Source organism: Lotus japonicus, chromosome 4 (genome assembly GCF_012489685.1).
Source record: "Lotus japonicus ecotype B-129 chromosome 4, LjGifu_v1.2".
NCBI lineage: Eukaryota > Viridiplantae > Streptophyta > Magnoliopsida > Fabales > Fabaceae > Lotus > Lotus japonicus.
Genome location: NC_080044.1, coordinates 23,897,621 through 23,967,257, shown reverse-complemented (window position 1 = coordinate 23,967,257; position 69,637 = coordinate 23,897,621). Strand labels below are relative to the sequence as shown.

The window sequence follows — 69,637 nt, the reverse complement described above, 5'->3', positions numbered from 1 at the left end:
AAGAGCCAGAGTCTCTAACTCTAACTCTGTTTCTCTCTAATCTTGTTTTGGGGTTAACACCAAAGAGAAAGATAGAAGATTAATCTTAAAAGAAGTATTTGGGTTTTCGAAAATGAAGCCCTTGGCATCGGCTAAGGAGATCAAAAGATAATTAGAATAAAATCTTTTCAAAATTATATTTGCCAAAACAAATCTTTTCAAAATTAGATATTTAGAGCAAAACATGTTAAGTAGCATTTAAACTGGTGTTCTACTAGGATTACAGTTGTTAAAATTGGACGCGTATCCCCCTGAATTAAAATGAAACCTATTTGAATTCCATTAAGTGAATAAAAAATACGCCATTAATGTATCCTAAACGTCCGATAATTACATAACTTTGATCATTATTAGCATGTGCCGATGAAATTATCATCATTATCAGGAATAAGTAAAATAGATTCATTCAGTTAGTTAGGATTTAAAAATTGTGAAAATTAGGTACCTATAAAGCATGACTTGCAAATTATAGTCCTTGTTGAATGTTTTAAAATTAAGTTAATTAAAAATACAAATTAAAAGGAAAATTTTGAAAAATTAGAAATGTGAAATTCATTTTTAAAAAGTATATATGTAAAAGAGAAAACATTTCAAAAAATAAGCACATTCATAATTCGTTTAAAATAATTTTAATTTCTAATTAAAAATCAACATTTATTTTTTTTGAAATAAAAAAAAAATCAGCATTTATAATTCTATAAGATATTGGATTAAAAATCTAATTATTATCAATAAAGTGTATTTTGACTTAACCCTTTTTCTAGTTCAAAAAAAAAAACTTAACCCCTTTTCAAAAAAAAAAAACTTTACCAACATACTTTTTACGTGTTATCCTAGTTATCCATACAACCGATAGTCATGAGATTAATCTCTCGCCTCACTGTTAATGTACTACACGGTAGGAGGCTACTCAATGGGTTTTTTTTCCATTCACAAGAGTTGAGAACCAAATCTCAACCACTTGTTTTTTAATTGACGAAGTGTTGAACCACTACGCTAACCCACTTTGGTTTATTTGACTAACAAATACCTCATATGTCATAGATACTTGTAACACCCCATTTTCCGTTATTATGTTATTTATTATTTTATTTTAATTATTATTATGATATATGGTAATTAAGTGGTTTTATCAGATAATTAAGTGATTATGTGATATAGATAAATAAGGGTTTTAGGTTTTAAGTGAGTAGTTGGTGTAAGATCAAGTTTTGATCGGGTAGTACAACTCTATGTTTTGATGATTACAAGTTAACGTTTTAGTATGAACAATTATGGTACTCTAACGTGTTTTCTGAGTGTGCTCTTAACAGGCTCTGACCTTGACATAATCTCACACAAATCAGAAGCATTTTCTTAAAGAGTAATCCTTGCAACGCTTTCGCAATCTCTATGTTCAATCTGAACAGTAGAAAAGCCTCAGAAGATCTGAAGTTAATCAAGCTCTGATATGGACTCAGCTCACTTGAAGTTCTGAAGATCCAGACGTTCTGATAACTCAGACACTCTGAAGGTTCAGAAGCTCTGATGGTTTAGAAGACTCGGAAGATCCAGAAGCTGAAAAGTGGAGACTCTGAAGTGCAGAAGCAAACTGGCTCTAAAGACCAAGTACTTCTCCTCTGAGTTCAGAATCAGAAGGTACAACGGTCAGAGGATCCATGCTTCCCTCTGACTCTGATCAACAAGCTTCACAAGTTCCAACACAAAGCATTCCTCTGATCAGAAGTCAACAAGGTTAAAGGTCACGTCACTATCCAAAGTACAAAAGCAAGTGTACTATCCTGACGACCTAACCTAACATTCTCAGCCACAGCAGAAGCTGGAAATCACAGATCTGCCCTCCAATGGTAGCGTTCCCATGCAATGTTCAAACCCTAATCCTTGGAGTATATATAGAGGCTGAAGACTGAAAGATGCGGTGGAAGAAACTTATACGCGCAAGCAATATTCAAATCTTCTTAGCAATCTTTCTTCATCGAATTCATTGTGTTTACTACAACCTTTTAAGAAGCAACTTCTTTGTAAACAATATTCTTTAAACAGTTGTTTAGTTTACCTTTAGGAGATCAAGGTTGATCGGATCCTAGAGAAGACTAAGAGAGTGAATCTTAGTGTGAGCTAAGTCAGTGTATTGTTAGTCACTTGTAGGTTTCAAGTGCAGTTGTAACAAATCTCTGGTTAGTGAATTGCCTTCATTCTAAGAAGGAAGAAATCACCTTCGCGGGTGGACTGGACTAGCTTGAGTGATTCATCAAGTGAACCAGGATAAAATCCTTGTGTGCTTTTCTCATCTCTTATCTTAAGCACTTTACTTGTGTCTCGAAAGATTTGTCAAAATCTTAAGTGGGAAGTTTTATTCTGAAAACGCTATTCAAACCCCCCCCCTTTCTACCGTTTTTCATACCGTCAATTGGTATCAGAGCGCAAGTTCTGATTACCACACCTAACAATGTTCAGTGATCCGGGCCGGTGTGAAAAACAAATGGCCACCACCAGTGAAACGCAAAAAGACGGTTACAATGCAAAGCCTCCTATGTTCGATGGTCAAAGGTTCGAATATTGGAAAGACAGAATAGAAAGTTTCTTTCTGGGTTTCGACGCAGATCTCTAGGATATCATTGTGGATGGCTACGAGCGTCCAGTTGATGCTGATGGCAAGAAGATCTCCAGATCAGAGATGACTGCTGAGCAAAAGAAGCTTTACTCACAGCACCACAAAGCTAGAGCTATTCTTCTTAGTGCTATTTCCTATGAAGAGTACCAGAAGATTACAGATCGTGAGTTTGCCAAGGGTATCTTTGAATCCTTGAAAATGTCCCATGAAGGAAACAAGAAAGTGAAAGAATCAAATGCGCTGTCCTTGATCCAGAAATATGAATCCTTCATCATGGAACCTAACGAATCCATCGAGGATATGTTTTCCAGATTTCAGTTGCATGTAGCTGGAATAAGACCTCTCAACAAAAGCTACACTACAAAAGATCATGTCATAAGGGTCATTCGTAGTCTTCCTGAAAGCTGGATGCCTTTAGTGACTTCAATAGAGCTTACAAGAGATGTTGAGCATATGAGTTTAGAAGAACTCATCAGCATACTGAAAAGCCATGAACTAAAGCGCTCAGAAATGCAGGATCTGAGGAAGAAGTCTATAGCTTTGAAATCCAAATCTGAGAAGTCTAAATCTGAGAAGTCAAAAGCTCTCCAAGCTGAAGCAGAAGAATCTGAAGAAGCATCAGAAGATTCTGATGAAGATGAGCTGACTCTGATCTCCAAAAGGCTCAATCGTATCTAGAAGCACAGGCAGAGCAAGTACAGAGGCTCTGGAAAGGCCAAAGGAAAGTTTGAATCCTCATCAGGCCAGAAGAAGTCCTCAGTCAAGGAAGACACATGTTTCGAATGCAAAGAATCATGGCACTACAAGAGTGACTGTCCAAAGCTGAAAAAGGACAAGAAGCCAAAGAAGCACTTCAAAACAAAGAAAAGTATGATGGTGACTTTTGATGAATCAGAGTCAGAGGATGTTGATTCTGATGGTGAAGTTCAAGGACTCATGGCTATTGTCAAAGACAAAGAAGCAGAGTCAAAAGATGCAACTAACTCTGACTCAGCATCAGAGGAAGATCCTAACTCAGACGATGAAAAATGAGGTATTCGCTTCTTTCTCAACCTCTGAACTAAAACATGTTTTGTCTCATATTATGGATAAGTATAACTCTTTATTGACTAAGCATAGAAAGTTGAAAAAGGATTTCTCTGCTGCTTCTAAGACTTCTTTTGAACATGAGAAAATTATTTCTGAATTGAAAAATAATAATCATTCTTTAGTGAATTCCAACTCTGTGTTTAAGAACCAGATTGCTAAGCTAGAAGAAGTGGTTGCTTGTGATGCCTCTAATAGTAAGAATGAATCTAAATATGAAAAATCCCTTCAAAGATTCCTGGCTAAAAGCGTAGACAGAAGCTTAATGGCTTCAATGATCTATGGCGTAAGCAGAAATGGAATGTATGACATTGGCTATTCTAGACCCAGTAGAAATGAGCCTCCTATGCCTAATGCTAAATCCTTGTATGAACATTTTGTACCCTCTGGTACTATATTGCCTGAACCATTACCTGTTAAAGTTACTAACCCCCCTCTCAAAAAGGGAACTTTCTCCATGTCTAAATATCATGCTAAAATTCCTTTAAACTATCATGTTGAGAAACCCAAGGTGATCAGAACCTCTGAGGTAACTAACAAGAGAAGACCCAAAAAGTGGGTACCTAAGGATAAGATTATCTATGTTGCAGATATCCTTGATAGCTCCACTGAAACACCAATCATGGTATCTGGACAGTGGATGCTCGCGTCACATGACGGGAGAAAGGCGTATGTTCCAAGAGCTAAAACTTAAGCTGGAGGCGAAGTTGGCTTTGGTGGCAACGAGAAGGGTAAATTTGTTGGTACTGGTACTATTTGTGTTGATAATAGTCCATGCATTGATAATGTTTTATTGGTAGACGGCTTAACTCACAACTTATTGTCTATAAGTCAATTAGCTGACAAGGGTTATGATGTTATCTTCAATCAAAAGTCTTGCAGGGTTGTAAGTCAGATCGATGGCTCTGTTCTGTTTAACAACAAGAGCAAGAACAACATTTATAAGATCAGATTATCTGAGTTGGAATCTCAGAATGTGAAGTGTCTTCTTTCTGTTAATGAGGAGCAATGGGTATGGCATAGACGGTTAGGGCATGCCAGACTGAGAATGATTTCTCAGCTGAGTAAGCTCAACCTTGTCAGGAGCTTACCCGCTCTGAAGTTCTCTTCAGATGCTCTTTGTGAAGCATGTTAGAAAGGAAAATTCACAAAAGTCCCTTTCAAGGCAAAGAATGTTGTCTCTACCTCAAGGCAGTTGGAACTTCTGCATATCGACCTGTTTGGACCAGTGAAAACTGAGTCTATAGGTGGCAAAAGATATGGGATGGTCATTGTTGACGACTATAGCCGCTGGACATGGGTAAAATTCCTTTCCCGCAAGGATGAGTCTCATTCTATGTTCTCTACCTTCATAGCCCAAGTGCAAAACGAGAAGGCTTGTAGGATTGTGCGTGTCAGAAGTGACCATGGTGGAGAGTTTGAGAATGACAAGTTTGAGAGTCTGTTTGATTACTATGGAATTGCACATGATTTCTCTTGTCCTAGAACTCCACAACAAAATGGTGTTGTTGAGAGGAAGAACAGAACTCTTCAGGAGATGGCTAGAACCATGCTCCAAGAAACTGGCATGGCAAAGCACTTTTGGGCAGAGGCAGTAAACACAGCATGTTACATTCAGAATAGAATCTCTGTGAGACCAATTATGAAAAAGACTCCTTATGAATTGTGGAAGAATATAAAACCCAACATTTCTTATTTTTATCCTTTTGGTTGTGTTTACTATGTTCTAAACACTAAGGATAGATTGCATAAGTTTGATGCTAAATCTTCTAAATGTTTATTATTTGGTTACTCTGATCGATCTAAAGGTTTCAGATTTTATAATACCGATGCTAAAACTATTGAAGAATCTATTCATGTTAGATTTGATGATAAGCTTGACTCTGATCAGTCAAAGCTAGTTGAAAAGTTTGCAGATTTAAGCATAAATGTTCCTGACAAAGGCAAAGCTCCAGAGGAAGCTGAGCCAGAGCAAGATGAACCAGAAGAAGCTGGTCCCTCTGATTCACAACCTCAGAAGAAGAGCAGAATCACTGCGTCTCATCCTAAGGAATTGATTCTGGGTAACAAAGATGAAGCAGTCAGAACCAGATCAGCCTTCAGACCCTCTGAAGAGACTCTACTCAGTCTGAAAGGATTAGTGTCCTTAATTGATGAAGCTCTTCAAGACAAGGACTGGATTCTGGCTATGGAAGAAGAACTGAATCAATTTTCAAAGAACGATGTTTGGAGCCTAGTGAAGAAACCTCAAAGCGTTCACGTGATCGGAACCAAATGGGTTTTCAGAAACAAGCTGAATGAGAAAGGAGATGTAGTCAGAAACAAGGCAAGGCTAGTTGCTCAAGGCTACAGTCAGCAAGAAGGAATAGATTATACTGAAACGTTTGCTCCGGTTGCAAGACTGGAAGCTATCAGACTACTGATCTCATTCTTAGTGAATCACAATATAATTCTTCATCAGATGGATGTTAAGAGCGCCTTCCTAAATGGTTACATCTCAGAGGAAGTCTATGTTCATCAACCTCCAGGTTTTGAAGATGAGAAGAACCCTGACCATGTTTTCAAATTGAAGAAATCTCTCTATGGTCTGAAGCAAGCTCCCAGAGCATGGTATGAGAGACTCAGCTCATTCCTTCTGGAAAATAATTTTGTAAGGGGTAAAGTAGATACAACTCTCTTTTGCAAAACTTATAAAGATGATATCTTAATTGTGCAAATTTATGTTGATGATATTATATTTGGATCAGCTAATCCATCTCTATGCAAAGAGTTTTCTGAGATGATGCAGGCTGAATTTGAAATGAGTATGATGGGAGAACTAAAGTACTTTCTGGGTATACAAGTTGATCAAACACCAGAAGGAACCTACATCCATCAGAGCAAGTACACTAAAGAACTTCTGAAGAAGTTCAACATGACAGAATCTACAATAGCTAAGACTCCAATGCATCCTACATGCATCCTGGAGAAAGAAGATGCAAGTGGTAAAGTTTGTCAGAAGCTTTATCGTGGTATGATAGGATCACTTCTATACTTAACTGCATCTAGGCCAGGTATTCTGTTTAGTGTTTATCTGTGTGCTCGCTTCCAATCAGATCCGAGGGAAACCCACTTAACTGCTGTTAAGAGGATCCTGAGATATCTGAAAGGTACCACTAACCTTGGCTTGATGTATAAGAAAACATCAGAGTATAAGCTTTCAGGTTACTGTGATGCTGATTATGCTGGAGATAGAACTGAGAGAAAAAACACTTCTGGAAATTGTCAATTTCTGGGAAGTAACTTAGTCTCATGGGCAAGCAAGAGACAATCAACCATTGCACTTTCCACTGCAGAGGCAGAATACATCTCAGCAGTCATTTGCAGCACTCAGATGCTCTGGATGAAACATCAGCTGGAGGATTATCAAATCCTTGAGAGCAACATCCCAATCTATTGTGATAACACTGCTGCAATCTCACTGAGTAAGAATCCTATCTTACACTCAAGGGAAAAACACATTGAGGTAAAGTATCATTTTATTAGAGACTATGTTCAGAAGGGCGTACTTCTTATGAAGTTTGTTGATACTGACCATCAATGGGCAGATATCTTTACAAAGCCCTTAGCAGATGATAGATTTAATTTCATTCTGAAAAATCTGAATATGGACTTTTGTCCAGTATGAAGATGGATCAGAACCTCTGACTATGATGCTTCTTTATCAGAAGATGTCTAGTTCAGAAGGTAACTCCATCAAAATTAAATACCCATTGGTGCTTACTCTGAAGCTGAGACAGTAAATGTGTGTCAGTAGCTATGATACATCGTTCCTTGTGACCGTGCTGACAATCTGTCGTAATGAGTGTAGATGTGCTTCTCTCCACCGTGTGATATGTGTATTAACTGTTTGTAATGATGTTTTTAATTTTTAACCGTTGATTTTACTTTGCTTTTTAATCAACAACGGTTATTTTCAAAAACCACAACGCACACACGTTCTCCATCACTTATTGTTTTACTCTCTCTCTCTCCTGTTTGCAAAACCCTTTATCCCCACGATCTCTCTCTCTCTCCATTCATCCTTTCTTTCTACCCAAACCTTCAACCGCTTCAGAAATGGTGAAATCCACCAAAGGTGAAACTGTTGACGGAAGGAAATTTCCTACCATGGTGGTGGGTCAGGCTACCGGTCAATCGAGCATTGACACTCAGCGAAATCAACCAGAAATTCAAGCTATAGGTCAAATAATTCCTCTCGCACAAAGGGGTTGTGTTGTTACTTGTGTCTACTCTCCTGATGAACTTCAGGTTCTTGCTGAATGGAGATTTGATCTTGACAACATAGCTGCCAACGGGTTTGATCTTCGTCCTGAAGTAAAAGCTCAAGGCTGGGAAGAATACTTCAACAGGCTTCCTGGTCCAGTTTACATCAAATTGGTAAAGGAATTCTAGAAGCATGCCGACTGCGATGATAAACAAGTGGTCTCCTACATCGCTGGCAGAAGAATTATCATCACGGAGAAATCAATCGTTGATCTTCTGGGTGAAGATACCAGTACAGGCTACAGATTCCAACTGTTGGAATCAAAGGTGAAACCCAAGACCAAAGAAGCTGTTAACCAAGCTCTCTACACAAACTGGCAGCCAGGGAAGAATGACTGCAAAGTGGTAGAACTTCATCCTAAGCTGAGGATTTGGCACAAGATTCTTCTGCATTGCATCAATCAAAGGCCAAAGGGAAGCACTCCAGATTACATCAATTTCTGTCAGAAAGTGATGCTTTTCTTCATTCAGGACCGCAAGAAAATCTGCCTTCCCTTCTTCCTGTTCTCTTATCTCAAAGAGTGCATCAAGAAGTCCAGAACAACTGCTTCTCCAAAATCTGTAATCAGATACATTCCTTTTGGAAGATTGCTCTCAGATCTCTTCCTGGAAAGCAAATTGATAGAAGATCTGACTATAGCAGGCTGCACAGAGGATCTGACGACTGTTGTTGGTGATGTCTTCACTCCCACTTCCATGAAAAAGATGGGATTGATTAAAACAAAGGTTGCACCTGTTCAAGAAGACACCTCTGATGAAGTCTGACGGAGAAGAGTCCCTCTGAACGATTACCTTCTATGGTCCAAAGCTGATGACCCAGTTGCTATCTTGCACTATCTAGCTGATTTGAGGGAACAAGGATTTGAAATAGATGTGGATGAGTTTTTCAGAACCCTGCCACCAGCTCCAGAATTTGATTCTCCTCCAAAGAAGAAGAAGAAGAGAAGAATGATTATAGAGGAATCCTCTGAAGAGACTGATGCCTCTGATGGTGTTAATCAGAAGAAGAAGAATGATAAGCCTAAGAGGAAACATGAGGAACCCTCTAAGCCAGATGCTCCATCTGATGGTGATGATGATGATGCTCCTCCACCAAAGAAGTTGAAGAAGCAAGTGAGAATTGTGGTGAAGCCAACTCGTGTGGAACCAGCTGTTGAGGTAACCAGAACTGAGGCTCCTGCCAGGGTTACTCGGTCTGCAGTGAAATCATCAAGTAAGTTTGCTATTTCATTTAATGATGATGATTTAAACTCATTTGATGCAGTACCCATTTCTGCCCTTCTAAATCGCACTGCTACCCCACTCTTTCCCATTCAAGAGTCTCAACCAGCTGACCAAATCACCTCTCCAACTACCTCACCTAGATCTTCATTCTTTCAACCCTCTGATGAAGAAGCACCTCTTTGGAATATGCTTCAGACTTCCAAACCCTCTGAACCTACCTCACCCATTACCATTCAATATAATCCACAAGTCTCTGAACCCAACATTTCTGACCAGTCTCACCATGAACCCAGAACCTCTGATCACTCTGTCCGCAGAGTATCTGATCATACTGCTCGCAGAACAACTAATACAGACAATACTACTCCTTGTCCCTCTGTATCCTTTCCCACAAATGTTGTCGACTCCTCACCCTCAAATAACTCTGAGTCCATTCGCCAATTTGTTCAAATTGCGAAACAGAAAGAGTCTGCTATCCCTGACCACTATCAGACCATTCCTAGCCCAAGGAAATATCTTGGACCTAGACCAGAACGTCTAGTTAATCCAGATCATCATATTCCAGTGGTCCCTCTGAATGCAGCATCTCCTCAAGTACAACCAGCACTTCCCTCACAACCAGAAAATGTCCAACCAGAAAACTCGGTCTCAAACCATTCCTCGATTAAATCTCCAAACCCTGAGGTTGAGATCTCTCAGCCTAACCTTGAGATCAACACTTCAAACATCCAAACTCTAGATGTTGGTTCTCCTCAAGGTGCTTCTGAAGCAAATAACAGTAATCATCCCACTTCTCCTGAAACTAATCTCTCCATTGTTCCCTATACTTATCTTAAACCCAACTCCCTTCTTGAGTGCATCAGTGTGTTTAATTATGAAGCATCATTAATGGTTCGCAATGTGCAAGGTCACACTGACCTTCATGAGAACCCTGACTCTGTTGCTGAAGAATGGGACCATCTGTGTGACTGGATGATTGCTCAAGTTCCTATCTTGATGAGTCATCTCACAGCTGAAAGAGATCAGAGGATTGAAGCTGCTAGGCAGCGTTTCAACAGAAGAGTGGCTATGCTTGAACAACAACTAAGGGTTGAGTTACTTGATGCTATTGAGGAAGCTAGAAAGAAGAAAGAACAAGAAGATGAGGATGCACGTCTGGAAGCTGAACGACTTAAGAATGCAAGGTTAGAAGCTCTGAAAGAAGCTGAAAGGCTACAAGCTGAAGTTGATGCCCTCCGAGGTCAAGTTCTTGCACCAGTGTCTTTCACTAGTGCTGCTTCACACTCCACTCAAGCTCCTCACCCTGCTCAAGACAATCTTTAGGATATTCCATCCAGTTCTACTCGGACAAGACCTTCCAGACTTGATACTTTGGAACAACGTCTTAACTCTCATGAGACTCTCTTGTTCACCATGAATGAAGCTATTCAAGAACTCCTTCGTCGCACTGAAAAACCTTAGTTTTAGGATCTCTCTCGTTTTCTTCCGTGTTTGATAAATTTTTAGTTATTTGCCTCTATGTTTTAAGTCTCTTTATTGCGTTATGTGTTTTTTTTTCGTTTTTCTTCTTGCATTTAACACAACGTTTAACTGGAAAAAAAATTAATAACTCAACATTACACATTACATATTACATCATCACTCATTTGCATTACTCTAGAAGGGAGGATCCTTCCTCATTCTCCTACACTCTTGGCGCTGCTCTACTCTTTCCTTCTCCAGACGATCGAGTATGTACTCTATGTTGCAGAGCCTGTTGCTCAGTTCATCCTACTCCAGACTCTCCTCCATCGTCTCCAGATCCTTCTCCACTGCTTCCTTCTTTTCCAGCAGATTCAGCTCCAGCTTGCAAAGCTCCTGAATTTCCTCCACGAAGCAGAGGAACTCCTTCAGATCTTTCTCCAATTCTGGACTAAGATCCTTCTCAAGCAGCTGTGTAGTCAGCTCATGTATGGTTCTCGAACCTTCTGGGTGCCTAACATTGATGAAAAGATCTTCATCAAAAGCCTTCCTTCTGAGCTCATCTAATGCAACGATGTATGATGCCATTTGTTATTCGGAAGTAGTCTTGTTGTGAAGCCTACTTTGTTCCTAATCGCTTTATATAAGCATCCTTCTCTCTCCAGAAGTTATTGCTCTTGCAGTTTCTCGAGGATAAGTTATTGGTAACTGAAGCTTCTCTTTACTCCCGTGGCCGGTGGTAAACGTTCTGCATATGCATTAACTCCTTTCATTAATTCGCTAATTTCTTTTTCATCATTAATCCCTTCTCCATTTTTTTTGAAACTTAGACCTTCTCTAAGGGGGAGTACCTTGTACTTCAAGCTAAGTTTTTCACACCCCAAGCTTTTTGCTTATGACAAAAAGGGGGAGTATAACCCAGTTTTTGATGTGTAAGCTGTGTTAGTGTGATTTCTTTTTCTTTTGGAGAATTTAAGAGTTCCACTTTTATGACCATAGATGTGTCACTGGGCAAATACAAGGAATACATTTCACTTCTTCTGAAGTGATATTGGTTGACCCTGATAACCTACTCATGACTCTGAATACTTATGCGCTCTGATTATCTCATTTCTTCTATGTCATGCGTTTTCACTCTGAACTCTTCTATTTATTTAGCTCAGAATCTAGATATCACTAATGTTTTCATTAAGTCTTAGATTCAGGGGGAGCTAAGCTCAGAATCAAGCTGTGACTTGGATTCAGAATGAGCAAAATAAACCATTCACATCAGGATAAGTCTTTTTCTATTCCTTATACTTTGAGTGAATTCAGTTTATTGTTTAAGAATTGTTCATCAAAATACTTGGTTTTGTCATCATCAAAAAGGAGGAGATTGTAAGATCAAGTTTTGATCGTGTAGTACAACTCTATGTTTTGATGATTACAAGTTAACGTTTTAGTATGAACAATTATGGTACTCTAACGTGTTTTCTGAGTGTGCTCTTAACAGGCTCTGACCTTGACATAATCTCACACAAATCAGAAGCACTTTGCTTAAAGAGTAATCCTAGCAACGCTTTCGCAATCTCTATGTTCAATCTAAACAGTAGAAAAGCTTCAGAAGATCTGAAGTTAATCAAGCTCTGATATGGACTCAGCTCACTTGAAGTTCTGAAGATCCAGACGTTCTGATAACCCAGACACTCTGAAGGTTCAGAAGCTCTGATGGTTTAGAAGACTCTGAAGATCCAGAAGCTGAAAAGTGGAGACTTTGAAGTCCAGAAGCAAACTGGCTTTGAAGACCAAGTACTTCTCCTCTGAGTTCAGAATCAGAAGGTCCAACACGAAGCATTCCTCTGATCAGAAGTCAACAAGGTTAAAGGTCATGTCACTATCCAAAGTACAAAAGCAAGTGTACTATCCTGACGACCTAACCTAACATTCTCAGCCACAGCAGAAGCTGGAAATTACAGATCTGCCCTCCAACGGTAGCATTCCCATGCAATGTTCAAACCTTAATCCTTGGAGTATATATAGAGGCTGAAGACTGAAAGATGCGGTGGAAGAAACTTATAAGCGCAAGCAATATTCAAATCTTCTTAGCAATCTTTCTTCATCGAATTCATTGTGTTTACTACAAGCTTTTAAGAAGCAACTTCTTTGTAAACAATATTCTTTAAACAGTTGTTTAGTTTACCTTTAGGAGATCAAGGTTGATCGGATCCTAGAGAAGACTAAGAGAGTGAATCTTAGTGTGAGCTAGGCTGTAACACCCTCTAAACTCCGCATAATAATATATAGAGTAAAATGCATAACACAGAGGGTGTCACACTTATTCTCCAGAAACATAAATCAAAGCACCTGTCATGCTCATAATAAATATATAAATTTTCCAACTTTAATGTCGCAACATCATATGCATAGCACAGCGGATTTATTTCTACTCCAAAATTTAACATAAAGAGAGTTCATAGGTAACTCTTAACATCAAGGTACAAAACTAAACGTTTCCCGGTGTTACATAACAGAGCATGACTCCCCTAACTAAACCGTAAATGAAAGACTAGCTCCTCCAACTAACCCTCGCGAGAAGCTCCACTATCTTCGGTACCTGAGCGATGTCGCATAGAACATCATTCCAACAGAAGGGTGAGAACTCATATCATATGGATAAGCATAATAATAAATAATGTAAAAGCTTATCTATGCTCCACATAAATTACTCACATTCACTAACAAATAATAAATTATGTAATTTTAACATAATTAATCAAGTTCACAGTTATGGCAAATACTCCATAAATTATAGCTCAATTAGAACATATATAATAGTCTCTAATTACCACCACATCAAATCTCTCCAAAAATATCACCATAACACATATGACTCAAGTGAGACCCGTGCAAATGTCTTTGGTACCAAAGTTGTTATCCTTAGCGGTATCACCGCGTCCACTCCAGACAGATAACCACTAATAAAGCCCTCGCTCTAGGCTTCAAAACCACTCCAGTTTTGGGACAAGTCACTAGCCTCCACGAGAACTAGCAAACATTGCCTCTTGACAACTATGCAGTGTATTGTGCAAAACTCAACTAACATATGCATATTCAGACCATCTCCAAGTCCTAATTATTTTAGCATATTCATCACCAGTTGCACAAAACACATATTACATGTTATCAATTATACAACTTGCAATCACAACAACTTAGCATCTCAAACATAACATCAATTCAGAAACAACATCATATAATGATTATTAAAAATAGATGTAAATTAAATATAATTCATATATAACAGGTTCTGCAACTATTTCCTAAAGACTGGATTTCTCTCTAAATTTTCCCAAAAACTCGCGACATGCTCATGCTCGCCATCTCGCGACATCTCACTGCACAACTCGCCATGTCGCGACATCTCACGACATCTCCCTACGCAACTCGCCATGTCGCTGAATAACTCGCCATGTCGCGACATCTCACGACATCTCCTTACGCAACTCGCCATGTCGCGACATCTTGCGACATCTTTCTGCGCAACTCGCCATGTGCGCGCACCACACATCTAATGAACTATTAAACAGATGTAAATTATCTAATATACTCAGAAAAATCTAATATTTTTATCATGGTTCCGTATACACGTTTTGTAAACCTCTATAAATTTTCAAGTCACAATTCAAAGTACAAAAATCAGGAAAAATCGTACACTAACCGCAGTTCGTAAGAAACTGGACAGCTTAACCTATACTCACTAAAATACACATAACTTGAGCTACAGACGTCGGAATGACGTGAAACCAGTGGCAAAAGTTTCGTAACAGAAAAACCTACAACTTTTATGAAGACTACTTCTTCAAATTCGGCCATTAACATAGCACGAAAAAGGGTACAAGAGAACGTAAATTTCTGCGCATCATGCAAGCCTATCATCTACCCCCAAAATCATCTAAAAGCCAAACCCTAACTATTTCAATTTGGGAATTTTTGCAACCTAGGGTTCCTAAATCATGCTTTCTATCATTATCCACTATCATACCAATCCATAAAACATGAATTCAAACCCTTACCTCTTGTAGATCAGTTCTAAGTTTTCTCCTCTTTTCTCCTCTCCTTCTCTGCTTTCACGTGTTTCTTGTTCTGCTTCTCTTCTAATCCTTATTTTTTTTCTTTTCTTTCTTTCTATTTCACTCCTAACCCTTAAATAGCCATACAATGGGCCCCACTCTCAATTACTCACACTAAACCCTAAAACCTTATTTATCTATATCACATAATCACTTAATTATCTAATAAAATCACTTAATTACCATATACCATAATACTAATTAAAATAAAATAATAAATAACCTAATAACAGAAAATGGGGTGTTACATAAGCCAGTGTATTGTTAGTCACTTGTAGGTTTCAAGTGCAGTTGTAACAAATCTCTTATTAGCGAATTGCCTTCATTCTAAGAAGGAAGAAATCACTTTCGCGGGTGGACCGGACTAGCTTGAGTGATTCATCAAGTGAACCAGGATAAAATCCTTGTGTGCTTTTCTCATCTCTTATCTTAAGCACTTTACTTGTGTCTCGAAAGATTTGTCAAAATCTTAAGTGGGAAGTTTTATTCTGAAAACGCTATTCAAACCCCCCCTTTCTACCGTTTTTCATACATTCAGTTGGGAGTGGGGCCCATTTTAAGACTATTTAAGGGTTAGGAATGAATTAGAAAGGGAGAAATCACAATTTGAGAATTGGAGAAGTTAGCGGAGCAGAAGAAAAGAAGCATGAAAGAGAGAAGGGGAGAAAAGAGAAGAAAAATCTAGAATTTGATCTTCAAGAGGTAAGGGTTTGAGTTCATATTTTCTGGATTAGTATAATAGTTGGTAGCAATAGAAAACATGTTTTAGAAACCCTAAGACGCATAATTTTCTAAATTGAAAATAGATAGGTTTCGTTTTTAGATGAATTGTGGGGTGGAAAAGAGGTTTTGTTTGTGCTCTGTTGATATATGCAGGTTTATTGGTTTCTTATGTTTAAATTATTTATGAAGTTTTGATTGTCAATATATGTTTTTTTTTTCCTTATTCTTTTGCGTGCAATTAATTTTATGCTGGGAGATGGAGAAGAGGGTCGTAGAGGATCGAATATGCTGGGAATTATGTCATCTTCCACACTGTTGTCTATTCTCTTTGAATTCTTCGTCATTGTTTTTATATACTATAGTTGGATTGCATAGTCAACTTGCTATCAATATGTTGTCATAATGAAATTTGAGATGGTTTCCACTTCTTTTGTTGTATATCCTTATTTGTATTTTATTAGTATTCATATTAATTCAATCTTATTAGGGTTACTATAATTGCTAGTTGTGTAATTGATAACATGTAAGCTATGTTGTGTGAAATTGGAGATGATTCGTATTGTTGAGCTGGTGATGAATATGCTAAAATAATTAAGACTTGGAGATGGTCTGAATATGCATAAGTTAGTTGAGTTTTGCACAATACACTGCATAGTTGTCAAGAGGCAATGTTTGTTAGTTCTCGTGGAGGCTAGTGACTTGTCTCAAAACTGGAGTGATTTTGAAAGCCTAGAGCGAGGGCTTTATTGGTGGTTATATGCCTGGAGTGGACGCGGTGATACCGCTAAGGATAACAACATTGGTAACAAAGACAATTCACGGAGTGACACTTGAGTCATATGTGTTACTGTAGGGAGTTGTTGATGTTAATCAATGATAACTGCAATATTTTTGGAGAATTTTGTTGTTGTGGTAATTGACGATATTTATATTTGCTTTATTTGAGTTATGATTATGGAGTATTGGCATACTTTGAAAGTTAATTGATTATATTAAATTTAATGATTTATTTTCTTAATTATGTATGACATATTCATGGATAATTTTTATAAGCTTTTCCATTACTTATTATTATGCTTATCCATATGATATGAGTTCTCACCCTTCTGTTGGAATGATGTTCTATGCGACATCGCTCAGGTATCGAGGATAGTGGAGCTTCTCGCGAGGGTTCGTTGGAGGAGCTAGTCTTTCATTTATGGTTTAGTTAGGGGAGTCATGCTCTGTTATGTAACACTGGGGAAACGCTTAGTTTTGTACCTTGACGTTAAAAGTTATTTTATGAACTCTTTTTATTTATTTTTGGATTATGTTTTATTTTGAAGCTAAATAAATCCATTGTGCTATGCATATGATGTTATGACATTAAGGTTGAAAATTTATATATTTATTATGAGCATGACAAGTGTTTTGATTTATGTTTTTGGAGATTAAATGTAATACCCTTTATGCTATGCATTTTACTCTGATTTATGTTATAAAAATTACGCGGGGTTTAGAGGGTGTTACAATATTTCTATATAAACATAAACTAGTAAGTAGCTCGTGCAGTGCACGAGTTATTTCTTTTCCATTTTAATATATTTGAGTTACATATTATTATGAGGAGGACTCAAGCTACTCCAGGAGTAACTTTAAAGAGTTATTCCTCATCCTAACCCTCCATTCTATTTTAATTAAATGGTTGAGATTAATGGAAAATTAATTGCTCACGTGATCTCTTAATTTGAAACTGGGGATTTTCCTAATTTCTTGCTATAATTCCTCGTGCTACAACAACATCTCAAGGCACACACCGACGGTAGGTTATGGTCGATTAGGCCTGTGGCAGTGTGGGTGGTCAGTCCTTTTTTCCCCCTTGAACCTGTGCTTTGTTGTGCATTGGGAAAGCTCTCTCGTATGCGATGTGGTCTGTGGGTGGTGTGCTGGCTTTGCCTCTAGCCATCTGGGCTGGTGGTTTGAAAAAATGAAGGAGGTACAATGCAGTTTTGGGGTTACAAAAGAAAAGTTAAGAGGAAGAAGCAATTTACATTCTTAGAGTTCATCCATGAAAGTTCTAATTGTCTCCCAACCTGTGATTTATGTTGCAGCAAAGAAATATATGGAAAAAAAATCCTCACAGTGAAACCTCTAAAGAATATCTGATTAGACATGAGGAAGAAAATCATATGACAGAGTTTTAATAATTCCTACATGTTAAAAAATTTTCTTTTGAATTAATTTGTGTACATAAGTTATTAGTCCCCACCATGGCTCTCATGATTCCGTTCATACCCAAAGCTTTTTGTATTCCTATACACCAGTGAAGTAGGTAGCAGTAGCAAAGTTGAGAAAAGAGGCTGCAGAGTGAAGCGGTGCAATTAATTTTCAATTTTGAAGAAAGAGGATATAACATCAGAGCACGTGAGCAATTAATTTTCCATCAATCTCAACCGTTTAATTAAAAAAGAATGGAGGGTCATGTTAGGGAGCAACTCTTTAAAGTTACTCCTGGAGTAGCTTGAGCCCTCCTCTATTATTATTATTATTGATATTAAAAGCCATTTGACTTAATTTCACTTTTAGCCTTTTTATTTTAGTTGTTTCTTGATTTTGGTCCCTTGTTTTTTTGGTAATTTTTTACCTTATATTTTTAATTAAGCACTTGCAATCCAATGTTAACTTTTTATCCAAAACATGTATAACCGCGTGCAGCAAATCTTTTGTGCCTAAAGGTTGTCGTCTCTTTGACCTTCGATTTGGGGAAGTATCTTGGTGAACGTTAATCTACAAACAGACAAACAATGAAACTTATGACTTTCTTTTGCACAAAACTCAGGAAAAGTTATCCTCCTGGAAAGCCTCCTCTTTGAGCCTAGCTGGAAGAGTTACAATGGCCCAATCTGTGATTTCTTCTTTTCCCGCCTTCTGTATGTAGACAATGTTGTTACCAAAATATTTGTGAGCAAGTTTAGAAAGAGACCAGAAGCAATTCAGATAAGGTGCGAATGCAGGTAGCAGAAGCTATAGCCATGTCCCGTGGGAGAAGGTTTGGGTGCCGAAAACTAAGGAGGCCTTGGCCTAAAAAAACTGTATCAATTTAATCAGGCGAAGATAAATTGGGGTTTGTTCAGTCTGGTTTGTTCAGTCTTTGAATGCTCTTTGGGTGAAGGTTATTCAGAATAAATACGGTTGTGGAAATGGGACTATTCCGCTTGTTCAAACGAAGTCCTAAAAATCCTCTATCTTGCAAGGTGTGCGTAGAACTTGGCCTACTTTCATGTAGGGCATCAGGTGGGTAGTGGGAAATGGCAAATTAGTGCAATTCTAGAAGGATTAGTGGCTACCTTTAGGCAAGATTATTGCTGATTATATTGGCAACAATGGCGTTTGGAAGGCTAGTCATTTCCAAGAATATATCCCTAATGTGGTGCACCAAAGAAAATTGCAAAATGCATATTATAGCAGTTTGAACCGCCATTTTGTACAACTTTGAAAAGAACAAACAACATATTGCAGCAGTTTAAACTGTCCTTTTAAAGAATAGTGACTTACAGTGATTGTAACGACGCTTTACCACAAACCACCATTATATACTGATGGCGCGACTAATTACAAAGGTTTGCAGAAACTGCCATTCATGCATAAAATGACGGTTAAAATCGCTGCAATTTAGTGTTTTTTTTACTCTAGGTAATATCTATTAGATCACTCATCACTCCCTTTATTCTTTCCTAAGACTCAAACAATACAACATCTTTCCCATATCCTCAACCCTCGTTCATTTTTCCTCATCCTTTATCACTCCCTCCTCATTTTGAAATTTGAAAGCTATGACACTTGCCAAGCTTGCCTCGTTGTAAGGCTTAATACATCTCGCTGTAAAAGTACTTGTGCTTTTGTTGGTTAGTTTCATTAGTATGTGGTGATTTCTTATGTTTCATGTAAAATTTACGTCATTTTTTATATTTAATGTTATATTATACATATGCGTTACTTTGTGTAGTAAGTAACCTATGCACTGGATTTTTTTGTGTTCTTTACTGTGCGTGATTAAAATTGTGTGATTAATTTATTGTGCATGGTTAAAATTGGGTGAACAATTAATATTTCATGCAAAAATCAAAATGATATTAATATAAATACAAAAAATAAAAGTTCATATTATAAACATGAACAAAGCAAATATATATAAAAATATAAAAGCTTCATAAAAAAACTATTACTATCACTTCATAGCTACTCTAAAATATTTTTGTTATCATTTTAATATCAATATTACATCATAAAAAATTGATGGTAAAACTTATAACTTGTAAATGTATAAATACTATTATTTCATAGTTATAAAGAATGTGTTAGTGAAAACAGTCTCATTGTTTGGATTTGGTGATGACAAAATACAAAGTTATATCAGCTAATAATCTTATGTCATTCAAAGTCTTGATTAGTAATAGGTACAAAAGATCAAAAGACTACAGGAGAAGATACAAGCTACAACTTTCATCAGGAAAAGTATCAACAGAGATGAGATATTTGTTGCAGATATGGCACAAGTAGTAACAAGGTTGCACATTCTTGTTCTTGTTAATAGGACCCTTGATCTTGATGCTGTGAACATGATGATGATGACAATTTTGAGACTCTTCCCCTTTTGCCATGGAATGGAAGATTGATTGATTGAAATTGCAATTCAGAGAAGAAAGTGTGAAACGATTGTTCTTGTTCTTGTTCTTGATTTTTGACACACTGAAATAGTGAAGTGCACGAAATTGAGTTGAAGGAAATAACAAAGAAACAAACAAAATTAATGAAAGTTTTGCCAGACTGGGCTGGGCTCGGGTGAGCGTTTCGATCGAATCATCACAAATGACAATCAAGCATATTTCGTAGTTAACTAATTATCGTTTTGTACGCGCACATGTGGCAAGAGAATTAATTAGTCAAAATCGTAACTAAATGTGATAAATTATTTAAAATCAGAGATGATACGTGATATCAAGTTGTACGATATGTCTTTATGAGTATGTTTGGTCGAGAAAATAAAAGTGAGAGAAAAGGGAAAAAAAGAAAGAGAGAAAAATAAAAGAGAGTAGAACATGATGTGATTTTTAAATTGTTCAGTTAAAGATAAAGTGAAAAGAAAAGTATGTTAAGTTCAAACGCTTGATACATTGTTTATCATGTTTTGAATGATAACAATTTCAAGAGTATATGTGTAACGGTTAAAAATTTTATGTGTATTATATTTTTCAGGAAATAACACTTATGTCTCACATCCTTCACTGTTTGATGATTAAATGCAAGACAATGCTACAAGACTGTCCACACAAAAGAAGAAAGGTCAAAGCTACAAGACAGTCTGCACAAATAAAGAACAATCAAATCTGCCAGACCGTCTGCACAAGAGAATACTACACTCAGTGAAGACATTCATCGTCTATTTCAAAGCTGGCCAATGGAAGCAATGTCCAGAGAATGAGCGCCACCTTCAAATTAAAAATCTCTCTGACATTCTTGAAGAAAAAGTCAAGTGCAAAGAATCACGTGATACTCTACAAAACACTGTAACCAAGGAAACAAGTACAACATTGTCAAAATCAAGTATCATCTTTCTCTCACACAAGAAATGAAATAAAACTTATCGTCTCACCTATATTAGTCAGGCAACACATGGTCAAGAAAATTCAATCCTTGAGAGAAGTTACAAGTGATTGGTCAAAGTTCATCGTCTAACTCAAAGTGACCAATAAAAAGAAGTAAGGGAGAACATCTGAAGTAGGAAGATTGTTTGAAGGAAGAAGTCTATCACATAAAGAAAGTTGCAATGTCTAAAGATTATTCATCACGTTCAAAATGGAAAAGGTTTCGGAATAACTTTGTGAAGAAGTCTTAAAGCAAGATCACATGATTTGACAAGGTACAATACACAAAGGGAATGTACAATTGTATCACTATCAAATTATCATATCTTCAGACCAACAGATAGATGCAAAGTCCAATGCTACCTACTAGCTGACAGACTACATCTTTTGGTCAAAAGGCCTTCATCAAACAATGCCATGCATTTATGCACATGACACAAGTACACAAAAGCACCATTCGATCCAACAACTATAATCTTTGTGAAGAACAAGCTCCAACGGCTATAACCTATGTCACAAAAGATTCAGAAATATAAAGAGCAAAGTCTGAAGACATCGCTAGCCTGTTCAACAAGGCCTATCTACACCGTCTGCTTCAAGAAGAGAGAATTCTTAATATTTTCCATCACTCACTCTCTCATGTACTAGAGCATAAATTATACTCTAAGAGTTAAATCTCATCTTCAATACTTTATAGTTCTTGAGCTTAAACTTCTCTACTATCACTCTTGTCAGAAGAGATCTCTATAGAAGTGAATGATCTTGAAAAAGATTATTTAAGGAGAAGTCCTTAGAATACTTGTAAGGAGAAGTCCTGCAAATACTTGTTGGGAGAAGTCCCTAAGAATACTTATAGGAGAAGTCCTTGATACTTGGTATAGCCAAGGACTGGATGTAGCCTTATTGTTTTGGGGTGAACCAGGATAAAATGGGTGTTTGTCTTCTTCTCACTACTTTGCTTGTTTATCTGCTGCATCAAACGATTTTGAAAAACTAGTTGAAATAGTTAATCGTTTGAAAACAAAAGAATTTGAAGAGTAAAATTCAAACCCCCTTTCTTATGCTATTTCTGAATATCTCAAAGTAAGAAAAAATGTTTATAAAATAATATAAATGTCCTTAATTGAAAATTAAATATGATCATAAATTCTTTAACAAAAATATTAAAATTATTATTTATTATCATTTTTAGACATTATTCTAAATTATTAAATTAGGGGTATTTTGATTAAAACAACAAAATACCGCTCATCCTCATGTTTTCTCATTCTCATAGAGGAGAAAAGTTTTTTTGTGGGTCTCATTTCAATTAACATTTTCTCACTCATTTCCCTTTGTTTTCTCGTTGTTTTTCTTCTTTCAAACAAGACATATAAGTTACATAACACTTGAGAACACTTAGTGGATGTTTGGTTTGACGTTGTGATTTCATGTATCTCAGGGCACCAACAGAGAAATTAAAATTTGTCACGTTGAGTTTTACGTGGATAGAAGAAACATGATTTGACACGTTGATGTTGAGGTCAACGAGAATCCAAATGGGCACTTGTTTTTTCGCTAACACTAGCGCAAACAAAAAAAATTAGATTTCACCATATCAATTTTAATATGGATTGGGGAAGCAAGATTTGGACACATTAATTTTAACCTATATCTATATTGAGTTCAACGAAAATCCACAAATTATTTAATCAACATTGTTCATGGAGTTCACCCATCCAAATATGGCTCCAAGGCAAGCACACTTAAGGGGAAAACTTCCCAGGAGGTCACCCATCCCAATATTGCTCCAAGACAAGTATACTTAACCATGAAGTTTTTATTAGTTGAGAAGATGCATCTTTTTGTTATGAGTAGTACTAATCAAATCTTTTATGCTCTCCTCAACTGTATAATCTCATACCTATACAGTCTCAGAATACCTCTTATTCGGGTGCAATATCGGTTCATTCATGTGTCCCTCCGCCTTTTCAAAATACAACATGGTTTCTTAGACCTTTTAGCTTCCTCTACAATCTTGGTCGCTATTACTTGGGCAAGTATTCTCTTCTCCATCTCTTGGTCATGAAATTCCTTCTCCTCCTTCTTCTTATTTCCTCTATTGTACCTATGTATGTTTGACTAATCTCCTTAGATACGAGTTGTACGACTTACAATATGTGCATAATAATTAAACTCTTTTAGTAAACCTTTAATTTCTTCTAATATCCTACAACCGATGATCATGTCAAATGAGTAGGTTTCTCTTTTAAATATTTCTCCATACGCAAAACTCTTCTTCCAGTAATTCATTAAATCATTAAAATTTAATTTGACTACTTAGGAATTATGTTATGAAATTGACAAAAAAGTATTTTATATTAACATATTGGTGATATTGCATTCAACCCGTTTTAAGAGTCCCAGTCAGAATATACCAATGCTATAGTATGTATGTATGTATGTATGTTCATATATCTCTTCCCAGGAAGACCATTTTCAATTCCATTCTCTCTCTCACGCGCTCTTCGTCTTTTCTCTCACTTTCTTCCTTCTCTTCAATTTCAATCTGCGAGGAGCAACCCAAACCCTAGATCTCTCTCAAATTGCGACGCAAATCCCCAAATTCATCGGTAAAAACCTTAACTGTTGTGTAATTTGTTTTTCGCATGCTAATTGAAGCTTCATCTATCTCTTGAGTTTATGACTGTTATGATTTTTTCGATTTTTTCGAGTTTGATGATTGATAAATTTTACCTTGTTGATTTGTTTTTATACTTATTTGTGAAATTAGTTATAGAGCTGATGGGTTTGTTGTGTAAAGGGAGGATTTGGATTTTGGAAGATGGTAGTAATGAAAAGGAGAGGCAATGGAAGTACAAAAAGGGCATTGGAATTAATTGGTTGTTGGTTCATGGTGGATAACTCTGTTTGTGCATATGATTACAGGGGGGAGAGGTTTTGAGACCTCCGAATTCGGAACCTAGAGCTACCACCTGGGGGGACTTTTGCTTTGCTTGGAAAGAAATGGAACCTGGTCGCTATGCTCTGCATCAAGGATGGGATAATAACAGCGTAATTGTGGTTTCCTCCTTAAATAAATTCACCTATGTGGGAATGAATGAATGATCATTATTCAAAGAAACTATTAGGGGTTTCAAATGTGAATTTTTTTACCGGGGATGTCGAATTATGAATGAAAGAAAGCTAGCTGTGGGGGCAGTGAGGATATGGAACTCCATTTGCCTAACCTCGTCTCATCATTGATTATTTGTTGCTGACATACCTTATTCTCTTCAATCCACAGGCTCTTGAGGGTTATGGTGCGGTCCATGAGCCAAATTTTCGGTGAGTGCACTTGTTGCTGATCATCATCACTACGGTAATATAGGACCTGTTGATAAAAAAATTTGATCATAGGATTATTAATTTTGATCAATTAGAAATGCTTTGTTGTTTGGTGGTAGTGAGTATGAATCCCGTCTCATGTAAGATTGTACAATTAAGATCTTCCTTTGTTTTTATTTTTATTTTTATTTTACATGATGTTTTGCTTTAAAACTATGAGGGTAATACATTCATTCATTTTGATATTTAGTGTAAAATTCTATCTTTTCTTTCCTCCCATTTTACCTCTTTTTTTTTGCAGGGTTGGTGATTCTTATGATGAAAGACGATTTATAGATGAAAGATATCAAAGAGATGCTATATATCAGAGAAATACTTTCCCCCGTGATGGTTTGGACAGAGAGGCCTATCTGCCACCAGGACCTGCTGTTGGCCACTGGAGTCAATCCAAACGGAGAGGTTATGACGAAGATTATCCACTTGAAAGGCAATCTAGACGACTTCAGAGGCCTTATCATGAATCTTATAATCAGATCGACAGGGATCGTGAAATCGGCATGTACCAAGAATATGATAAATTTCAGGATGACTATACCAGCATTGAAAATTATGCTGATCGAGGATATGATAAACCTGCCAGGTTTGCAGGAGATGACCGTGATGATTATGCATATGATGATTATGGCTACAAGTCGCGTGTTTCTCACCACCGCAGGGAGGATAGCCATGAGAGGGATTATGATCATGGTCGGCATAGTTATGATTCTGATTATGATAGAGGCAATAGAAGAGATAGTAATTGGAGGCAACGTGAATCACGAGAACGAGATACGAAAGGCCTTAGTCGGGAAAGAGATCTGAGTCCACATAGGAAACATGAGCGTTCCCATTCCCATTCCCGGTCTCGTTCCCGTTCTCGATCACGGCGTTCCCGTTCTCGATCACATTCCCATTCCCATTCCCGTTCTCGTTCCCAATCTCGTGGATATGATGATCATCCAAGATCTAGGTCCCCTAGAGGTCGAAGTCATAGTCGTAGTTATCGGGAAGACAGCTATGTTGACAGTCAATATGATAGAAGTGAAAGACGTAGGGATCGTGAGGATAAACGTCAGCGTGAGCATTATTCTGTGGTATGTGATGTATTAAATGGTGCTTTTATTTTATCTGTGATTATCTTTACTATTGCTGGAGAATTTGATTTAAACGGTATTTTTGCAGGCCCCATCTGCAACTGTTGTTGTGAAAGGTCTTTCACAGAAGACAACTGAAGAAGATTTATACCAAATCCTTGTATGGGCTCTTGACATGCTTTGCTTAACATTATCATTTGGTCTAGATTTTGATAATGCCTTTTTTTTACTGACATCATTTACATGATTTTTAGGCGGAATGGGGACCCCTTCGTCATGTTCGTGTTATAAAGGAGAGAAATTCTGGCCTCTCTCGTGGATTTGCATTTATTGATTTTCCTTCTGTGGTACTATGACTTCTAATTTTCAATTTCAATTCTGTACATTTCGGTTTCAAGAATGTTATATTGGGGAATTAATTGGGGAATAATATTATGGATTAGGGAGCTGCACAAGGTATGATGGACAAACTAGGAGATGAAGGTCTTGTCGTGGATGGAAGAAAGCTTTTCTTTGAATATAGGTAATTTTTCATTTTTAGGGCTTTGTTATCTGTCTGCATTAAATTAGTTATAATCCAATGCTCTTAAGGCTTGTTCCTACGAGCACATCTTAGATTACAATGCCAAGCTATTTTTTGTTGCAGTAGTAAGCCAACTGGAGGTGCAGGTCCAGATGGAGCTATGAAACCTGGTCATAGTCATAAGAGCATTACAGTACCATCTGATTGGATGTGCACTATATGTAGCTACATCAATTTTGCACGCCGGACTTCCTGTTATCAGGTTCTTCTTTTACTCCATCATTTTTGTGTTTAAATTGCTATTGTAGCCTATTTTTATTTTGATTTCCATGTCTCAAACTCTGAATCATTTTATGGTGGTCTGCCATTTCTCAGTTGAGCTGTAAGTGTATGTATTTCCAGATATTGACTCAATTCGATGTTGTTTTCCTCATTATTGCAGTGTAATGAGCCACGGACAGATGATGCTCCTGCAGCAGATATTTCATCATCTAATTCGGCAGCCTTGGGAAAGAAAGGCTTGGAGGCAGGTCAGTATAGCTCCTTTATCTGACATTTACATTTTATTAATGATCTGCAACTCACAGCTTTACCTGTAATTAGGTCCAACCCATGTTTTGGTTGTCCGTGGATTGGATGAAAATGCTGATGAGGAAATGCTCCGCTATGAGTTTTCCAAACATTCTCCAATCAAGGTTTGGCTACTAACTAATTACGCAAACCGTGATCATTCTTTTAGGTTTGGAAAGGATGGATTGTTCTTGTTTATGTTGCCAGTTATGTGCTAAGAAGTCGTGTTATCAATTACAGGATCTACGTCTTGTGAGAGACAAGTTTACTCATGTCTCAAGGGGTTTTGCTTTTGTACACTTTTACTCGGTAGGTAAATCTTATTATGATTAATGGTTGAGCAATTCTCGTTGCATAAGTTGGTACTCCTTCATTTTTTCTTTCTGCTGTTTAAAGGGTAATATTGATGTCATGCATTGAGCAATTAAAACTTATATGCATGAAATGTACGCATTTGGCCTGTTTTATGCCATTGTTTAGTTGTAGGTCATGTTTTACATCATTCGGTGATATCTACTTTCTAAATATTTCTAAGTTTAGTTGGAAAAGAAGTATGAAGAGTAATGAGTAATGACATCTTGCTTTTTTGGTGGACATCGTTCTTTCTTTGATGGAAAATTGGAAATTATAGAATTTGCATATAGGAAGGATTTCTTGGACTTTTGTTGTTCTAGTAATACTTTGAAAGTTATTGATATGTAAAATTATCATAATTTATATTTTCTTGTTGCTATTTGTTTGTTTTTTTCTGTTGGAGTTCCTTGCAAATGATGCTGTTCATTTTGACATATTTTGTTTTTTCCTTTCTTGTAAAAGAGAGGGGTGGGGGGGGGGGGAGCTTGGCTTGGAAAATTTACTTTTTGAAAGGTATTTTGTTAGGTTTTATGTTTTAATGTGGTAGTAATATATTTATGCTTAGGTGGAGGATGCTACAAAAGCTCTTGAGGCAACAAATGGAACAACTCTTGAGAAGAATGGGCAGATTCTAAGAGTAGCATATGCAAAAAGTATACTCGGACCTGGATCAGGAGCATCAGGAACTTCCCAATCAAGCAGTCTTGCAGCTGCTGCTATTGAGGCTGCAACATTTGCCCAACAGGTGTTTTATTTATTTGTGTATATTATGAATTTGTCTCATAGTTTATGTGTGGTTGAAGAAGACATTATTTATTGTTGCAGTTAACTACTGTCAATTCCAATTCATTTTATGCTAGTTTAGCCATGTTGTCAGTTGTCTTCCCTGTAGATGATTACGTTAGTGCGCCTATTTCCTCAATTAACAGTTGAATTAAAATAAATTAATCATTGACTGCCAAAAAAAATAAATTAATCAGTAGAGGGAACCTGGTGCAAAGTAGCTGGGATTCTTCCTCAGATATTTTATCAGAGGGAGGCATTTTAAAGGTGGTGAAGAAACATTTGTTTCATAACAAGTGTGCTGGGGAAGACTTTGAATTGGTTTGAGAAATGTTTGAGCATTTTTTTTGGAAACGGGAACAGTTGTTCTGATTGCCTTCAGCAGGAAAAAAATGAGGCATTGTCTAAATAACTGTAAAAAAAAGAGATATCTAAAACAGATAATATGAAATCTTCATAATTCCATCCTGCTCAAATATTTTTTGGTTTATGAAAGTGATAAGAATGTTGGAAGAACTATAACGCAAAAGCTAGCCCTTATAGTTGGAGGGCCCGAGGCCTTATGAACCCCACACTAGAATCCCTTACTTACAATGTGGGACTCTCAAGTCCCCTACCTTGCAATTGGATCCTAACATCCCACCAAGTCCAGCGGCCCTGATGCCGTGCCCACGCAGACTGTCTGTGCACTAGCCCTTTGACTAGTCCCAGGCAAACACTACAATGCTGGCGTCACCACTAGCGCCACACGTTTGGAGCTGAAAGACATGGTGGAAGGCTCTGATACCAATTATAAGAACCTTGGGCGAACCACACCACAAAAGCTTTTGTAGTTGGAGAGTAAAGGCCTTATAAACCACCCTACACTAGAATCCCATGCTTCCAATGCGGGATTCAAGTCCCATCCCTTGGAATTGGATCCTAACAGAAAGCATATTTATGTAATAATTCTGAGCTGACTTCTTAATTCAACATACAGTTCGTAGGTGATCTACTTTGTTTTTTGAGTTTTTCCGTGGGCGTATTTTCTCACTGATTCTAACTGATTTTAAAGGGAAATTCCTTCTAGATTTATTTCTGATTTCATTGAATATGCCAAAATTAATCTTATACATATCTTTACTGTCTTTTTTAATTATAATTCTGATATACTGTCATGTCATTCCTAATTGTGATCGATATCTTGTGGTCTTCTCCAACCTTCAGTATGATTCTGTGGGATGGGCTCCAAAAGAATACAATGCAGATGACAAACAATGTACTGCTCCAGCGCAAACTGGCACTGAAGTTGGTGCTCCACAATCTGGCTTTGTGTGGGATGAAGCATCGGGATATTACTATGATGCTGCTTCTGGTTTTTATTATGATGGGAATACTGGTATGTTTCTTGTTTAGTTGATAGAAAAAGCCTTTGGAGGAACAGCTTAAAAGTTAAAACTTAGATTCTGTAAAAGTAATTCTCGAGTTACTTTAAGATTTTAATTCCTTTAATCGCTCCATTCTTAATTAGCCAAAAGCAGGTTTGTGTAGTACCCGAACATGCACAAGTTGAATTCTTCATTTACATTTACTGGTGTATAATTGAACTCAGGCTGTTTCTTTTCCTACATCCCCCCCCCCCCTTTTCTCACGTAATTAGGCATGCAGGGATGACGAAGGAAGCAGGGTTTTGCTGATCTCCCTGCATGCCTAGTATTTGTGTTTGTTGTATATGCACGCGCACACATACACACTACATTTTGGTACTTTACTCTGGGAAATTTTACTTATGGTTGTTGCATGTAATGATTGAGCGTGTTTGTTGACCAGCATTAACACTTGGAATCATTGATATACTTCCCAACATGTTTTGTTCTTATTTTCGTTTTATTTATTTTCTACATTGTTGTGACATGCAGGTCTTTACTATGATGGTAATAATGGGATATGGTATTCATATGATCACCAGACTCAGCAGTACATCCCTTGCACTGATCAAAATCAGAATAAAACAGCTAATAGTGAGTCCGAACCTTCTAAGGCATCAGATGGCCCCAGCAGTAAAAAGGTGGTGATTTCTGCACCAGCTACAACTGTTACATCAATTGAGAAGCCAGCTTCGTTGGCAGATGCTGTCCAGGCTGCTGCAACTGCTGCTTTAGCTGCAGAGAAGAAAGAGAAAGAAAAATTGAAGGAGATAAAACTGGCCTCAAAAACCAGTATTCTGGCAAATAAGAAGAAAATGAACAATGTATTGACGATGTGGAAGCAGAGGAGCCATGAAGGGCAGGCTACTCGTGTTGCTCTTGATGACAATCAGTCATCTATTTCAGCTGATGATAGGTCATATTCTTCTGGACATTCTGCCAAGAATAAGTCAAAAAATGAGACTACAGTAAGGGAAAGTACTGCATCTAACCTGGGAGTTCACACAACTCGTGCCCAGATTGCTGCTACTGATTCTCAGGCACAGCCACGGCCTGTCAGTAATAGCCTTGGGGGGACTCTGATGGGGGTTATAAGAGGCTCAGGAAGAGGGGCTGTCAAATCAGATGCTTCTTATTCTGGTTCTACAACTGCTGCACCGTCTATGGCAAGTTCATCTTCAGCCAATATTGATGGACAGTCAACTCCCACTCCCTATAGAACAGATGTCTCTGCCCTGGGTTCATACACACCATCTGTGACTGCTGGAAGTGGACGGAGAAGGTTTTCAGAAATGCCTCATTCTGCTTCAACTCAGAAGGAACTACCTCAAACTACCTACAGGGACCGTGCAGCTGAGAGGAGAAGTTTGTATGGCTCATCATCGTCAATTGGAAATGATTTGGAAGACCTTGATATTGGGGATTCAAGTAAGATTGCTTAATTTGTACTGGGTTTCATTGTTTTTTCAGTTCAATACTATCTGAAAAATTTCTGATGTCAAGGAAGTATTAGCTTTTATAGTACTAGTTTAGTTGTACTTCAAAACATTGACGGGTGCCTGATGAAAAAGGCTATGGAAATAGAGGTTGCTTTAGTTTTACTCTAGGTTTTAAGCATGACATTGTTTTAAGGGAAATTGAAGAAGTCTTCATGGTAGGGAAATCAAACATTTATTTTTTGTTATTTTGTCCTTTTAAGAAGTCGAACTTAATTATGACTGTGTCTGTATAATTGATGCTGTTTGTGTGTATGTATCTTTGTAAATAGAACTGTTTCCCCCCTTTTTATGAAGCCCAGAATTTACATTTTAGAAGGTTCTGTTATAGCATATAGTTGATGTTTAGCAACAAATGTTACTATAGTAATTGAAATTTTAAATAACCGAAAAGTAGGTTCGCATACCAATAGGCCCACTGGTAAATTTATATCTCAGATATGTGGATTGACTTTTGAGGAAATATTTGTTTCTACCATATGTATCCTTGAAGATCGAGATTTCACGTCAAGGAAGGGTGATCCAATGCCATTCCCTCCTGGGGTTGGTGGAGGGCGCACAGTTGGAGATGTCAACCTTGATACTTTTGAAGTGATTGCGGCAGACAAGGCAATTGATGAAAACAATGTTGGTAATCGGATGCTTCGCAACATGGGATGGCAGGAAGGCTTGGTATCATTTCATTCTCTCTTCTCCACATAAGTTTCTACATTTATTATTGTTATTAGAGGTGTTTGGTGGATCTTGATACAGTCAGTTGTTTATATGTGCAAGCGTCATGAGTTTTCTGGGATGTGCTAGTCACTTTAAATCCCAGAACTAGAAAAAAAAAATTCGGCATTTTTTCTTTTTGCAACCCCACGAATTCGATGGGATACCCTTGGATACATTTGGTGTTCTCTATCAAGTCTCAACATATTCTAACATTTACATGTTATGGTTGTTTTTTGTATTATGGATAATTTGATACACAGGGATTAGGAAAGGATGGGAGTGGAATGATAGAGCCTGTCCAGACACAAGCCATGGAAAATAGAGCAGGACTTGGGAGTCAGCAGAAGAAGCTTGACCCTAGCCTCGAGGTGCAAGCAGGGGACAGTTACAAGATGCTTATTCATAAAAAAGCAGTTGCGAGGTTTCGGGAAATGTCGTAGAGTTAAGGTTTGAGCCCAAAATCTGGGATTTAGCTTTGAGATATATTTATTGTATAGGTGTCTTTTGAGATTCCTACTGAAAATACTATCTTGCCATCTCATAAATTTCGAATTTTAGGTTTGATATTTAGTCAATATGTTGATCAATTGCGCGAATTTAGCATGTTTTTTGCTTTGGTTGAACTGAGTGTATTGAACTTCCATTCAATTTATGTTTTGCCTTGATGGGTTGAGGAGCATAAGTGCTATTGTGGATTTTCTGTTAGAAGTGCATGACCGGCAGGTTTCTTGATGCGGCCAACAAAAAGGGAAGTTTAGCTCCCTCTGTACTGGCAAGCATTAAAGTTTCCAAGAAATTAAAATCTGGCATCCATACATGAGAAAAAGTTATGGAGTTCAGTACTTCATCAGTAAATTTTATCAATAAATTTCAGTTAATGTTGACTAGCATATTAGATATACATGTGGCATGTTTGGTACTACGTACAGTATAATGTATGTAGCGAAGGTTTTTCTCCTTTTCCCTCTTTACGAGAAAATTTAGCATGCTTGTAAGATGTGCTTTTATAAAACAATTGTTTTTAAATTGAAGAATTCCTTTCATTACCTTTCCTAAATTTTAAGAATTAAGTTAAAAGAATTTAGATGTGTGAAGTCATGTGATGATTTTAATGGCCGATTGATTTTACACCTTTTGTTCTTTGCTGACTCAGCGGTACCTGCACCACATTTTCCTTAACCAAACTGAGCCAACTGCTGACTGAGGTGCATTTGAGCGGTTACAACTATGTTAGCTATATAAAAATCCAATTCAATTCAATTATCAAACATTCTTAGAGAAAGAAAAGAAAACGAAATACAGGTAGCACATTTTAACATTTTAGCTCAAATTTGTATTAATGAGCCCTAAAATAAATGCATGAAAACTTATATTAATTGCATTAATTGGAAACATCAAATTTAATCACAATCAAATCATGATAACAAACTTCTCCTACATTATGGAAAATCTCAGTTGGGGACAACTTTGATCCCATGGCCCTTCTATTGATGAGTGAGTCTTTACTAGTCTTCCCAACAAGCTTATCAACAAAAAAAAAAAACTAGTCTTCCCAACATGCCATTAACGTTCACTTCATTAATTTGAGGTGTTTTCTAACCGTTCTACGATTTTTCATGGTGCCATATAATCGCTAAAATGGTGGGTAGATTTGATACCCTTTGCTTTCACGAGTCCAACTTCTCTGATGGATTAATTTACCCTTGGACTATCCTTTGTGATGGTTTAGGGTCTTATCTACCCAAATTTGGAAAGTTGGGTGAAATCATGTGCTCTACAATAGGGGATGACTTAGGCCACGATGAAGAAGCATGTACTCTCTATCAACTTTTCTAACCTAATCTAGAAAAATTGTCGTCAGTTTCTCAAAGGGCATTCTCTGGATAACTATTCCTTAGCGGTAACATACAGATCATGTAAACTGAGTCCTAATTCCTACGGCAGAGAACAATGTCAGATAAATTTTATTTTATCCATATGTTTTTAACATATCATCAATGTAAGATACACTTTGGACCCTGATCAGATTCAGCTCTGAAAAGAACTGCACCAATCTCCACCATTTATTTTAGGTTATGAAATGATAAAATATATATTTTTTAAAATTAAATTTAAACAAGTTTCATTGTTAGATTCTCAACCGCACACCCTGCTGTACAGGGGGATCTAAATCATTCATGGTCATGCTTGCTGTGACTGCCACTGGTTTTAGGTTCAATTTGTTTTACTGGTTGATGTAATTAAGTTTGATATAATTGACTTCAATAGAACTAATTAAGTCAAAAACATGAGTCTGTTTAGAATTGGTGTGAAATTAAGAATGAAAAAATGAATGGTGTATAGACACAATAAAGTGAAAACATTATTGGGGTGAAATCACTGATGAACATAAGATTATATATATATATATATACATATATATATATATAGGATGTATATTATAAGAAATGTCATCTTATGTGAGAAAATGAGAATAAATCACGACCGTTAGATCTAATCATTAATGGTTCAGATTAAATCAAATTGATGGTCATGTGATCATTTAAAAATGTCATGTGACTTTTTTCTAAACATTAATGATTTAATCTAACGGTCGTGATTTATTCTCATTTTCTCACGTAACATCACATTTCATATATATATATATATATAAAATATGAAGGTGAAACATCAAAATGAGTAATATTGTAAAATAGTACTTAACAAAATGGCACTTTTGACTTTAATTTACAAACTCTTTACTTAACAAAATAATATATAACCATACTTCATAATAACTTGAAACACATTTTTTGTTTACTTAACAGAAAAATATACACAAACAAGATGACACAAATTACAATTCATGTTAACACACTTATTTTTATTTTTAAGTGAAACTGAAAAATAGTACTTTACCAAGATGCTCTTATTTGTTGGGCTTGAAGGGTCTCTTATCTACCATTCTATATGTTCATAATGCAACTACAAGTCATTTCTATTTTAAACTCTTAAACTGACTGTCAAATGTCAACCATCCTCACAACCATGCCCTTCTCAACCACTTTTAATAATATGATTGAGGTTTCTTTGTGACTATTATTAGGCCACCAATGTTACCATCTCATTTTCAAATAGCTGTTGATGCCTCAAGTCTCAAACCTTCACCATATATCAGCTGCACATGTTGCACTTGCCTTGATCCAACGGCTTCTGGGTATAACTATCTACCTATTGAAGCATGTCTTTGACAGAGAGCGTGATAATGAGATTGAGAAACTTGGAGTCCCCTTTCTAATGTTTCTTGCTCAAATGAGTATTCCAACTACAGTTGCATTTAGCATGCATACATATCATATCATCATGAATGTTTGCTGGTAGCTGAGATGCTCATTTGAGCATGCAGTGTTAGAAAGTGGGAGGTTGTTGTTGTTATTGTGACCGCTAGCTTTTTGCCATCTGTGATTTTTCGTTTTTCATTCAATTTCATTTCATGGATTATAAACTTAGCAACAGTGCGTTAGATACTATTGGTGTTGTTGGAATAAAAAACCATTGTGCTAAAAGCTAAAACATAACTTACTCCAAAAGCTAGTTTAGGGGCTGATGAGAGTTGTTTTTATTAGAATTTTCTTAGTTTGAACTTTTATTGATTGTGAATTTTAATTCAATAAAACGGGTTGAATGAATAGCTTGATATTTTTTTTCTAGAAGCTCATGTAATTATTCGATCAATTATGAGTTTTTTTTTTGTCAAAGATCAATTATGGGTTTAAGAATCACCAAATATAATAGTTATATTTATTGGGCTCGAGCCCAATTGATAAGTATGCTGGTTTATGGGATAGGCCTAAGTAAGTGACCTATGGTCCATGATGGATGGAAACTAGGATTATTGTTTTTATTGTTTTATTATATGAGCAGGATTCCCACTTTGTCAAATAATTAATTATTTTAAAAGTTTAAGTTGTTGGGTAAGGGTCACATTAATTGTTTTATATTATTTCTCTAACACCCTCCCTCATGCAAAAGCCATTTGAGCTTGAAGTGTGGATAAATGCACATGTCCACCTACCATATGCTTAATTCAACATTTTATTAGAAGAATTGGGGGCGGTAAGAATCAAACTCTGGACGGTTTGGTCATAGAGACTTGAATACCATGTCAAATAACCAATTATCCCAAAAGTTTAAGTTGTTAGGTAAGGGCCACATGAATGGTTTTATATTATTTTTGTAACAGTCTCTGATGTTCTTTAATAGCTTGTGCCCCATTGAAGTGTCAGTTTGCAAGAGACGAGAGATCAAGTGGAAGGTTCTGTTTTGTCGTATACAGTTGTGTGCGTGCTTCTGCAAATTAAAATGATCTTCAAAAGGTACACGATTTATTGTTTTATTATATCTCATGGTGTTCTAATTCCTAATTTAGATCCAATTAATTATAATTCGACAGTTTTACCCGTTATAAACACTTAGTTGATCATATCTTTACTTAATATGAACTTCTTAACACATATATGAGTAGTCTCCAACAAACAAATCACGGATAGATGGATTCTGATACCATGTATCTTAATTTTGTTGGGCCGCAAGAGGATAAAACGTCGGGGGATCATCACATTGGGCTAACAAGAGCACACCACAAGTGAATTGGACATCACATCTTTCACGCAAAACCTTTAGACATAAGGTGTATGAGTCCTCTCACTTATAAAGTGCTCATTACTCCCCCTAATCTTTCAAATGCGGGACTTATTTCTCGGACATTCCAACAAATTTTAACTAATCTTGACTCTATCCCAAAACTAGCTTTTGAGTGCTTAGCCTCCCATTTTCTAGGAGTGCCGTCATAGGTTTTCTTGTGTTTTTTCTGTATTTGTTTGCTGCATTGAATTAGTAGATATTCTTTTTTTAACCGAATTAGTAGATATTCTTATTGGTGTTTCATTGTTGTGAAAGTTATTGTAATTTAAGCAATAATACTTTAAGAATTTGGGTGCTTTATATAAATATTTAAATTTGTACATTATCTATCTCATTCATGTACAGAGAGAGTCATTAGTTACTGAATTCATAGACTAAGAGCAAATTTTCAGACTTGACTTTGGAGATGACCATTTTTTGTCTTTCGGAAATGACATGAAATTAAAAGTGGATAAGCCGGCTCTTGTGACGTTTCTGTCAGTGAGTTCAATAGATCCAATAGTAAGTATTTCTGTGCTAGCTTTCTTTTCAGTTATAGTATTTGTTAGAGTTGTTTGCAAATTTAATTTGCTGCTACATCAAAATGTTCTAAATAGTTTGGATTCCTCTATTCTCTAACCACTTTTTTCTTACTATTATTCAAGTCTATACTATTTTTTTTTTAACAATCACCGTGGCAGCCAAGGAACGTGTTAGGGCGAATACATTTTTGGATGCAGTCGAATTTCAGGGATTGGGCCTAGTCACGCATCAGCAGCTGCTTGGGTCAACAGAGGATTCAAATTCTGTAACGTTACACACCGACGGCAGCTGGAATCCACGGGTGAAGGAGATGGGTGGCGGTAGTGTTGTCGGGACAGGATTGTACATTGGGTAACTGGTTTTGCAGCAAAATTGGGAGCAGGGGATGCGTTCAAGGCGGAGCTGTTGGCGATTATGAAGGGTCTTACTATTGTTTGGGAACAAGGTCACCGTAGTGTCGTCTGTTAGACGGATTGCCTGGAAGGGTGCTGTCGAGCAATACAGATGTGGGAAGCTTCTGGCATCGGGACGAGATTTTGGCAATTTGAAACTTGATTAATAAGGGCTGGAGTGTTTCTATTGGACATGTACCACGAGAAAGGAACAAGGTTGCTGACGCGCTGGCGAAGTTTGGTGTCAATGAGGATTGGAACTGGAAAGCTTGGACACAACCACCTGCAACAATGGTTCACTTGTTGTGTGTCAGGATGTAGTTAGCTAATAGCTAGTCTGTTTTGTTTTTTCAATTTCCTTCTGTAATTTTTTTGTAACATGGAGGCGCATGGCCCCAAAGGAAAACAACGCTAGACTACAGGAGCGCGAAGCGAGCCATAGCCTCATCAACGTCCTGATATAAAAGATGGCGACAATCCCCTATCGGAAACTGCAACAACTGAGTCTCAAACCCAAACACATGAGCTGACTTCGCTAGAGTATCTGCCACAAAGTTGGCTTCACGGAGAACCAGTTTGAATCGAACCTCCATATTTGTTGCTTTTGCCCATCCAATCATCTCTATATTATTACTTTTGCCCATCCAATCATCTCTATTTGTTGCTTAGTGAAAACTAAGAACAAATAAATTGTGGAAGAAAGCATTATATATATTTTACCGTTATTGTTCTTGTTGCTCATGCTTAGATGTACTAGTTTTAATTATCTATTTACATTTTTTATATCTTCATCATATAAAAGGACGAGACTGACCCTTAAAAGGACGACCAGGCGAAGTAAACCTCTAGACCATGTAATGGGCTGGATCCCATTCACATTTGCGTGGGCTCAAGCCAACACTGTTTGCTGGTGATATTAGCGTTGGTTTCGAACCCCTAGCAATGAACGAGGAGCAGACACTAAAATTTTCAGCAATATTAGTGTTGGTTGTGACCGACATTAATTGACGACAAGAGACACTAATTCATTAATGTCGTCTTAGCTGACTTCATAATTAAGTGGATAAGAACTTCAAATTTAACACTTTGCATCGCTAAAGTCATTGCGGGGGCCGACACTACTTATTAATGCGAATACAACATGAATTATTAATCCACAAGTTCTCCTATGATTAATTAACAGTAGTCTTACTACCTGAGGTACTGGCACATAATTTTTGTCCTTATTTTTTCTCTAAGGAACAGAAAACATCTTTTGATTCTTTTATCAGAACATAATCTAAAACTGTCAGTGCTCCACACTTCTAAAAGACATATATATATATATATATATATATATATATATATATGGGCTTAGGCCCTCCCTTTTAGCAACTTAGGCCCTCCCTTTTAGCAAAAAAAGAAAAACAAAACAAAAAGACATTTATAGCATAAGTCTAGTTTAACAAAAAAAAACATCAAAGTCTAGTGAAGGATAAAGACACATGCCTACATGACAGAAATAAAACGAGAGCAAACTAGATGGAGACTTAGGTCTATCCATCATCCAAAATGGAAATTTAATCAAAGCACCAATGTAATTAACATCGAAACAAATAATTAATAAGAACCACAACTAACAACATCAACATAGTTGATAGTCGCACAGAACAAGTGCCTGCCTCCTTGTCCTCACTCCTCTTCATCAGCATCTTTACCACATGATGAGCCCTCTATATGGATGGGAACTCTAGTAGTACCATAAGGATTTCCCTTAGCAAACAAGGCTCTATACGCTCTAGCATCTCTCGTCCAACTCAGAGGTTGGATCCTCTTCCTAGCAGTGGTAAGGCCATTCTGAGCGGGTACCTGTGGAGCATGGGTAGAAGCTGTAGAAGATTCTATGGTAGAAGCCGGTACATCAGCAGGTACGGGTGCCGGAGGTGGTGCTAAAGGTGGAGGTACATGAGATACAGTTGGTGGAGGTGGTATAATGTGGTCAACATAATCAGGATTAAGGGCTTGTGGTGGAAGGTAGAAAGAGAATGATATAGGTGATGGAACTTGATTGCCTGGTGAAACTATAGCAGGTTGACTAAATGAGAAAACAGACATCCCCACGTATGTACATAATCCTGTAGCAGGATCTATCTTCCATCCCGATGGTGAAATGAAGTCGGCATGGATGGTCTCGACCTGCGGCTGATCCATCGACATACCTGTCACAATCTAAAGTAACCATGGCAAGGTAAGATACAAACAATGTATACATAAACAACATTATTAGCATTAGATCTCATACAATAATTGTCGTAACTTTACCGTATCTTTTATTATATTTCCTCACCAATCATAAAAAAACACTTTAAATTCTGTATACAAAACTCAAAATTCAATATGTAATTTTAGTATTTAATTTTATTTCCCAGTTATTAAACCCCTCTTTTTACCAAGTTCAATCTTCATCATACTTGAATGATAGCTCAAGTGGTAAGAACTAGGGACATAAGCAATGAGTGGGATGAAGGGTGAAGGGTCCAGGATTCGAACCCTAAGGATAACTAATTTACTAACATTACTAACAATTAACATTTAGCTATAAAAAAAATCTTCATCCAATCACTCAGCCACACCAATTTCTTATAGACAACGTATTTCGAAGAGTGGACTTTCAAAGTCAAACAAGGTAGGACAACACAATAACCTCGTCTCCCTAAATTGCAAATCGATTTCTATATCGAGTTTCAAATGGTACTCATTCTATTTCATCTCATTCGATTCCGAGAAGCAAATGGTCAGTCGAATGCGAGGTAACATATCTTCAATTTTCCCCATTCTAGTTCCTGCTACTTTCCCTTTAAGAGCATCTCTTATGGTAAGATATTATTTTTAGACTTAACTCACTTTTTGTAGGCCTAGATTGCCACATAGGATTTAAGACACTCATAAGGTCCACATGCACATTTCACTCTAGTGGTTGAGATCTTATTTTACTTTTAACTAGACACACGGTGCCCAATATATTTATATTATTTATTTCCTTCCCTATTTTTAACTTTGGTTCTGATATTGAAGGAGAGAAAAAAAATATTATTTTATTTAAAATCTCAGATTTGAGAGTACCTGAGCTCAGGCACGGATCTTAGCAAAAGCTAAAACCTCATGTCATGTATGATAACTCCAATGGTGAGATCTAATAAGCTCCGGATCTTATTTTAAGATTTCAAAATAAGGACTTCATTGAAGATGCTCTAACGCACCCTAATTTTCTTTTCCAGGTTCATCGATTAGTAGTAAACACAGATCCCAAGTACACCAATTTCGTTGAGTCTAAACTTTCTCCACATCCATCTAAAATTTTGATTTTTTTTACTCTAAATTTGTATTATTTGCTTTCTTACTTTCCACAAACGCATAATTAATGTGATAAATGTTCTAGAACTGCAATGAGGTTATGGTGCTGCCTGGTTGTTCTAAATCATTGTATTATTTTTGTTTTAGATTGTCTTTGTGTGATTGAATTATTGATCTTTTTTAAATCATTGAATTATTTTAGTTCTGGCTTGCTATGCAGTTGTTTGTGTTCTAACGTCTAACAATTCAGTCTCTCACGCATGATGTATTTAAACTAGAAGACAAATGACAGAATAAAAAGATGAAAATGAATTGACTTACTTGGTTCGAGCAATTGTATAGTGCCTGCTTCCTTCTTCGGCCCTCCTTTGCAACCAAGTAGTATGCGATGCTTTTGCTCTTCTCTCCTCAACCGTATCAAAACTTTTTTCGTCACTCTCTGAGCCTCTTAGAATTAAAGGTCAAAGATGAAACCTCAAATCTCTTTGTTTGTGACCTCTCTGTATGCTCCCATTTCAACCGCGTGAAATCATCTAAAAAACCCTAGCCGCCCTATTGTTTTGCTCTTCTATTTATAACCTCTGTTCAAATTTCACGCATTTGATGGTGATATTATTCTTTCCTTTTTTACTTGATCAGTTTTATATGCAAATATCTGATTTCTGGGTATTTCCTGATGTAGTGAAATCGTATTACAAAATAATCAAAGCTTAATATGCATGCTCCCTTATGCATTTTTTGATTTTATCCTTTTTTTGTGTTTTATAAATTGAAATTATTTTTTTTGGTTTCCCAATGTATCCCCACAGCCGACAGGCATAAGACTAATCATTCGAAGCTCTGAGATCACGTTAAGTGAGTAGGTCTTTCCCAACAAATGCTTCTCCATACGCACCGCCCAGGAATCAAACCCTGGACTAGATGGTTAAGGAGCCCAACTATCTACCAGTTGTGCGATCTCTGACTTTTTTTTTGGATTTTTTATATATTTTTTTTGCCTCTTTAAAATTTTTAATTAATCAATATTTTTAACCTTTATACCATTATAAAACTAAGGCTTAATTGCATGGGCAATTCCCCCCCCCCCTAATTTAGTGTTGGAGTGATTTCGGTCCCTCTAATACTTTTCTCACTTTAAGTCTACGCATTTTCAAAATGGAGTTGTAAGATCTATGCAAAGCTTGAGTTAAATCAATGTTCTAAAGTGCATAAATGATATTTAAGATACGTGATAAAATATGAAATTTCAAATCCATTTATATTAATATTATTGGTGCGCATATGACTAGGGTTATTTAACTCAAACTTTGTTTAGAGTTATTTAGACAACCCAAAAAAAGTTTCAACTATTAAGTTTTTTAAGTTATTCTATAATTTTTTTTACAAAATTTGCGGACTCAAATAGTTTTAATCAGTGTTTTAAGACTCGGCTCAGTGGTCGACTTGGCCGAGGTATACTGAGTCAATGAGTCACTGGTCGGAGAAGTCTTTGATACTTGATGGTGGAAATCTTAGTGGTTACCAAGGACTGGGCGTAGCCCATCGATATTGGGTGAACTAGGATAAAAAAGGTGTGTGCATTGTTCGCTGCCTAACTCTTTACTTTATGGTCTACACAACATGTCTCTGGACTAAGAGCTTAATTGAACATGACATCTTACAACTTCCAGCAGAGTCCTTTCAATCTCGATCGAATTCCATGACTACTTAAAAAGGTCACGTGACATTTTTAAAAAGTCACATGAATTAATGTTTTAATCTCGACCATTAACTATTATATCTAACGATCACGACTTATTCTCATCATTTTTGTGTGTGTGTGTGTGTCACGATTTTTAGATCTAATCGTGCGTGTATGTGTTTGTCACGACTGTTAGATCTAATCGTGTGTGTGTCACGACCGTTAGATCTAATCATAAATAATTCAGATTTAAACATGAAGTTATGTAATTTTTTTTAAAACAAAAGTTATGTGACTTTTTAAAGTGATCACATGACAGTTAAATTATTTTGATCTAGACTGTTTATGATTAAATCTAACGATAATGATTTATTCTCACGTTCTCACATAAAATCACTTTTTTGATGAGATAAAATATATATAAATTATACTTCACTTGGCCTATACATTAATAACAATATTAAGAGTTATAAATAAATAAAAAATTATTCGTCATATTAATTAGTAATTGTAAATTTTTTTAGTATTGAATATTTAATTTCTTTTTTTATCATTATTTAAATTTTGAAATATTAATCACCACCTGGGAATTTTTTTAAAAAAATCATAGTGACAATACTAAGTAAAACTAAAAGTACATTTGACTCACATTAATAATAATACTAATTAATTAGTTATTAATAACCTTTTATATTATTTTTTATATGTTTTTTTATATTATTAATTATATTAATTGTAAAAAATTTCTCATATTTAAAATTAAATATTAATACTATTTTAATTTTAATTATTAATCACAAGTTGAGGAAATTAAATGTTTTAAATAATAAAATTGAATTGACCTCTAAGGAAAAACAAAAACCTTCCCTTACATCATCACATGGTGCTCTAGTTTTGACGATAAGTAGAAAGGGTTGGTCAAGAGGAGTGGATGAGATTTCTTCCCGAGCTTGAAGAAATGATGTTTTGGTGAAAAGGGTAGATCTCTCTCATATGAATTATATATAGAGGTTAATATTAGTACAAGCTATATTTTGGATTTTACTTGCGATGTCTAAGTGTTAGTTTTTTTGGACTTCTCTAGATTGTGTTAATCTTGCAATATGATGGCTCCAAGGCTCTTTTTTTTTCGGTCAGTAAGGCTCTTTTGTTTATGTCGGAATAAAGGCACGTTGTATTATTGTTTTTGGGCTTAGGACCCTCTCTTTTTTGGGGCTTTGTTCCATAATTAAGTAAGCTTCAAAAAAATAACAGATATGTCAAAGATATGACCAATAATATGATAAAAAAGTGTAGTAAAATAAAATAAAGCGAGAAAAAGTAAATGAGTTTTAATATATAAAAGTATATTATTATATTATATTATATTATATTTTGTCCCATTGACCAATGGTTCATACTCATTTTTAACTGTCAATTAATATCTTTTTGAAAAATACTAATTGTCGTGATGTATACAAAACACAAGAAGTGATAACTATCCTTAATTATTTCCATGATTTCCTCTAAATAACATAATATTTTTGGTTTCACAAGGGTACCCCCATAGTTGAGGCCATGGACTAATCCTCTTGAGACTCTAAGATCATATTAAGTGGGTATGCCTCTCCATACACACCGCTCATGGATCAAACACTTGACTAGAAGTTTAATTAAGGAGCCTAAATATCTACTAATTGTGCTAGACCTTGTAATTTTTCTTCGTAACATATAGTATTGCTATTAAATTTAAGATAAAATGTAGAGTCAGGTCAAAGATGTTTCACGTGGAAATGACATCACGTGCGTATAAAATGGCCACTATTTTCTTTACTCTCTCTCGTACACAGTTGATTCACACTTATCCGTACGATGAGACAAACCCTCGAGATTCTGAGTTAAGATTAAGTGGGTCTCTTCCAACAAATAATTCTCCATACATAACACTCATGGATCGAACGTTGGACTAGATGCTTAAGAGGCCTAACTATCTACTATTTGTGCTAGACCTTGTTGGTATAACATATTTAATTTTGACACATCACATATGTTGTAAATTTTCTTCGTAACGTATTGGAATTGAATTTAAGATAAAAAGTAGAGTCAGGTCAAAGATGTTTCACGTGGAAATGACATCACTTGTGTATAAAGTGCACACTCCTTTCTTTACACTCTTTTGCTCTCTCTCTCTCTCTCTCTCTCTCTCTCTCTCTCTCTCTCTCTCTCTCTCTCTCTCCCGTACGTTGTTGATTCACACTTATCAGTACGATGAGCCCCCCAACCCTCCGATCAGACGTCTCTATCCGCATTGCCCTTGCCTTTCTCGAGTTCCTCTCGACCGGTTTGTCCATCTTGAATTGATTTACTTTAATTTAATTTTTCACTTTGTATATGTATGTGATGTACTCACTTAGCCTATCTATCTGGTGCTAAATTTCTATATGATAATCTTTGTGCATTCATCAATTTTTGTTCGATATCATGCGATTTGATTGCGATCATGCTTTTCGTCATTTCTTGTGCAAATTATATTGGGTAATGTCACTCAAAAATTATGAAGCTCTAACCTAGACAGAAATCGTCACAAAATATGAGTTCGATTTGGATAAATCAATCCAATTACCCATTTTAATTTTATTTTGGGTCTTGTAGTGAGTATTATAAGATACGGGTTCAGGTGCGATCGCTTTTATTTCCTTAATAATAATTTTATAACTTGATGATTTTTATTGATTTAACCAGTTCCTTAAATTGTACCAAAAAAAAAACCAGTTCCTTAAAACTACTAATTAATGTGTTTTAATTTTTCATACTCAAATAATTAATTTCCCTTTTCCTTTTTTTTTAAAAAAAATGAAAAAGAAAGCGCCTTGGTTGGCGTATAATTGCTCAGATGTCACTTCCCACAATGAGATTGGAGCTTAAATCTAAGTTAAAAGACATACTTAGCTCTTACAGAGGGAGGTCCGAGTTTTTGCTTGTTTTTATGGTTTCTTCATTGTTGTTTGGTGGGTTTTGTGGACTTTCGCGAGCTTTGCTTATCTTTGTTGACCGTCTGACTTTCTTTAGGTTTCAGGCTTTGAGGGCTGATTTTGGGGTCTTTTTGGGCGGGTTTACTTTTTCTGGGCGTGACCCTTTCTGAGTTTCTGTGGCTTTATTAGGTTGTTTCTGAATTTTTATCCGCTTTAAATAGGGTGTATATATTTTCTATTTTCCTGACCATTATATCAATACAACTTTTACTTTAAAAAATGTGTTTTTTATTTTATTTAAAAAAATCAATTTGACTCAACCAACAATCATTAATCTTAATCACCTATCTTAATCTTACCAAAAATTTAAATTCACTAGTTAATTTGACTATTAATTGTCTGAATTGATTTAAGGAAAATTTGAAATAATAATCTAATATGTCTTTTTTTTTGAAACATTAATATGTCAATCACAGGCAGGCTCAGATCCATTTAGAAAGTTATGGGGGAATTTTCCCCATTTTAAAGTAAATGAATACCAAATATGTAAAGAGTGCTAATCTCCTACAAGTGTTTTATATGATTGAACAATGTATATATAAAATGTACTTATTGCCCCCACCAAAAATTTTATATTTTCATAATGGAGATGTGTGTATATTGTCCCCACAACTCTAATTTCCTGTATCTGTCACTGCTCGGAGCCTAACTGAATTTAAAATCAAATAAGCTTAGATTAATAATTTGATTACACCATTATTAATCACTTAAACCTATTTTCTTTGAAAAGGAAATTCTTGGCTAAGTGATGAGATAATTGTTATGAACTTTGATGTAGTTGTAGTCTTTACTTGGATCTTGTATAATTGATCAAATCTTGTTGGTCTCATCAACATTGAAATTGTGATATATTATGTTAGAGTTTTTGCTACATATAGAAATAACATACTGTCGTGCATTCAAGTATATATTACTTTTTTCTAGAGATTGATCGCATATAAAATTTATTCATTTTCATCAATTTTAGCACCCATATCTCTTAAGTAGATACAACCACGTGCTTTTATAACAAAGGGATATTGGAAGCTAAACACCATTGGGTATACAATGATTAGGCTTATATCTTAGTTTCAAATCTGCCTTTGCATTTTGATCGAAATACCATAAACAAGATCACTATAGTTCATTTGGAATAGTTAAAGTGATCTCTAAGCAAGAACTAGAAATATATGAAATAAGATCAATTGATTTTTCTAACAAATTAAGCATAATATTGTGTCTTTTACTTCAGCAATTATGTGAAATGTAACATATTAACATATAAGTCTTTACATATGTATGTAAGAGGATATCCTATTGTTTGATATATGTTAGGTACTTAGGTTCATGAAATAGTGGTAAGTTATCTCTGTGTGATTTGTGATTTTCTTTTACTATATAAACAATTTAATTAGCTAATTAAGTTATCGCTGACTTTCTTCTACAGTTCAAAGTTCAAATGGAGTGGATAAGACAAAAATTGACAATCTTAAGGAGATGCTGATGGATGTTTTCAAAGTCAAACAATCATCCATGGAAGCAACAATTCCTATTTCACTATATAACTTATTTGATTTGGACTCTAAAGAAACAACTCAAAAAAATGAAAGCACATCTGATGCTTCAAATATTGCACATAGGACTCATTCACATTCTACAGGTATATAAATTATATTTCATTTCATTCTACAAGTATATAAATTATATTTCATTTCTACTTTTTGTTTTAATTTCTTTTACAATTAGGCATAATTGTTCGAATATAATATAGAATTATTCATTTGACCCTTACCCAACAACTTAAGCTTTTGAGATAATTGGTTATTTAATATAGTATTAGAACCTTAATGACAAGAGGTCTAGAGTTTGATCTCTGTCGGTCTCAATTTTTCTAATAAAAAGTTGAATTTAAGCACATGGTAGGTGAACCTGTGCCTTGTCTACGCTTCAAACCCAAATGATTCTTGCGTGAGGGGGCGTGTTAGAATATAATATAAAATCATTCATTTAGCCATAATCCAACAACTTAAGCTTTTCACATAATTGATTGTTTGACAATAACTTTTATTATAAAGTTGAATTAAAACTTACCTATCATAGATTTGTAATTAGCTCACCTATAAATTGACCATGGCTAGAAACCTTTGAGTTATCTGCAATTTCATGCCTTAAATGTCCAACTCTAAGCGTGAGAATGGTTAAGGTCCCAACTTAACTTGAGATATATTTTGTTGAAATGTTCCTAATATATTATATATAGAGAGAATATCATGCTTGAACTAACTTTTGAGGTAGAGTTTGACATAACTTCAATTATAAGAATTGGAGTAATGAGTTGAGTTTTGTATTGGCAGGTTCTGAATCAAAAATAGGAGGACCATTGATAAACTTGTTCCATGAATTTCACATCGCAGTGGCAGCAATTGGGTTCTTTGATTCATCTGTTGGTGAGGACTACCAGAAAAGAAAGTCTCGTGCCAAGCAAATTTTTAAGGATGCCATAGAGGTATATACCTTATTTCCATATTTGTTTTATAAGCCAAAATTGAATTAATGAAGTACTAGGGGTATTTCAACCCTATGTACAAAAGAGAGAACAAGAGAAATAAAACAGAGCACCTTATTTCCATATCAATAAAGTTTTCATTACGCATGTGTGTTTTTTTGCCTTAACTTGAATGTCTTCACCTTATTGGGAAATTATAGTGCATGGTACCTCCTTTCTTTCCAAGGGTTTAAACTTGTGTCCTCACACTTACGATAATCATTCTTTCTTACTATTAAATGTTAAAATACATGGACCATATAGTTTTGACTACAATAGTTTCCCTTGGCCCAAATCGAATTGCTGTAGTATTCCAATGGACAACACCTTAACAATTATGAAATTTTTAAGGTTTGAAAGGTTTCTATTGCAAGTTTGTTATGAGGTATGCTATAGTTTCTCACCTTGTAACCACCTACCATAAGATGATTAATTTGAAGACTCATAAACTTGGAGGAAAATGTTGATTAAATAGTAGAAGTATTGATCATAAAGTCCAAAACAAAGAGTCTAATATGATTACTGAAGTATCAATTTCAACAAATACCAAGCCCAAGCCCAAGCCCAAGCCCAAGTATGTGGTTCAGAAGTCTAAGGTGAAGTTGTGTTTCTCTTCTGATAGAGAAAACCATGTTTCTCCATATCTAATATTGTATGAAATAAAATTCATGCTATATTTAATTTTCATTTTTAAACAATTAGAATACAAAATTATTCTACTGCATCATATTATATCATTCCATCAACTTTATCTAACATGTGCTCAGAATCATGGATGTTTTGCACGTGTTAATTGTATAATGGTAGCTTATATCTTCAACTACGTGTTGATCCATGTCAATAGTTCCCTTAATTATTTTGTTCTTTCTTGTTGAATTAATGGTCTATACAACACTCATAACAGGTACTGCAAACATGCGGACATGAGACATTCAACAAGATGAACCTCGCTGACGGATTGAAAATGCTAGGTACCAAAAATCATGAAAAGAGCATTAATATCCAATAGTTTTAGAAGTATTAACAACTCATTTTTTCATATGCATTTTATTAAATAATTTTTAATATTTATCCAGATATATATATATATATATATATATTATATTTTCATTTAAAATAAAAATTCTTATGTAATTAAGAAATAAGATTTTTTCTCTGATTGTTTATCATCAAACATACACTACATTAGTTACATAAAGGTAGGGTTTAAAAAATTTAGCTAGCACATTAAATTGCATAAATGGAAAAAATGAAAGAAACTAGTTATGAATTTATTTGTTCAAACTATGTAAGTAGATATGAATCTTAGTAATTTTTAGACCAAATATACTCTTTGTACATATATACATACATAGTTGAATCTCATACACTTTTTAAAAAGTATCCTCTAGTATTTAATGAAATGTTTTGCAAGTAATTAACTAAGGTTAGATACGTCTCTAGTTTTGATCTGAAATATAGTGTGTTATGATATGTTGGTGTTGTGCAAAACAAAAAAGTTTTGTTTATTTACTTTCTGTTCTTAGGGAACAATGCAATGCACCTCAACTGCTATGACAAAGCTATTGTGATGTATAGTTGCGCTCTTGCAATGTGCAAAGACAATGCTATCTACTTGTGTAACAGGTATATATAAATTCTAATTAACTAGACGATTATGGAACACCATTACTTCTTCATAGTTATTGTTAAAAAAATAAATTTATTCATAAATGTTTTTTAAGTTGTTATTTATAAAAGATATTAGCATTATTATTAATTACTATAAACCTCTCGCAGAGCCGCTGCTTTTACTAAGATTGGAAAATTGAATGAAGCAATTCATGATTGTGGTGAGGCAATAAAAATAAATCCGAGACATGCTATGGCATTCTATCGCCTTGGTTATGCTTATTATGAGCAAGGTAACAACCTTGAAGCTATCCGTGAGGGATTCATTAAAGGTACATTTTTCTCTTCTCCTTTCATATACATTTTTGTTTCTTCTCACACAAATATCATTCAGGAGAGACAATATTGTTGGAGTCAGAAATATTTTTGTTTTAATGGGTCTATATATCTCTCGTAGAGAGAATTTTCTACAAACACAAAACTGAAATATTTCTTAAGTGAATCAAACATGAATATACCACTTAAATCCCACACATATATGCAATTATTTTTTCCTTTATAGGTACTAAAAAAGTTACTTGGTCTTTTTTTTGTATATGATGTAGTTTTGCAGCTAGAACCTCATAATAATGATGCCAAGGTCAGTCTTCAGGTATGTGCTAACTTCTAAATTATCAAGAATTAATTCATCTATTTACTTAGAAAAATACTCATAATTTCTCACCAAGAGTTTTCTATATACCTAACAGCTAGCTGATTCCAAGCTTAAAGATGAACTAGAACAAATGAGAGAGCAGGTAAAGTGGTTTAAAGTTTGAGCTTTGTTGCCTTCATTATTGTAAAGGGCACTCTTGTATGAGAAGGCATGCTAGAAATACAATATAACCATTCATGTGTCATTTACTCAACAATTTAAGCTTTTAGCAAAATTCGTTTAACACAACTAAATAATTATTATGAAACAAACTAAGGGAAATCACTATAAAGAAAACATTTTATCTTATAGTAGAATAAATCTAAATTACTTCATTTTCATATCAACTAGTGAGCCAGTTGGCTAATTTTGTTTTATATTATAGTAAAATAAATCTAACTTATTTTATTTTCATTTTTATCCCATTTAGTCCACTGTAAACCTATCAAAATGATATAGGTGGAAGGAAAAATATCACCGAAAAACAATTGAGAACCGTATAAGCTAAAAAAGTAACGCAAAGTAACATGGTTGCTTAGACAAAATCAAGGGATAGGAAGAAAAATAAAACCAAGTTAAAAACATTTAACACCCCTTAGTAACATTTCCTATTTCCAAAAGGATTGACATCTGTGGACTAAAATATAGGGCACCCCAATATTGTCCTACAAGCTTGGACCCTATCATAACCCACGCCCAAAACCGTGAATCTAGGAAGCTTCATCCAAACTTCTATTTATTTTCTATATCTGATAATCACATTTGCGGAGCATAGTAAAAGACACACGAAACCTCTGTTTCATGTCAATTAGCAAGTAAACCTAGAGTAGACCAATGGTGATCATTATCTAAGTAACCAATGATCATCTAACAATTGAAGAAAATTGACCAATATTTTATAACTCCAACAAATTAAAATGTAGCATAAGAAATTCAAGGTAGTCCATGTTGGGGTTATGGAGATCCAAGCCTTGAATCAATCCTTGCTAGTGTATTGAATCTAGCCTGCTTGGACCAAAAGAACGAAGAAACTTCAAAATGGTTGAGGAAGAGATGGAGGCACCATACTCAAGAGTGATAAGAAAAAAGGAAGAGAAGCCACAAGCTCCATGGAAGATTGATAACTCTTAATAGTTTCTCAGAGAGAATTTACGGAGTTTTCCAAACTCAAATTCAAATATGAATATTATGACTAAAGGTATATATGTGAAAATACACATGAAAACTATTTATATGGAGAAGCATGATAAGTAGCCCCTAATGCAAGTGGGCTAGGCCTAACTTGCCCAAAAAATCCACACCCCCTAATTGGACCAATATCAAATCTTAATGTTCCGAAATACAATACTGAAATCCAAACTAAAACCCTATGTAGGCTCAATATATAAGTCCAAACTAAAAACAAAAGATAATCCTAAAATTAGGGAAAGTAATAATACTGACAATATAAAACTATGTTGAATTCATGTTTTGAACAATGAATTCAACAAGTCTTCAAGGGATATTCCTCTTTTTTCCATGCTGTAATCGGGCTCTCGTATATTTGATACTTTGAAGAAAAACATGGGATAATGCAGAAGACATTTCTAATTCTTGAGAAACGTGTAGTCTAGATTGGAGGCTTGAGGCTACTTTGATCAAAGTTAAAGTGTGATTTTATTTTTATTTTTATGTTAAGTGTGGTTATTCTAACATTGGGGTTATAATATGACCAATGTAAGGGTAACTTAACTTTGTTTGATAAGTAGAGTGAAATGTATATTTTCATAAGAATGAGGGCCAAGTATTTTTTTTGGTAAATTTAGAGGGAGCTAAGTGTATTTTACCTTAATTATTTTTCTTTAAAGTGCACCCAAAGACAATTGTAAAGATAAAGTTTTTAATTCTAAACAGTAACAGGTTGCTTGCTTACCAAGACAAACTCCTTAGTTAAATAATGATTAAAAATAGAGGTCTTCGCTTTAAACAATAAGAGAGAATTACAATGTAAGCAACATCAAAGAAAAAATGCAACACAATATTTGATAAACTAGGTTCAACAATTGTATTCTAAATCTCCATCAATTTCTTATCCGTCATATTTTTTAGATCTATCATCTATCACGTTTTCAATGGTCAGTTTTCCGGTACCTCTTAAAAATTTCCTCCTTAGCTCCCTTTGGTTTTGCCCAAATGCATAAAATTTTCTTAGAATTAAAAAGTTGGATATAGTAACACAGATAAATCATAAACCTTAGAAAGAATGGTGAGTTTATTCAATTACTTAATGATCTCATTCTACAATTTCATATATAACATACATCATTTCTCACTTTATGGAAGTATTTGAGAATTTTTTTCTTAGTAAATTGTTGTGTTGTGCATGAATGAACTAATGTTACTCTTATCTTCTTTAACTTTTTTCTTCATGGAATTGCTTTCAGATTGAGAGGTTAATGGGGAATGGAAGTGTGACCCAGGCAGACACTCGGCCAAGCAGAGTATTGGTGATTAAAGGACCGGAGGAAGGTGGTGATGGGAGATTTTCAGTGGTGGAGGAAACGGGGGAGACAAGTGGCGGTGATGATGGAGATACCATAAGTCTTGCAGAATTTATTGAAACTCAAGTCCACAGCACCCCTCCCCCTGAATGAATGAATGAGATCAATCATATATTAGAAAAAAGTTCATGAAAACAAACTTTTTTTATAAGCCAATAATAAAAACAAACTTAAATGTACTTTTATTTTGTTATGTTTCACTTTTCTCCCAACAATTTATGGAGACTATTTAAAATTATTATGTTATGAAACTTTGATTGATATGGTATGAGTCATGGTAAATCCTCAAAATGTCCCTGCATACCCCTCTTTCTATATATCTTTCACATATTTGAATGTCATATGACTTATTCATAGCATCTTTTATTTCTCTTTCCTCTCTTTCAATATCTTTCAAGGTGTGGGTGAATTTGGGATGTCAAGATAATATTTTCATTTAGTGCATGTACCTTATGATTCATTTTATTTGCCTTAGAACTTGAATTAATTAAGTTAACTTAATGATCCTAGGTAGTTTGAGTTACGCACTACTACTTGCGAAGATAAGGGTAATTCAATTTTAGAGTGTCATTGAGTCATGCTTGCTTACTATTGTAATGCATGTGTTTGAGATGAAGGTGTTATTGTAGAATTGTTGTTTGGCTGTGATTTTGGCATGAATTCATCCATGGTATGCTTGCTGAATTTTTTAGAATTATGACCTATTTAATTTATCATCTTATTGAGTATATAGAATGGATAGCTTAACTGCTTTCTTATTTAATTTATCCATTCTATATACTATCATCTTTCGGTTGTTTCTTTGGATTAGCACATAAGTGCTCGGATATTTACTTTGAATTTTGAATATTGTTGTCTATTGGGTATTAGTATTATTATTGATATTTAGTATGCTAAGGTTTTGAAAATTGAATTTCGAAATGGTATTTCAAATGAGGCTCAATTTGAACTTGTTGGTCTTGAATGAGGATCTATTGAGATAATTATGGCTAGGAAAGTCTCGGTACTTAAGTTGTCCATGTGACGCACCTCACTTTTAGAGATTTTTGAATTTCACCCCTAGGTTTTTTATGGTTACTGATATGATCTATGATTGAGAAATTGAGGTGTACGGTGACCATTCATCACCTCCTCCACATGGTGATTAGTGGAGTTTTCTTTCTTATTGTACAAACCCTAGAGCGACGGATGAAGGGTCATGTGGATGGCTTGCAGGTTCGCGAGGGATGTGGTGGTTGAGATTCAAAAGGAATTTTGCTAGGTGATTTGAGGCAGAGTTGAGGGTGGATCACAATGGGGGCTGGTGGCACGGGCATTAGTGGCTCAAGAAGAACAAAGGTCAGGGAGAAAGGAATATGGGGCGATGTGATGGTATCTGGTTGTAAGGAGGATAATTTAGGGAGGTTGGAGGGTTTTCATCCTTCCTGTTGAGACTTGATAGCATGAGAAATGCGTGGAGAAGAGGAGGATTTAAGGGGAAAGATGAGAAGATGAGGTGTCGCTGATGGTGATTTTAGAAAGAAAAAAAAAGCAGGATTAGGTTACAATTATAAAAAGAAGATAATAAACTTTATTTTTAAAATTTTACTAAGGGTGGATCATGTGACTTGCACATAAGCATCCTAGTAAGTCTGCTATCAGACACATGACCATCCTAGTAGGCCTAATATATGCTAAAAAGGGTTAAGGAACAAAATGCAAGAATGATGAAGTGGCAATGAACGTATTGTTCTTAGTAGACAACAAAATGGTTAAAATCTAAAGTTTCAATTGACAGAAAACAGCAAGTTATCCATGCTTTTCATTTCAAAAAAAGTAACATTTTTCCAGTTAAAATATCACATCACAAGAAAAACGTTAGCTTTTTTACGAAGAATATACTGCAGGACCAAAACTGCAAACGGGTGAAAACATTAGGGACTCCGATAGCTCATTTTGAACTATGGTGAACCCATTTGCACATTAGCGTAAATACGAGACCACAAGTGCAATTAAGCCTATATTATATATATGTATAAAAACTGAGGACTGCCTCATCCCCGGGTTTCTCTATGGATGTCCAACATGTGAGCTTGCACTAAGTCTTCTTCTACTTTCCTGTTTGGATACGACCTTAATGTTGCTTATCTACTAGAAATGCTCTAAATAAGCTCCAATAAGTACTCTTTGGTTTGCGACCAAACAGGTGCTTGTTGAAATTGTCTTTCTGAAGAGCCAACAACAACTTGTTACGACTTGAATCATTCAACATAACAACCTTCTTTTCTGCAAGAAAATTGTCAATCAGTCAATATTAAAAATAACTGCAGATAGAACATCAATGTTTTCAGTAGGTATTTTCTATTGGAATTCTGATAGCTTGTCGTATAACTAAAGTGTGTATTGCGCAAGTTCAGGAACAAAATCAGGAAAAATTAGTAAGGGGGACGCAAATATCACACACTAAGTAAAATCAAGAATGACCAAGTGAACAAGACAGTGTAAGAAGTTATAGGCGGGTGCTAATACAATTTTTGAATACTGCTTTATTAAGAATTTGTTTCTCTCTGGGGGCGATCCCCTCTTTAATATGCTTGGGTCCAACCTTGAGTTCAATTTGGACAATCTTAATTATGTTAAGTTAAAGAAGGAAACAATTTGTTCATAGGTGACCGCAAAAGTGATGCAGGAAGGTGGATTTAGCTACATGAACTAAACGACAACATTGTGTTCTATCAAGCAACAATCTAGCACCTTTTATCTGGTATAGAAGTTTTACATTAGTTGTTAATGACCTAACACAATCCACTTTAGACTTGTAACTCTTTATGTAAAATATTCGAATCTATGAAGTATTACACAAACATCAACCTACTTGATACTTCGATTCTTGCAAATTCTCAAGAAGCTCAACAATCTCAAACTGCTTCATCATTGTATCATGCAGTACCTGCATTAATAGCAAAAACTATAAACATCACATCATCAGAACAATCAATATTATTAGATGATTGAACAATGTATCGGATACCCTCTTAGTCTGTTCAAGGTCCAACTCAACAGATTTAATCCTATCCAAGGAACCCATCAGGATTTTCTCCTTCTTCAGAGGTATGCTAGCCAGTGTTTTAAGACTCGACTCGGGTATCGACTCGATCGAGGGGCTGAGTCAATGAGTCACTGATCGGACCAATGAGTCACTGGGTCGAATGCTTGACTCGATGTATATTAAAAAATTATAATAAATATTTGAATTGTAAAGTTAAGGTATAAATAATACAAAAATGTGTGTATATCAACAAATACCTTCTGGTGTAGAGGTTAAGACCTTGCTGAAATTTTTACAAGTCTCGTGCTCGAGTCCTAGTTGCACTAGTTTTTAGAAATTATTTCACGTTTTTGTCAACTGTTGTCAACAGAATATGGAAAAAATAATGAATGGCCAGTTCTAGTTACAACTGTTGTAAAAAAGAAAAGAAATGCCCACTGTAATTAAATTGTTGTCTATAGGATTAAAAACGAAAAAGTGAAAGGCCCATTGTAATTAAAAAATAAAATGGGTGACCCGCCGGTCTGACCAAAAACCGGCCGAGTCACCGAGCCATTCATTGAACCGGCCGAGTCAAACCGGTTCCTATCGAGCTGTTTGCATAACCGATCTGTTCAGTGGTTCGGACCGGTCAGGGGATCGAGTACCGGTCTAACCGGTCGGACCAGTCGGTTCGAGCCGAGTTTTAAAACACTGATGCTAGCAAGTTTATGGCTAAGTTCCTCGAATGCTTTATCTAGTCTCTGAAGACGTTTTATGCATGGATGAATATGATCTTGTTCAGAAACTGTTTCACCCGCTGCTGTATGATTTTTTATGATCTGTTCTCTGGCAATAGATTGGTGAATATCGTTCTGTCTTCTCCAAAGTTTTATTCCTAAACTATGGAAGAACATATCTAGTCTTTCGGAAAAATATATCAGCACTCTTGGCACGTATAAGAAATTTGTTTTCTCCATGTTTTCTTTAACAGAGCTGAGCCAACTGCTGACAAAACCTCCTGTAAAAAATGAGAATGTGTCAAACAAGATCAGGGAAATACTGAAATGCTTGCTACTGATACATATTAGTTTGATGAGTTTCCAACTTGCACATGAAAATGTGAAAAAATAAGGCAAATTTACAGCTTGGCTTCCACACCAAAGTGTTGTAAACTGAGGCATATGTACAATTATATTCTTCAACAAAAGTATTTACGAAAGGAACATTGATGTTTCAATAACTTGACACTACACCTTTGGAGTTCTCTATGCAAGCATCATTCCCCATTTCATCATTTTGCAATGACTGTTCCTGAGTATGGTTAAATTGATCACTTTTGAGAACTTTCTTTGCTACAAGAGCCCTATCATTACAACTATGGTAGCTATCTGATATCCTAGCCTGCAGAATAAATGGTCGTTTAAATGATCAAAGACTCAAGAGACACACATAATGTGAAAGCAGTATGAAATAACAATAATAATAGTTCTAAAGATGATATTATTAGTTAGTTAAAAAAAAAGATAATATATTGGTCTAAATTCCTTTTTTAGTTGGCTAATATTTAGGAAATAAATTATTCTGATTTTTTTTATACTTAGGTTGTTTAAAATTTATTAATAGTAAGTAACTAATTTTAATTTTTTAGAGCCTAAGTAAAAAAAAATGGGAGCCTTAAGCTGTAGCTTATTTCTCTTAACATTATCCACGACTCTGTGCTGGGAATTTCTCCAGCAAAGCCCTCTCAAACTCCTGGACATGGTTTCTTAGATACGATCTATTGTTGTGTTGCGCATCAAGCAATTTGGATGAGCTTTCCCAAGCCTCTCAATGTAAACTGGCCTACCTTCCTTATCAACTCCATGATAACCTTGAGGGCAGGGGCGGATCTACGTTAAAGGTGATGGGGTCAAATGCCCCCATGTAATTTTCTAAAAATCTGCCAGAAATATACTGTTGTTTGATAATATAGCATTGAGATGAGAGTATACCATTGTATCCCATTGCTCCCACTGGCCCACATGCCCCCACGTTCCAAAATGTTTGATTTGTGAATGTTTTCCTTTAAGGCACACTGATATGTTTCATTTAGCCTCACTAATTATATATTGTACAAAAAATAATGTTTTATTACATTGTGATTGTTTTTTCAAAGAGACCCACGAGATGTTAATTACGGTAATAAAGAAGCAATAGTAATATTATATTTTTGAAATCATATATTCTATTTGGTGAAATTGGCTGATTTATAGAGTATTATGTTATATTTTATGTTACAAATATGTTTATATATATATTTATACTAGTGTTTTTTACCCGTGCGTTGCATGACAGATTTTGTTCTTGGATTGTAATCATATGTAAACATATTGATATTGAGGAAGCTAAGCTTGAATAACAATGAAGATAAGACTTTCTTATTACAATTTCCCCCTCTCTCTGTTCGGTCTGCCGTCAATTATTAACATATTTTTACTATATAATTTACATACTTTTTTTTGTTGAATGTATTTACATACCTTTTATATATATATATATATATATATATATATCTAATCGTGAGATTATTTAAAATGTTATGAAAAAAATTACTGAAATTATCTTAAACCTTTTTTCCCTAAATGAAAGTATTTTCATATAAAATTTTCCTCCCCGTGGAAGCTCTGTATTTGCATCTAAATGCAAATATTAAAAAACACTATCGTTTCATTTTTGCAGACAAAACACGTTTGATTTTTTTTCAACAAAAATAAAGTACATAAATAAATAAATTTGACACCAGTAATTTTAGTAATAATGCATGTCTTATGATTCATCCTTCACTTCATGTCATATCCACATGCACCCCTACAAAATGAGAATAATCAAAACTAACATTTTACTCTCTATTACAGTTCTATGTTTCCTCTGCTATTTTTGTAATAAGTTCATTCAGCATGATAGATACCACCATTGCTCCCTCTTCTGTTGTATTCTTCAGCATCTATATTAGCATTAAGCATTTGATTCTTACTCTACAAAGTGAAAAGTCTATCCTTGAAATCTGATTTCTTCATCTCTAAGTTTTTTGACTTTTGTTCTCAAATAATTTTAAGTATCACTTTTCCTCTTCTTTGTTATGCCTTTTTCCTTGCTTGTTGAGCTCAAACTCTATTCCTCAGCAGCCTTTGTCCTCTCCAAAGTGGCCAGTTCCTAAAAAATATTGATAAAAACTTATCAGTATGATTTTGTCATCCGATTTTTTAATTCTCCGAAAATTATATTCTGTTAAATAGCAACATCAAGTCAAATCTTCGTTCTTTAAATATCAATGTTGGGCTATAGTTAAAAAAAAAGCTTCCAAATAGATCTAAAATACTTGGTCTAACAAAAGATGATAGATAAAAAAAAAACAAATAAGCTTCTAAAAAAGAGGACAGATAAAAAAACCAATAATGCTATCTCAGCATCACTTGGGCTAACTTCTTCATTGAAGACTTTTTTAAAAGATAAGTTCATGGAATGGTGTCTTATGTTTTTGTTTTGCGAAATTGGTCCCTTTTCCTAAATTAAGTATAACAAACATGGTATGGTTATAAAACAACTCTGGTAACTGCTCTTGGAGACGCTAAATGATATCACTAAAAAAGCATAAACTAAATTCGCAAACCCTTCTTAAAATTGGAATTTATTTTTGCAACAGCTGAAGGTTTATACTCTAAAAGTGAACTTTACCAAGGCTTACAATAATGTTAGTTGCAAACCAAAGTATTACTCTAAAAGAAAAGCCATGTATGTTCTAGAACTTCAAATTCCTGTGGGAGTTCAAACCATAGTTTTAAATTATCATGATGATACAAACACATTGGAACTGAAATGAGTTTGACATAGAAGATATATTTGATGCATCCTTGTGAGGACCATTTTAAGATGTTAAAACGTTGAGATATTCAGTTCTAAATTAAGTCAATATTTTAAAGATTACTGTAATAGTATTCAACAACAACTTAGAATTGAGATATTAGGATCACTAACCACAATCTTATCAGCAGCTTCACACATCTTATTGACCTTGGCTTTGAATGTAAGCACACTGTCATAGACAAAAGTAAATGAAGGAAAAGTGTGAAATTAAACATGCAAAAGTAGTGCAATAAAAAAGAAGAATGTAAGCACAAAGTAAGATTAAAAAACAATGAAGAATGTAATCTGTCATACTATTTTCTCTCACCATCGTTTGAGATCATAGACGCCATATGCACACTGTGAAATAGAGGCCATTGAAGAAAATCACCAGGAAAAAAGTTTTGAAGCAATAATTATGTTGAGAAATAACCATACTGTCAAAAAAAGAAGAATACCCAGCATTTCACGCTCTCTGCTTAACCATATGCATACTTTGAAATAGAGGCCATTGAAGAAAAATATCAGGAAAAAAGCATTAAAATCAGAGAGCAAAGCAGTATATAATGTCAGTTCGGCAACATGGGAGAACTACTAATGGAATGTATGATTAACTTCTCAGTTCCCACCGGTATCCATAACAAAATCCAGAATGTAGAGGTACGTGGAGAATGAAAAGTGAGAAACATTATAATGTGTAATTGTAGCAAGTGCATTCGATGCATTAGGATGACCTCAAGTGCAATACTTGTATCCAAAGGTTTTCAAGTTAGAAAAAAACAACAAGAAAATAATACAACAGGGAAAAAAGATCAAATGGAAATAAACTCAGAGCACATAAAAAAAACCACTGTATATAGAAGAAGCCAACATTAAAAACATCATAAGAATAGTTGAGAATAGCTCAGATCACCAACATAATAAAAACTAAGAAAGGCAACACAAACTTGGAAAAAAATCAGGGAGGAAAGACATGGCAAGAGGACAGGTAGAAGAGACCTTTTCACATGACAGCAAGCATTATCTAGTTTGCAAATTGCAGATTGATGGTGTTTGCTCCTTCAGGGTCATTCTACTGTGAATGTCTCAATAGTCGATATACTCTAATCTCAACCTATTTCCCCTACTTCCTAACTCTCTCTCTCTCTCTCTCCTAAATCACTATATCCCAGCTTTAACACCCAAAATGCATAGGTCTGAATGTTTTTAGTCCTCCTTTTCATCTCACTATAAAGGCTGGCCACATTTGCAACACAAACTAACTTAAAGGTTTCCAATGCCTCCACTAAAAGGTTTCCAACAACCTGTACAATAACTAATTCATGAGAAGAATGAATAAGAACAAATGATGAGTAGAAAGCAGATCCATATTCTTTAAATAGTACTTTAAAATAATTTATCAAAACTATATATGATAGAACTCGAGGTGAAATAACCAGTTACTTTGGTCTCTTCTTCTGTCCTAAGAATTAATTCAGAAGGAATTGACATGACATGATTTTAGAACAAATTCCAAACCATTCAAAAAAGTATTGAATACAAAATCAGAGTTATGTCATGAGACAAATCATTTCAACCTGGACTGGGCGAGACCCCAGGGTCCCTCGCCCAGGGGCGCTGGCCTAGGGCGAGGAGCGCATCAGGGACTTGGGCCTTCGTCTTGGAGGCCCAACCGGCCCATTAGGATGGTTTAGAGGCGTTAGGCCCAACTCCCCCAACTATAAATAAGGGACGGTGACCAATTGTAAGGGACTCTTAGATTATTTGAGAAATAACAAACTGGAAATTCAGTTACTTTCTCTCTCTAAGCGGTTACGCTCTCATTCTCTCTAGGAATCTCACATCACGTTCCTTGCACCTTAGGTACTATACCTCATTTCAATGTTCATAATGGAACATTTGGCGCCGTCTGTGGGGAACGGTAGATTTCGATTCCCGGACTACGTGGAGCATGGTTTAGCTGAGTGAAGTTCGTTTTTTCGTGCGATTCTCTTCGGTTTTCAATTTCTGAGTCAAATTCTTGATTTGTTGGTGGCACTTAATGGAAGCGCAACGTCGACAAAGCGAACGAAGGATGAAGCACACGCGCAATCCGCATCAAGCATATAGAAGGCGACGCGAGAAGGAGGCGGAATCTTCAGTCTCCTTGTTGAAATTCTCAGAAGGAAAACCGCCGTCACCCTGGTCGTTGGACACTCAGAGATTGGAGGTGGCTGATTCGCGACATAAGTCGTGGTTTGGAGCAGCAGGACACGGAGGCCCGAGAAGCAAATACAACGACGAAGCTTCGGATGTTGCAAAGGAAAAGCTATTGGAAATCCTCGAAGGAATGGAGAAACTCATCTCTAAAAGGAAAGCTGGCGCGCCTGGACAAACCGTCTACATCGGAAATCCTCCGAGAGCCGTTAACAACGCGAATAAGTGGCGAGTCGGGAGGTGAGTGGTGCGTTTATCACCAGGCCATGGACCACGTCACAGAGGAGTGCCGCACGTTGCAGCGTGAAGTTGGGAAACTGATAGCGGCAGGAAGACCTACTAGAGTGCAGGGCGGTAGAGCTCCAATACCCAAAGGAGTACACACGATTGCCGGAGCGTTTGGAGGAGGAGGAATCACCAGTGCAGCTAGGAAGCGGTATGCTAGGGCAGTGAACACGGTAACAGAAGTTCCTTTCGGTTTTTCACATCCAGACATTACCTTTTCGTCCGATGACTTCGTTGGAATAAAGCCACATCTAGACGCTCTGATTGTAATCCTCTTTCGCGTCAACCAACTTAATGTACAACGAGTACTTTTGGATCAAGGGAGTTTAGCGAACATCATTTACGGCGAGGTATTTGATCGGCTCGATTTGAATGAGGCATATCTCACTCCTTATGCAGGGACTCTGGTGGGGTTTACGGGCGAGCAAGTATGGGTGAGACGCGTCCTTGACCTTGATACCACATTCGGCGAGCGAGAGAACGCTAGGACGCTGAAGGTGAAATACTTGATCCTAGGAACGGAGGGATCGTACAACAAGATAATTGGCAGAAACACCTTGAACCGCCTGTGCGCTGTGATTTCGACAGCACACTTGGCGGTTAAATATCATTTGCCGAATGGACAAATTGGGAGAGTGGTTGTGGACCAGAAAACGGCGAGGGAGTGCTACTGCAACGCGGTAGACCGGTACGGGAAAAGGAACTCCTCGGTGGGACACCGATGCAACGAGGTCGATGTGCCGGAAGAAAACCTAGATCCAAGGGGCGAGGGGCGAGTCAACAAGCCCACGCCGATCGAGGAGACCAAGGAACTGAAATTTGGCGAGAAGATACTCAAGATAGGGACCCGACTGACTGAGGCCCAGGAACAGAGATTATCAAAGCTATTGGGCGAGAACTTGGATCTCTTTGCTTGGAGTCACAAGGACATGCCAGGGATAGACCCGAACTTCATTTGCCACAGGCTGGCGCTAAATCCCGGAATTAAACCAGTGACCCAGACGCGCCGGCGAATGGGCGATGAAAAGGAGAAGGTAATCCAGCAAGAGGTGAACAAATTACTGGCGACAGACTTCATCCGGGAAATTAAGTATCCTACTTGGCTGGCGAATGTGGTGATGGTAAAGAAGGCGGACGGAAAATGGCAGATGTGTGTAGACTACACAGACCTGAACAAGGCATGTCCGAAAGATTCTTATCCATTACCGAGCATAGACAAGCTAGTGGATGGAGCGTCAGGAAATGAGCTGCTGAGTCTGATGGATGCCTATTCGGGATATCACCAAATCAAGATGCACCCATCGGATGAAGACAAAACGGCCTTCATGACCGCTAGGGTAAACTACTGTTATCAAACTATGCCCTTTAGGCTGAAGAATGCAGGGGCGACGTATCAGCGGTTGATGGATAGGGTATTTGAAGTTCAAGTAGGAAGGAACATGGAGGTATATGTCGATGATATGATCGTGAAATCGGTTTTGGGATCAAGCCATCATGAGGATTTGACAGAAGCTTTTGGCAGGCTCCGAAAACATAATATGAGGCTCAATCCGGAGAAGTGTTCTTTTGGTATACAGGGCGGGAAGTTTTTAGGCTTCACAATTACGTCAAGAGGGATTAAGATCAATCCAGATAAGTGTAAAGCAATCCAAGAAATGAAAAGCTCCAGCAGTGTAAAAAAGGTGCAACGCCTGACAGGGCGGATTGCAGCCCTGTCCAGGTTTCTCCCTCATCCGGGCGACAAGTCGGCCCCATTCTTCAAGTGCCTAAAGAAGAATGCGGCATTCGAGTGGAGTTCAGAATGCGAAGAAGCCTTTAAACGCCTCAAAGAGATGTTGTCCGCACCACCCGTGTTGTCAAAGTATGACTCGAAAGTGTGACCGAGGGCGATGCAGGAGGGGGACCTGGTGCTAAAGAATCGAACCGAGAGCACTGGGAATAAGCTGAGTCCAATCTGGGAAGGCCCCTACAGAATTTTGAAGGCCTTAGGGAATGGGGCCTATCACCTGGAAAGCTTGGACGGAAGGAGAGTACCACGCTCCTGGAACGCGGCGAGCCTAAAATACTATTACAGCTAAGGGATTGACAAGGAGCTGTTTTCGGAGCGAGGACGATCAGCTAAGCGCGTCTCGCAAAGATTGAAGGTGTAAAAACAAAGACACGTTCTTGTTCTCCATTTCGAGAGTTTGTTGTCAAAGCGCCTAAATGGTAAAAACAAAGACATGTTCTTGTTCTCCATTTCGAGAGTTTGTTGGCCTAAGCGCCTAAATGGTAAAAACAAAGACACGTTCTTGTTCTCCATCTCAGGAGTTTGTTGACTATCACGTCTGATTGAAAATACAAAAATTGTATCCAGCAATTTCAATCACACTGAATTGCGGCGAGAGCTAGGTGGGAAAAATTCCCTGAAGGTGGCGATCCCAACACGACCTTGAAGTCTGGGGATCGCTCCGGAAAAACCGACGCAGCTCGCCGTCACTCGTCGGCGATGTGTGCGGATAAACTTCTTATCCCTAAATCCCCCCGAAATATGGGCGCGTGAACATAACTAGGCATAAGTCTGGGTAAACCTATATGGCCATTGGGTCCCTAATAGCAATAAGTCCTCGCTAGGGCAAAACCGGCGATGCCACACCTGCTCTTACGAGAAATATTGGTGTGACGAAAGCCTCAAATCAAAAATTGAGCAGAAGTCCTAGTTAAACAAAGCAACCATCAATGTCGTCGGACGTAATTCAGAAATAGGGGAACTATGGGGGGTGTTGAGAGAAAAGAAAAACTCCAGAAAAGCGCTAAAACAAACATAAAACGTAAAAAAATAAAGCTGAATTGATCAAACTTGAAAGTAAAATACAGACAAAAGTTTAAGTGAAATTAAGAAGTACAAGGCGTTACAATAACTTCAAACAAGTTAACATTACATTTTACTCTCTTACTCCACAGTGTCTCCAAGGTCAACGTGAGCAACTTCCGGTGGATCTTCCCGACCCACCAATCCGGCAGGGGTGACCTTCTTGAAAACTCCCAGGGGTGCAAGGTCGACATTTGGATGGAGGTGCTTGACCTGAGCTTTGCAAATTAGGAAGCCGCAGATACGCTCGTGGGCTGTCGCGAAAGCAGCTTCTCTCCTTATCTGCTCCTCCAAGGCGATGGCCTGGGCATCCTTCTCGACCAAGAGTTTGCATTTCGATTCCAAATCTGACCGGGTCTCAGCAAGTAACTCACCTTTGGCCGCCAGCCCTTCGCGCAGATCGGCAATCTCCTTATCTTTGGCAGCAAGGCTTTCCTCCTGAGAAGCAATAGTGGCCTCCTTAGCACTAAGGTATTTGCGGAGTCCCTCAACCTGGTTCTCAAGTTTCCTCTCCTTCTCGTCCGCCGCAGCCTTTGCAATCGTCGCTTCCGCGAGTTTTTTCTGCATCTTCTTTGTCCTATCCACCTCAGTGGCTAACTGGGCAGACAACTTGGAGCAGGTCTCGTTGGCTTGAAGGTTGATGGACTGCAGCTTTTCCACCTCTTGGCGAAGCCCCGCAATTCCAGTAAAAGGCCGAGCCTGCCAAGCCACCTGAGCGAACAGACAGCCGGTGCGAAGAAGACTTGACACAGCTTCTTGGGCCACCTCTTGCGGGTTTTGGCTGGGCACTTCCCTCAATTTCTCAAGGCAAGGATGAGAGAGTAAAAAGGAGAAGGGATCGACAGAAGAGCTGCTAGAGGGGTCCTTTGGGTGGTCCGAGGAGGAGGTGAATCTTGAGTAGTCTGGACGGGCGGAGGACACAGCGGGCGGTCAGTGGACGGAGGCTGCTGGCCCGCCATTGAGTCCAAGGGGCAAGAAATATCCACGGCAAGGGAAGTGTCCGCCTCACCCTGGTGATCGGGCACCAAGGAGTCACGTGTGCTATCCGGGACAGCCGGGGCGGACACGATGGATCCCTCGCCCGTAACAGTCAAAGGTGCAACCCGAGAGCCTGTCTCGCCCAGCTTCTTTTTCTCGGGAGAGCCCTCACTTATCGGCGAGCTTTGCCTTTTCTCCCCAACTTGAGCCGGGGACGGTACCTTATCGTTCCCGGAGAGGAAGGCCTCCAGCAGTTCGGAAGTAGAAAACTTCATGTTCCCTGAAATGCAAAGGAAAGAGTCATCAGAAGCGAAGAGATTAAGAGGAAGGTGTGAAGAGGACGGTAAAGGGAAAACCTAATCGAGGAAACAGTTTGGATCCTGGGGAAACACTGAGTAGGTCAGTGCAACTGAAAAGAGGAAGTTGGGATAAGACACCAATGGCGAAATTCTCTCTAGAGGAAGAGCGCGTCTCGAGAGAATTGGATGTGGTTTTGGGACACTGTGTCCAGTAAAGAGGGAAAAGGGCCTTCCCATCCTTCTGTGGAAATGTCGAGGGGTAAGCAGGGTGGACGATGACCCGGAAATACCGGCGAGCCAGGCAAGATTCGAAGCCAACCTGGTGGGGGGCAAATCGTTCGCGGCCCGGCCGGGGCACCAGGATGACCCAACCATGGGTCTCTAGAGATCGGGGATCTGCTTCGAAGAAAAAAGAAAAGAGGGCAGGGGAAGGAACCACATCAACGCTGCGACAGAGAATTTCGAAGCACTTCAGATAAGCCCAGGAGCAAGGGTGAAGTTGACAAGGAGAAACGTTAATATCACATAGCACTTGGGTGAGAAAGGGTGAAAAGGGAAGTTTAACACCAAGATCAAGAAACAAGTACTCATATACAAAGAAGAAGTGGGAATACTTGGGGTCGTTAAACACACGATGTTGCCAAGGGCGATCTTGCTCTTTGCAGCCGGAAGTACGAAGGAGGCCCTCTAATAGCGGGGACCTGCAAAGCCCACCAGCCCTGTGGGCAAGGTCCGAAAGGGATCCGCTAGTAGAGAGCTCTGATGGTTGGTCAAGAACTCCCTGATCATGAGCCTCGAAGATGGGGGAAGGAAGAGTGGCAAAGGTTGCCAAGCAATGGGATTTGATCTCCTCCACGGAGAAAAGGGCCCCGCCGGAAGGCATCGTAAAAATAGAAGGAGAAAGAGAGAATAAGAAAATAAAAGGGCCCCGCCGGATCTTTAAGTTCGCAAGATCGGCAAGGGGAACCGGAGCGTGTGAGAGTCAGGAAGGAATATGGGAACAGTTGATGGGAAAAAGGCGAAAAATGGAAGAAGAGAGAATTTAAAGGCCAGGTAGAGTAGCGGTTGGGGAATTGTGCCTTGACGTGACAAGGTAAAATGATTACTTAAGGGAGTGCAGCATGAGTTTCAGGAAGAAGAAAACAATGCATTAAACGAAGGGTTACAACAGTTAAAGCTTATTGGTTTGAATTCAAATTGTCAGACTCTACTGTGATTCAAAAGGACGTTCCAGAGATAGCGACTGAGATTCCTTGGATTCACTTACCCTTGTATCAACTCAGGGCGCAACGTGGGGCGCAGGCTTGACATATGTCAAAAGTTACGGTTCAGGGCACGTGCGTAACTATGGCGGGGCGGGCAAATCCAGCATCATCGCTGCAAGCTCGCTTGTGGACTCAAGCCGCCAAGGGAGCGTAGCAAGACGTTCAAAATTTCAAATTTTTAGGCTTTAAATTACCAAGCCATGTTGGCAATTGCTCTTTATTTCTGTACCTTGTGTTTAACATTAGTTAGTTTTTTACGTCCATCGCCTTGTCTTTCCTGTTTAAAGACACACTTAGCTCTCATGCTTCGAGCTCGGTGTCTTGTGGACTTGTGGACTGGGCGAGACCCCAGAGTCCCTCGCCCAGGGGCGCTGGCCTAGGGCGAGGAGCGCATCAGGGACTTGGGCCTTCGTCTTGGAGGCCCAACCGGCCCATTAGGATGGTTTAGAGGCGTTAGGCCCAACTCCCCCAACTATAAATAGGGGACGGTGACCAATTGTAAGAGACTCTTAGCTCATTTGAGAAATAACAAGCTGGAAATTCAGTTACTTTCTCTCTCTAAGCGGTTACGCTCTCATTCTCTCTAGGAATCTCACATACCTCATCTCAATGTTCATGATGGAACACAACCATTTTAACCCAAAATCATTCATATTATAATGAAACACATCATTTATCCATTTTACATGATTTAAAAAAAACATCCTAGCGATGAAACTGAAAAAACTTAATCAGAGCAATTAAAAAATCATTATATATAAAAGAAGCTAGCATTGAAAACGCTTTAGATATGTTGTCTTTAATCATGTTATATTAAGCTTTGAGCTTCTTGAATGAGACATGGTCCCCCTTCAAAGATCCAAAACAATCCCCTGTCCTAGCATGCAGGTAGGAAAATAAAGTACTCATCAATTGCGACCACCAAACTGAAAGCGAAAAACGACTTGGTAGACCACTAACAAAAATTATCCTAATGAGATAAACAGATCTAAAGATAATTCATGAAAATTAACCTAATAGATAGCACTTCTTTTGACATCAAATCCTATCTAATTACCAAGCCTATCTCATTAAATTGAACAAACTTAAGTGTCGCCCCTTCCAAATTATTTGTAAGTTGTTTAATTGGAAAGCACAGTGCAATACGTGTCACAACAATTGCCTTGACATCATCTCTCTGTATAGCCTAGTCAAAACTCTCCTTTAAACTGTGCAATACTGGAGAGACAGAGAGATAAATGAGCAAGATATGATCATTTAAAGTAATAGAAAGTAACCTACAAAAGGAACACTTAAGGAGTGATGGGGAACAAAAGATACAGCAAGAGGGTTACCTTGGAATTATTCAAACATATGCAACATCTACTTCCTCCTCCGTAATTCATCTTTCCTGAAACCAGAGTGCACTGCTGGGAAATTCATTTTATTAGCTTGTATTGCAAAGGACACTGAAAACATTCAAATTGAAGGAACTTTCAAAAACCAAGTTATAAGTGCAGGGCATAGAACATCCAAATATGAATAACGAACATGAAAAAGAAATTACTATTCACCTTGAGGTTAAGAGAAGTATATGGAAGCATCAGGCCTCGTGAAAACACAAAACTCTTAGGGATCTTTTCCCCGTGATAGGATCCACAGTTGGCTGCTGCTGCGGTTGCTTATGGTTCTTGATGACAACAGGCCTCCTAAACCCCCCATTCTTCTGCTTCCTCTGATTCATTCAGAAGTGCAGAGTCAAAAATACAACCCACATAAACGAACCCAAGTTTGGACTTTTTTCAGTTTGGTTTGAAACGAAGTTGGATAATATCAAATGAGAATTAATCTGGGAGTGACACCTCATCAAATTGGCCTGAGAATTAATCTGGAGTGACACGTCATTAAATTGGTCTGAGAATCATTCTGGGATCGATCGACACGTCATCAAATTGACATGTTGAGAGTTCTTCTTTTCTAATATATATTGATTGATATTGATATTGATATTTATTTACTTATTTTGCCCCACATCATAAAATTCCTAAATTCGTCACTACTTAAGGGGTAATACTGAAGTACATCTTCCAGCTCTTCAAATTCGAAATCCTTCAAATATTACTATGGCATTAGACCCAACCAACTAAATCATTTATCAAGTGTATCAAAAAATAGAACACGAGCTAATGCCAAAATACACAAATATCACACAACACTATAAATTTGTTTGAACCAAAACTAAAATCAATCTAATGTAGCAGTTTTTTTTTTGACATAATGTAGCAGTTGTTAAAACAAATCAAGTAATGGAATAATGAATGTATCAAGTTAAAATTCATATCCCCTTTAAAACATTTCAAAGAAGGCTAGATACACACTACTATTTGTCTATTTCCTAAAAGGATATCTA

The 69,637-nt window shown here is 36.8% G+C and overlaps 2 protein-coding genes and 2 long non-coding RNA genes across 6 annotated transcripts; 3 read left to right on the top strand and 1 right to left on the bottom strand.

Annotated features, from left to right (window-relative positions):
• The first annotated feature begins 23,614 nt into the window (after positions 1-23,614).
• LOC130716208 (SUPPRESSOR OF ABI3-5) lies at positions 23,615-32,173 on the top strand. 2 transcript variants are annotated; one of them, XM_057566408.1, is made up of 16 exons: positions 23,615-23,797; positions 24,114-24,239; positions 24,472-24,512; positions 24,814-25,645; positions 25,734-25,805; positions 25,900-25,992; positions 26,089-26,168; positions 26,292-26,430; positions 26,611-26,698; positions 26,772-26,863; positions 26,979-27,047; positions 27,658-27,837; positions 29,082-29,253; positions 29,774-30,709; positions 31,271-31,449; positions 31,752-32,173. In XM_057566408.1, the coding sequence occupies exons 2-16, from the start codon at positions 24,192-24,194 to the stop codon at positions 31,929-31,931; spliced, it is 3,201 nt and encodes a 1,066-aa protein (XP_057422391.1). In that variant the 5' UTR covers positions 23,615-23,797; positions 24,114-24,191; the 3' UTR covers positions 31,932-32,173. The 2 variants fall into 2 exon arrangements, with proteins under 2 accessions (XP_057422391.1, XP_057422392.1); XM_057566409.1 differs by having other exon boundaries at positions 23,621-23,797; positions 26,295-26,430.
• Positions 32,174-46,420: 14,247 nt separating this feature from the next.
• Positions 46,421-50,066, top strand: LOC130712511 (uncharacterized). The gene is made up of 8 exons (XM_057562345.1): positions 46,421-46,427; positions 46,540-46,752; positions 47,447-47,598; positions 48,542-48,608; positions 49,164-49,263; positions 49,417-49,580; positions 49,854-49,900; positions 49,998-50,066. Exons 1-8 carry the CDS (start codon positions 46,421-46,423, stop codon positions 50,064-50,066), a joined length of 819 nt encoding a protein of 272 aa, XP_057418328.1.
• Positions 50,067-51,920: 1,854 nt separating this feature from the next.
• Positions 51,921-52,743, top strand: LOC130714683 (uncharacterized). Of its 2 annotated transcripts, none has more exons than XR_009011381.1 (2): positions 51,921-52,056; positions 52,366-52,743. It is a non-coding gene; the product is annotated as an uncharacterized LOC130714683 (long non-coding RNA). The 2 variants fall into 2 exon arrangements; XR_009011380.1 differs by lacking the exon at positions 51,921-52,056 and adding an exon at positions 52,057-52,187.
• Positions 52,744-58,296: 5,553 nt separating this feature from the next.
• On the bottom strand, positions 58,297-68,957 carry LOC130715975 (uncharacterized). The gene is made up of 4 exons (XR_009011824.1): positions 68,802-68,957; positions 59,703-68,696; positions 59,507-59,564; positions 58,297-58,684 (listed from the first exon to the last, which is right to left on the bottom strand). It is a non-coding gene; the product is annotated as an uncharacterized LOC130715975 (long non-coding RNA).
• Between the last annotated feature and the right edge of the window lie 680 nt (positions 68,958-69,637).

What these genes read in the sequence shown, in the direction of transcription:
- LOC130716208 (XM_057566408.1), top strand. Translation starts at nt 24,192, where the DNA reads ATGGAACCTGGTCGCTATGCTCTGCATCAAGGATGGGATAATAACAGC. An exon ending in GCCGGACTTCCTGTTATCAG is followed by an intron (nt 26,431 to 26,610) that starts GTTCTTCTTTTA and finishes TCATTATTGCAG; the next exon opens with TGTAATGAGCCACGGACAGA. An exon ending in CCTTGATATTGGGGATTCAA is followed by an intron (nt 30,710 to 31,270) that starts GTAAGATTGCTT and finishes GTATCCTTGAAG; the next exon opens with ATCGAGATTTCACGTCAAGG.
- LOC130712511 (XM_057562345.1), top strand. An exon ending in TGACGGATTGAAAATGCTAG is followed by an intron (nt 48,609 to 49,163) that starts GTACCAAAAATC and finishes TTCTGTTCTTAG; the next exon opens with GGAACAATGCAATGCACCTC. An exon ending in CCGTGAGGGATTCATTAAAG is followed by an intron (nt 49,581 to 49,853) that starts GTACATTTTTCT and finishes TATATGATGTAG; the next exon opens with TTTTGCAGCTAGAACCTCAT.